The 72,089-nt window shown below is 41.4% G+C and overlaps 1 protein-coding gene and 1 long non-coding RNA gene across 2 annotated transcripts; one reads left to right on the top strand and one right to left on the bottom strand.

Moving 5' to 3' along the window:
- Positions 1 to 16,627: 16,627 nt before the first annotated feature.
- Positions 16,628 to 66,379, bottom strand: LOC306758097. The gene is made up of 3 exons (XR_013771365.1): positions 66,303 to 66,379; positions 17,114 to 17,211; positions 16,628 to 16,948 (listed from the first exon to the last, which is right to left on the bottom strand). It is a non-coding gene; the product is annotated as an uncharacterized lncRNA (long non-coding RNA).
- On the top strand, positions 25,501 to 65,321 carry LOC306758061 (uncharacterized protein; the record flags this gene model as incomplete). The annotated part of the gene is made up of 14 exons (XM_079243277.1): positions 25,501 to 26,343; positions 26,556 to 26,659; positions 26,747 to 26,789; positions 26,913 to 27,142; positions 27,481 to 27,574; positions 27,865 to 27,980; positions 28,136 to 28,168; positions 28,270 to 28,389; positions 28,542 to 28,592; positions 28,701 to 28,763; positions 28,933 to 28,995; positions 29,090 to 29,155; positions 29,210 to 29,260; positions 65,250 to 65,321. The coding sequence occupies exons 1-14, from the start codon at positions 26,238 to 26,240 to the stop codon at positions 65,319 to 65,321; spliced, it is 1,212 nt and encodes a 403-aa protein (XP_079099403.1). The 5' UTR covers positions 25,501 to 26,237.
- Positions 66,380 to 72,089: the final 5,710 nt, after the last annotated feature.

Raw genomic sequence — 72,089 nt, 5'->3', positions numbered from 1 at the left:
TCTGACTGGGATTCCTGCGGATGATAGCAGGGAGCTATGTCACACGATGGGGATCAAAAGTTATTCCCATCTTTCCAATAGGAGTGGCAACCCACAGAAAAAGAGTCCTCTGTCATAAAGCAAAATTCACCCATATATACACTAAAATTGGCTGTTTTTTTTGCTTCCTACCAAATTATACTCTGTCTAAATAGGCATGATATGGTCGGCGGGGGGGCCACAGGGCTTACCAAAATGCCAGTATGTTATTAAAAAGGTTAGCTGGCTACAATAACACAACCATTATTACTAAGCAAATCATGTTAGCAACTATATTACCATGTTGTATTTTTGATGTCTTCTGAATTTCTTCCATTTTGTTTCATGAAGTCTTTCAGCATAAAACATGCATTTTGTGAATACAAAATATTTTTACATAAATTCATGGAAAATGCTTTGCAGCAATAAATATCATGACCTCCTTTTGTCAAGCTGTCCTTGGGGTTCACAGAACTCCTGCACCTACCTTTATTTCTGCACACTTCACACTCACCATGACTCTCTCATAGAATGCTGTGTATTTCAAGTTTTTACAATTGAGTGCAATTGTTCAGACAACAACAACATTTAATTCTAATTTACCCGTTTTTTTATTGTAACCAAAGTCCTGAGCAGTTATAATTATGTAGTCAGGACATATGCTTGTTAACTGTTTCTCATTATATTCATCAACCTGGGAATTTGTAGCAAAAATGTGTAAGGCTGTGTTCTCTTCACCTGTTTCACACTTTTTCAAGATGTTTATATCGCGTGCTAACATCCGTGTACCTTTTTTATGAGTTCGCATCCTATTTAATAATTGCGCAAACTCTTCATCTTTTTGCCGAACGACTGTTGTTAACTCGACGAGCTGAAATAAACTAGACCACAAATTCATATTTACATCCAGCACATACAACGCTTTACCTTTTACCGGGGGCAACTGATAAAAATCTCCGACCGCGATAATGCTGACGTTACCGAAAGGGTTATAGTCACCAGTTTGTTTGATTTGCCTTAATCTGCCATGGATATAAGCCAATAGATTATGATTGACCATGGAGATTTCGTCAATTATGACTATCTGCAAATCAGCATATTTAACACGCAAAGAGTTCAGCTTTTCCCTCTCCCTGAGCCGTCACCTTATCGTGGTGGAGGGGTTTGTGCGTCCCGAAGATCCTAGCAGCTATGTTGTCGGGGGCTTTATGCCCCTGGTAGGGTCACCCATGGCAAACAGGTGTCTAGGGGAGGGACCAGACCAAGCACGGCTCATAGACCCCTATGACGACGACAAACCTGGGCGTAAATGTTCCCTTGCCCGGACGCGGGTTACCGGGACCCCCCTCTGGAGCCAGGCCTGGAGGTGGGGTACGAGAGCGAGCGTCTGGTGGCCGGGCCTTCGCCCATGGGGCCCGGTCGGGCTCAGCCCGAAAGGGTTACATGGGCCCCACCTCCCGTGGGCTCACCATCTGCGGGAGGAGCCGTAGGGGTCGGGTGCAATGTGAGCTGGGCGGCAGCAAGGGGCGGGGACCCTGGCGGTCCGATCCCCGGCTGCAGAAGCTGGCTCTAGGGACGTGGAACGTCACCTCTCTGGTGGGGAAGGAGCCTGAGCTTGTGCGCGAGGTTGAGCGGTTCCGACTAGATATAGTTGGACTCACCTCGACGCATGGCTTGGGCTCTGGAACCAGTACCCTCGAGAGGGGCTGGACCTTCTTCCACTCTGGAGTTGCTCATGGTGAGAGGCGCCGAGCAGGTGTGGGCATTCTCATCAGCCCCCAGCTTGGTGCCTGCACGTTGGGGTTTACCCCGGTGGATGAAAGGGTAGTTTCCCTCCGCCTCCGGGTGGGGGGACGGGTCCTGACTGTTGTCTGTGCTTATGCGCCGAACAGCAGTTCAGAGTACCCACCCTTTCTGGGGTCCTTGGAGGGAGTGCTGGAGGGTGCTCCTTCTGGGGACTCCATTATTCTGCTGGGGGACTTCAATGCTCACGTGGGCAATGACAGTGAGACCTGGAGGGGAGTGATTGGGAGGCATGGTCCCTCCCCTCTGAACCCAAATGGTGTTTTGTTGTTGGACTTCTGTGCTCGTCATGGATTGTCTATAACGAACACCATGTTCCAGCATAAGAGTGTCCATATGTACACCTGGCATCAGGATTCCCTGGGCCGCAGTTCAATGATCGACTTTGTAGTCGTATCATCGGACCTGCGGCCACATGCCTTGGACACTCGGGTGAAGAGGGGGGCGGAGCTGTCAACTGATCACCACCTGGTGGTGAGTTGGCTCAGATGGTGGGGGAGGAAGCCGGTCAGAGCTGGCAGGCCCAAACGTGTTGTGAGGGTCTGCTGGGAACGTCTGGCTGAGTCCCCTGTCAGAGCGAGCTTCAACTCCCACCTTCAGCAGAGCTTCGAACATGTCCCGGGTGAGGCGGGGGACATTGAGTCCGAATGGGCTGTGTTCCGTGCCTCTATTGCTGAGGCGGCCAGCCGGAGCTGTGGCTGTAAGGTCGTTGGTGCCTGTCGTGGCGGTAATCCCAGGACTCGTTGGTGGACACCAGCAGTGAGGGATGCTGTCAAGCTGAAGAAGGAGTCCTATCGGGCCTTTTTGGCCTGTGGGACTCTGGAGGCAGCTGATGGGTACCGACGGGCTAAGCGGCATGCGGCTTCGGCCGTTGCCGAGGCAAAAACTCGGGCATGGGAGGAGTTCGGCGAGGCCATGGAGAAAGACTTCCGGACGGCTTCGAGGAGATTCTGGTCCACCATCCGGCGGCTCAGGGGGGGGAAGCAGTGCTCCATCAATACTGTGTACAGTGGAGATGGGGAGCTGCTGACCTCAACTCGGGACGTTGTGGGTCGGTGGAGGGAATACTTCGAAGACCTCCTCAATCCTACCAACACGGCTTCCCATGAGGGAGCAGAGCTGGTGGACTCAGGGGTGGACTCTCCTATCTCTGGGGCTGAAGTCGCTGAGGTGGTCAAAAAGCTCCTTGGCGGCAAGGCCCCGGGGGTGGATGAGATCCGCCCGGAGTTCCTTAAGGCTCTGGATGCTGTGGGGCTGTCCTGGCTGACACGCCTCTGCAGCATCGCGTGGACATCGGGGGCAGTACCGCTGGATTGGCAGACTGGGGTGGTGGTTCCCCTTTTTAAGAAGGGGGACCGGAGGGTGTGTTCCAATTACAGGGGAATCACACTCCTCAGCCTCCCTGGTAAGGTCTATTCAGGGGTCCTGGAGAGGAGGGTCCGCCGGATAGTGGAATCCCGGATTGAGGAGGAGCAGTGTGGTTTTCGTCCTGGTCGCGGAACAGTGGACCAGCTCTATACCCTCTCTGGGGTCCTGGAGGGGGCATGGGAGTTTGCCCAACCAGTCTACATGTGCTTTGTGGACCTGGAGAAGGCATTCGACCGTGTCCCCCGGGGGCTCCTGTGGGGGGTACTCCGGGAGTATGGGGTACCGGACCCCCTTGTACGAGCTGTCCGGTCCCTGTACGACAGGTGTCAGAGCTTGGTCCGCATTGCCGGTAGTAAGTCGGATTCGTTTCCGGTGAGGGTTGGACTCCGCCAAGGCTGCCCTTTATCACCAATTCTGTTCATAACTTATATGGACAGAATTTCTAGGCGCAGCCGAGGGGTTGAGGGGATCCGACTTGGTGGCCTCAGGATTGGGTCCCTGCTTTTTGCGGATGACGTGGTCCTGTTGGCTTCGTCTGGTCGTGATCTCCAGCTCTCGCTTGAGCGATTCGCGGCCGAGTGTGAAGCGGCTGGGATGAGAATCAGCACCTCAAAATCTGAGACCATGGTCCTCAGCCGGAATAGGGTGGATTGCCCTCTCCGGGTCGGGAGTCAGGTCCTGCCTCAAGTGGAGGAGTTTAAATATCTCGGGGTCTTGTTCACGAGTGAGGGAAGGATGGAGCGTGAGATCGACAGACGGATCGGTGCGGCGTCTGCAGTAATGCGGGCTCTGCGCCGGTCCGTCGTGGTGAAGAAGGAGCTGAGCCAGAAGGCGAAGCTCTCGATTTATCAGTCGATCTACGTTCCTACCCTCACCTATGGTCATGAGCTGTGGGTCGTGACCGAAAGAACGAGATCTCGTATACAGGCGGCTGAAATGAGTTTCCTCCGCAGGGTGGCCGGGCTCTCCCTTAGAGATAGGGTGAGGAGCTCGGTCATCCGGGAGGGGTTCAGAGTAGAGCCGCTGCTCCTTCGCATCGAGAGGAACCAGTTGAGGTGGCTCGGGCATCTGGTCAGGATGCCTCCTGGACGCCTCCCTGGTGAGGTGTTCCAGGCACGTCCCTCGGGGAGGAGACCCCGGGGAAGACCCAGGACACGCTGGAGGGATTACATCTCTCAGCTGGCCTGGGAACGCCTCGGGATCCCCCCCGCAGAGTTGGCAAATGTGGCTGGGGAGAGGGAAGTCTGGGCTTCCCTGCTTAGGCTGCTGCCCCCGCGACCCGACCCCGGATAAGCGGCAGAAGATGGATGGATGAGTTCAGCTTTTCCTCACTCAAAGGTGTGTAAGGAAGGCTGACGTCTTTGCCAATGCCAAATGTACTGTGGATAGTCGCTGCATTTAAATGATAAGCAGCTATTCCTGTAGGAGCCGTTAATAAAACACAAATATTATCTGGCTTCTGACAACTTGGTGACAATAACCTCGTAGCCTCATACTGAATCGCTCTAACTAGGTAGCTCTTTCCGACTCCAGCTCCTCCAGATATAAACACGTGGAGGGGTTCTGGATTTCTACCATTTACTGTCTCTAAACACCAGTTGCGGATTTTATAAAAGACCGAGAGCTGCTTCTCATTCAGAGATCTAATTAATTCTAGGCCCTCACTTCTACTCATTAGGTTATTAGTTTTTTCTAACTGACACACCTGATCGTTCCTAAGAGATAAATCTGGAATGTTGTCGACGGACTCCTGACCTACTTCTACATCTCCCTCATGTGCTTGTTCTTTTTCTCTAATTTCTTCTTTACATTCTAAACGCTCTACTTCCTGTTCAGGGCACAGATTTGCCCAAGCATCTACTGGGCCTTCCTCATTTTCAAGCTTATTCTGCAATTCTTCTAATTCGTCTGAATCTTCTACCTCAAATTTTTTCCTATTCTCATCGACGACAGATTTAACTGTGTGTTCTGATCCATCACTAAAGATCACGGAACCATTTTCATAAAACTGTTCGAACGTCGCGCAGTCAGCAGCTTTTAGATCGTCGTCTACGCGGTACGGAAGAAACAACTGTAACTGACTTTTGTAATATAATTCGGGGTTTTTTGTTTTTGAAAAGCGCGCATAACGAACTACAGCGGGTTTTGTTCGTGTTCGTTTAAGAATAAACCCTAACCCCCTTTGCAACTGTACCGCATCCTTTGACTTTTCATTTCCTCTCAAGACACGATATTCAGATACTAACGTCACAATGCACATATCATTAAAAGTGCTATTATTAGGCCTACTTTTATAGCGATCTACGACACTAACCATCCACAACGTCGTCTCCAGATAGTCCACTTTCTTGGATTAAACTAATCGGTTTACTCATTTTAACTATTTTGTCCCCTATTGGTATAAACTCTACTTTACGTGAATTCTCCTTTAAATGCATTCCCGTTAATCTATAAACTGCCTCTTGAGCAGACACGTCACGACTGTTGAGATTAACGCTGCCAATTGTTTTCAGTGCATGTTGAGCATTCACGTTTCCATCTTTTGTCGCTTCTTTATGCGCTTTACTAAGTAACAGTCCTACCTCTTTTTCTGATTTACTGATGTATGAAATAATGTAAACTATAACGGCGTACGCATCGGTTACATATTGAATATCTAAATTTGCATTCCAGCATTTTAAAAGAGACTTGTTGTATGGATTTATCCATGCCTCTTTAATGTCTCTTTTATAAATAATTTTGGTTTTGCACATATTCAGTCGCTTGTAACAAATCTCAAATATTTGCTGATTAATATTTAAATGCTGGAACAACTCATCTAGACTATTAAAAGTCTCCTCTTTTACCGCTTTTTTCACTGCCTCCAGAGTTTTTAAAGCCAAATCCTTATCTACCTTAAGCAGGTTATAATAGTACTCATTACCACATGTGCACCGTTTTATTTCATATTTTTTATCCGAATCAGAATCTGAATCACTCATTTTCTTTTCTTTTCGTTTCTTACATTTATCACACTCATTTGGATTCAAATTAACATTAACAACAAATGTCCTACCTGACACTGGTCTGGGGAAATTAAAGCGACATTCAGTGCCAGCTTTTTTACAACTTTTTGAATGTCTCTTTGAATGTTGCTGCACAGATGTGACCTTCTCCAATAATGTCTCATCCTGTGCTGGTAGCTCGCATGTTACATACTTATCAATAAAAGCTACCACTTCTTCATCTGTATTTGTATCTATTTTAGGTGAATTTTCAATCCAGAAAAGACAGTGCACGAGGACTCCCGCGGCATTGAAACTCTACCCGATAAAAGTAATCAATTTTTCCTATTGGATTTGAAGGAGACATAAGGACCTCCTTCAGAAAACAATGCCAGCGGAAATCAAACATTCTGGCGGCAGTGACAGGATTACGGCGCAGCAGATCGCATCTATCAGTCCACTCCAAGTCTTCTAATGTTTGTGTTCGACCTTCCTGTTTTAAAATAGTTTTAAGAAGGTTTTGCCATCTCAGATCCGCGGAAGAGAATGAACAAAACCACGTTGGAATCCCAAGTTGCCGAACACAAGCCATCAGGTCTTTCTGTACTCCCTGCCAAAAGGCTGGAGTCCCTCTAATAGGCTTAAGGAACCGGAAACCATCATCCACCTCTAACAACTGCTTCAGGGACTCCTCATTTTCTACATTCACCTCACCTCCTTTTCCTTTTCTTAATGCTATGCTAACCTTAGAAACAACTTGCTCTACCTCAGACATGTACTGAGCAAAGAAAATATACTCAATGTTCTGCGCAAACCTTCTATCAGCATGTAGAATTCTGTTGTTAAAGTAACGTGACAATGTCACATCATAAGCACGCCTTTCATGATACATATTACGACCACTAGGAAACAACACCGGGAAACACTTTGCTTCATTTTCATGATCCGACAACAACTTAACTGGGTTATTACCCTCAGCTGGTGCAACATTAACTATACTGTCAAAATACTGATCTAAAACTTCCTGACCAATATCTACCGGCATCAGACACGTGTCTGAAAACATGCAATGTTGCTGCCGATCATGCAGCATCTCCTCATTGTCAGCATCATCCGCAGCACTCTCAACTACTTCCTTCTTTTCCTTTTCTTCATCCTCAAGATGATCTAAGCTAGACAACTCATTCACCCATTCCTCATTAAAATCTATGTCTATATAAAACTTATTTGACTGCTTTAAAACCCGTAAAGCTTGCCGAATGTGCATCGTATCTACAAACTCGTACTCATAATGGCCTTTATAGGTTAACTTGCGTTTTAATTTTACTGCCAATAAAGAGCCCTCCATATTTGAGCGGGGCAACATGTTAGATGTCTGAACTACGTTTGATGGAACGCAGGTTACTGGTCCATGAACTCCATTTTGGCCGCCTTTGGGCAAAGCGAGCATTTTCATGAAGGGAATATTTAAAGCAATCAAATGTTGTTCTAACCTATTTAAACAAGCTAATTCTGGGGGAACTGGATCTACTGCCAAATTATTTGTTACACTTTCAGCAGGCATTTTGCCATTTGAAATTTTATGATGACAAGTGTAACAAATCCAAAGATGTCCTCTACTTGAAGTCAGTATCTGACAGGGCTGAACACAATCCTCACTACATTCATGTAAATAGTCAGTTCTAATACACCTATCTGCTAAAGAAGCTATTATCTCAGTCTTGTTATAGGCAGCCTTCCTACAACTCAACACCTGATGGGGAAACAACAGCCTGAAACAGACACAACAGACATACTCTGGACCATGTTCAACTTTGTTTAAAAACCTCTCTGTGAAGAACTCAGTATTCTGTGTTTTATCTTTGTCTTTTATTTCTTGCCTCTTTAATTTCACAACTCTTTTAACCATTTCTCTGTGACGCGCATCCTTTGCATATTTTATTTTGCTCTGGTCCTTCACGATTTGTCGGTGACGCGCATCCTTTGCATATTTTATTTTGCTTTTTTCCTTCATGTTTTGCCGATGATGCGCATCCTGAGCATATTTTCTTTTCTTTTGGTCCTTCACATTTTGTCGGTAATGCGCATTAACGCATATTTTATTTTGTATTGGGCCTTCACGTTTTGTCGGTGATGCGCATCCTGAGCATATTTTCTTTTCTTTTGGTCCTTCACATTTTGTCGGTAACGCGCATTAACTGCATATTTTATTTTGTGTTGGGCCTTCACATTTTGTCGGTGACGCGCATCCCGTGTATATTTTGTTTTCTGCTGGTCCTTCACGTGTCGGAAACGCGCATCTTCTGCATATTTTATTTTGTGTTGGTCCTTCACGTTTTCCCGGTGATGCGCATCAACTGCATATTTTATTCTATTTATATCCTTAATTTGAGTTTTTCTCATTACGTTTTGATATTTTGACATATAGTTCTTTTTGTAACTGGATGTGTCACTTTCAGGTGAAGCATCTATACTTAAACCTTTGCCAGACAATCTAGTACGATACGCTTCTGAACAATCTACTTTACAGTACCCATAACAACTTTCTAGTTCAGGTTCTTTAACGCAGACTACAGTCTCATAATGATTACCCTGGCAGTTTTCCAAATAAATGGATTTTTCTGACACACTGCTACTGCATCCATACTTTAACCAACGACCATCTAAAAAGGTGAAGATATTAATACCCAATAAATCTGCTGTTCCAATTCTGTGGCCCAGGTGCTAACGTATTTCATTTTTGATTTGTCTATGTAATCTGCCACAGAAGAATAACTTTCTCTTAGACTAGTTTTATATTTGAAGTCATTTTTTAATAAATGTTTAACAACTGCTCTCCTAATTTTGATGTGATGCTTTTGTGTGCCACTCAGTGCCTGAGAAACGGCCCTAAAGTAGCAGCTACCGTCAGCAACTATGTCTCTATTTTGGCACGGAACACCTAACACGCCGACACGACTAGACGCAGCACTATTTACACTTTCATACTCTATTTTTAATTTGGTACACAAGCTTTGGCAAGTACTTTCACAGAGAGGGTTAAACATAAGCTGTTCATGTTCTTCACTGACTAGCTCCACATCTGAACTAACTTGCTGACTTAAGAAAACCTGTTCCTCAACAGCAAACTCTTCATCTGAAACATGATGACGTTTCTTTGCCACATGTTCAGATGGGCTGGAAAGGTCTGTTTCATCCCAATCTGCTGACACCTGACGTTTTACACCTCGCTTGTCATCATCAGAATCACAACCAAATATGCTACTCGGCACATCGTCAACACACTCCCTGCTAACATCAACACCATTGATCTCAAAAGGCTTGCTACGACCACCTAACGTCACTGCCAAATGACTGAAGTGATCAAACACTTCCCTAATGGAACCAAAGTACAAAACAACACTGGTACCATTGACGTCCAACAGGCCAGTAGCACTACGGGAATGAGAGTCTACCACAGCATACCTACCACCAGCAGAAATGACAGCACATGTATTTGAACACAAGGTCAAAAGACATGTCTGGTACTGAGATAGCATCCTTTCCAGCCCATTTTCTAAAGTCACATATGCTCCACACTCAATAAACTCTCCCTCAGTCACAGCGACATCCCCACTCAGAGTATCGGGGAACTCAAACTTAAAGTTCTGCCAGTACAAAACTCTCTGTCTCGGCAACTCTGGGACCATCAAAAAGTTTTCTCCTGAAGGGATTATACCACGGTCCTTTAAATCACTATAGAGGTCATCTCCTAACCACAGAGCTAAATCTAAATCTTGTGTCCTCCAATTCATCACACTAGACACCATATGTCTGGCTAAACTGACCAACGCTATCGCCATGCACTGAACTCCTGGATTCCTAAACTGACCGTGCCCCTGGTGAAATGAACCCCGAACAACATCAGCATTAGCCATACTCACCTCACTTACCTCCACAGTAGCTTCCTCATCTTCATCAGTAGAAGACAACACACCCTAGCTCTGTGATGTCTCAACCTAAGCAAGGAAATCAACAAGTAATGGGCTCAAAACACTGTCATGTGTAATCATAAAATATTTGATGCGAGTCTTTAAGAATAATATTCCTTACCGTCTTCACCTCCACAGTGGTCTCGGACTCCGACGACGACCCTCGGCTGGATGAAGTGTCGGTCTAAAGAGAAACCAAAACAAAACCTTCTCCATCTCCTCCAACATCTCACTGCTGAACAGCACAGGATTCAGGGGGATGCCAGCAAGCTAGAAATACAAAAACAGAAACACAAGCAGTGACTTTTACTGCTTTTCCAATTGGAGCAAACCTTTCTTCAAACGTCTTTCTGTACAATTATCACACTGACCTCCCGCTGAACTGCACTGCATTTTCCAGAGGACTGAAAAAAAGGAAAAAAAGAAAAAAAAAAATTAAAAAATAAACAGGGATAATTTTTGTCTGTGGAACTGTGACAACAATAAAAACCTTAGAGCTGTGACATTTCCTGCCATATTATTATTACCTTGCCGCCCGGACGAACAGCAATCCACTCCTCGGGGCCTGGACTCCGACGGACACGCACCTCTCCCTTCACAACCACACGGGGAGTGAAGCGAGGAGGTGGTGACGGACGACACACCGGGGGGGCTGGTGGCACGGTCTCCAGTTGCTTCAATAAAAAATGAAGACATAATAATTATAAACAATATAGCTTTTTACATACTTAGTCAGCAGCCAAAATCACATCCAGCTGAATGTTTGTAAGGTAAAAAGTGTTTTAAATAAAAAAGGGCAAACCAGGTAAGCGACGTCGAACAGCAACTCTGCAAAGCGCACCATCCCGACGTCATCACTCAGGTGCACCTAGTACAACGACATGAATGAAATGTTAAGTTTCTCCACAACATCTCTCACTAAATACACACAGCTCTATTCAAACAGTTTGTCATCTCTGGATCAGAAGGTCCTGGATTCCATCCCAGCCACTGACTTGAGCACGAGTGCAACAAACTTCATCAAGACAAAAGATTTACTTACACCGTCACGACTCCACATGCTGAGGCACTGCCGGGGGAAGTAATCCACGAGGTGGTAGTACTTCACAGCTTTCAAAGAAAAACACATAGCACAGCTCTTTATGCTTGCAAAACAACACAATTACATACATCTATATACCACGATGCGGAAGATAAAATACAATCACGACACATGTCTGATGTCTTCTTTGATAAACATGCAACAGCACAAGTACATATTTTAACGTACCCATGCGGGTTGCCACGCGGTGAAACTCCTGACGGTAGAGCTCTTGCAGGGATTCCTCAACAGTCAGCCTCGGGGGAAAGTCCAGCACACACACCTGTAGAGAAACAACTCATCAACATCTCTCGTTTTCTGATCTTTTCTTGAACAGTCAGAAGGTTATCAATTTACACATTTAAGTCAACTTTTATCGGATGAAATTCTGTTCACACTACTGAGTTTAAACATACTGCAAAAACACTTTAGTCATTTAGGAAAACAGACTTCTCAAAGACTGCTCTTACATATGCAGTATCAAAACATTACAAACAAAAATATGCATTTTACATAAGTGTTTGAGCTGTATTCAGAGAAAACAGCTTTTACATGTAAAATACAAGTGAGAAGCTAATCATGCCTGCCACAAAGACTGTAATTTCAGGGTGTGCTTACCTTAGGCCAGCGACTGCAGACGGCGGCCAGGTACCTCTCAAAGTCTGCAGCCACGTGACCGATGGTGTGCTTGGAAGTCAAGTCATTGCTCGGAGCTAAAACGCACACCAAGTCGGGTGTCAGAGGGACTACTGCGTTAATCACCTCTGTCCTCAACTCTCGGGCGTTAGCTCCAGGCGTTGACATGAACCCCCACGCCAGACGCTTCCCGTCGACCTGCACGATGCCATCTAAAATAAAATTTAAAAAAAAAAAAAAAGTTTCTACTGTAATTGTTTTTATCTGTAAAACATTTTTATAAAACACATCAATACAGCACAAATGAATACTTTATTGAACATACAAAATAGTGATGTAAATACCTGCAAGGCTTTGAAGATGGGAGTCACCAATGGCTAAGACCACCTGAATGAGAAGATTTTTGTATTTATATCAATATGTACTGTTCACTTGGGTAACTATTATGTTAGTCTATTTCAAACACAACATTACCTTCTTGCCATGAAACTCCTGTGGGAGGACCAGTTTGTGCTGCCGCCCGGTGAACACCGACGTCTCCCACTTCTCCACCTGATGTCGGTGCCCAGTTCCGTGCGCTACAGACATACAGAGAAAATAGATCAACAACAGAATAACAACTAACTAAAAATACTTGAATACTTGGATTAGAACTTTATCAGGCAACTGGTGTGCAGGGATTGCCATACAGTAAAAACTATTAAAATATACAAAGATGAAAAATATATGAAGTATAAAAATATATGAAATATGAATACAGGCAGATAAGGTGCAAATAAGAGATACATACGCGCACAGTGGACCTTGGGAGGCTGAGGAGAGGCCTCGATCGTCAGTCTGTTGGCTGCCCTCCTCATGGCTGCCTGGCATCTCCGGAAGTTCTTCTTTCTCGGCATCTCTGCAAAAAAAAAAAAAGAAAAACCACAACACACACACTCACCTGCACACAAACAAACACCCCCAACAGAGAAACAGGCGCTCACACAAACAGTCTTACACAAATGCTGTATAAAGAGACAAAATAGGTTAGACAAAATACAGAAAAATAAGCATCAAGAAAAAAACTGAATGATATGTGGTACGTCTACGTGAATGATAGTAGACGTACCACAAACATTTGCAAGCCATCATCAATTGCAATGAAGACAACATATTTTTGCTTTTACCAAATAAAACTCCACAAGACTAAAATAAAGGTAAATCACCACAATTATGGAAAAGGACAAAAAATCACAAGTGACACATTCATAATTAATTTTTATTGCCTCTAGAGTGGGTAGAAGCATAAGCTTATAATGAAACCTGTCCCAGTGATAAAGAAATATAACAAAAACAGCAGTAGCAGAAACACAACAGCAGCAACCATCCATCAGTGATACCTGTACAATGATATCCTCACTATCTCATAATCGATAAGAATACAAGAATCAACTACAGTGATGAAGAAACAACAACTGGTCAAGCCAGCCTACACTTTATTTTAAGTGCGCGTTCACTTTCAACTTTATGGTAAAGCCAACTTCTACCAACGATTACTTCGGATTTCAAAATAAAGCATCTCACAAATAAAGCACAAAAACAATTAAATACTTTTATTGTGTACTTTACCTGTAATGCATTCAGAAAGTTCCTTACACACAGAAATAAAATGCATTATCAGCTAACTTTGAAGTATGATATAATTCATTTCTTGAATGGTTAGTACACCAAACCTGTACTGTAAGTACTTCAAGTAGTATATGAGGTACTGTATGGGTTTGGCGGACTAACTATTAAGGAAATTAATTTTAATCCACTTCAAAGTCATCCAAAAAGGTATTTCATTTTACGTGTTTGACACTTTATAAATGAATAACAGGAAAAGTACACAGTAAAAGTACTTCATAGTTTCTGTGCAAGTAGTATATGAGGTACTGAGTCCAACTGTATGGGTTTGGTGGACTTGAAATGATAATAATGAAACCTGCCCCCAGTGATAAAGAAATAGAACAAAATACAACAGCAGCAGTAGCAGCAACACAAAAACAACCACCCAGTATATCAGTGATACCTGTACAATAATATCCTCAATATCTCATAATCTATAAGAGTACAACAATCAACTACAGTAATGGAGCAATCCAGCAAGACCAACAACAATAGCAACAATTATATCAATAATAACAGAACTACTCAGTTTATATAATACGTCTGCATTCTATACTATTTCTGCCTTGCTCAGTTATCATTTCTGGACATTTGATAAGTGTGGTTTTGTCATTGTTACCCCACACCTCCACACAGTACTGTAACTACAATAATATCAATTAACAAAACAGAGTGTGAAGCGACTGGTAATCCAGAATCAGCCTAATACTCATGACTGCCTCTTTCATGTCATATTTAACACTACTGTTACCAGCAAAATATCTGGATATTTCGTTTTCTTTGTCCCACTCTTTCTAAGTTGATTTAATATTCCTCAAATGTTTTTTTTTTTAATATCATTTTTAGTCTTATTTAGCTTTTTTCTGTAATACAATTTCTTAGTATATTAATTATTATTCTTATATATGAATTAATATATCAATTAAATTGTTAACTTTTAAATTTATTTTCAGATTCTTCAGAACTTACTCTAAAAACATCCCAACTTTATAGCATCATCTCACTAAATATTCAGTAAGATCAAGCCATTTTCACAGAAAAACTAAATAAGATGCTCAGCAAATTTAGAGCTTTGAGCAGAAATCTCCATTCATGTCCAGTAAAACTTATGCTGAATCATCTCCTAAGATAAATTAGCTTAGCTTAGATATCCATGTAAGAGAGGCATTTAGTTAATAAAAACACTGTTCGCTGTTAAGACATATATTTTTTTTTTTTTTTAGCTCACGTTAAAAATACAAAACAATACAAACCAAAAACCCCAAAACACATCGAACTATAATTTCAATGCAGAGGGATAAACAGGTTACAGGCTACACGAAGCTAAGCTCGACTTAAGCTAAGCTAAGCGAAGCGAAGCGAAGCTAAGCTAAGCTAAGCTAAGCTAAGCTAAGCTAAGCTAAGTGAGCTAACACGGTGAAAAACATCTAATTGATCAAAATAAAAATGATAAACTTACCAGTCAAAGACACGAAGGCTTTATAAGAAGTTCTCCCGGTTGAAAAGCTCGAAAATCTCTGGATGAAGTGACAATAATCCACCAATATTCAGACAGGCTCTCAACGAGACATGCGGTCAGGTCAGAAGCTCGATCTGAAAGACCGGAGAAGCTTCTGGAAGCTTCTAGAAAACAAGATGTCCGACCGGACACATCAAAGGAGCAGACGTGCACCTGCAGTTTGCAGCGCAGCAGCAGCTCTGACGAACGTTTTTTTTTTTTTTTTCAATAAACTTTATTGAACAAAGCCAGTTTTACAAAACGAATTTTCTATTGAATATCAACTACATTTAGGAGTTATTCGCTGAATCGTGGTTTTTGTGTTTATAATGACTGTGGGGATGCTGCTAGTTTTATGAATGACAGCCCTGTTGTGTCAATAAACAAATAAATAACACAAAAAGTCTCTCTTCCATATAAGGAAAACAGGAGAGTGAAGGCTTTTTTTTTTTTTTTTTTTTTTTTTTTTATACACAAAAGCCTGCATGATTTTGTGACGCAGCATTGAAGCACTTCTCCGCAGCTCCACGGTAAAATTATCCGGATGTGAGAAAGCTGAGATGAGAAAAAGGTGGATTGGAACACAAAGATGAGGATGACAGCTGGAAAAAGCGCTTCTTGTGGATGTGCCAGTGAAAGACAAACCAATGTGGTACAAGAAAGGGAACACCTCGTTGTCATCTTGAAGACGGAGGGGATTAAGGTGATGACACCTTGGACATGGATGAATAAAGGAAAATAAATAAACAAATAAAATGGAAAAAAATACAGTATATTTTGTATTCAGTGACCCATAAATGTCCACATACATACATACATACACACACACACACACACACACATTTTATATATATATATATATATATATATATATATATATATATATATATATATATATATATATATATATATATATATATATATACATATATATATATATATATATATATATGTGTGTGTGTGTGTGTGTGTGTGTATATATTTTATTATTTTTTAGGTGGGGCTTTGTCAAATCTACCTATTGTTGAAGACAAACAATAATTATAGCAATAAAAAAAAAATCTACTTTAAAAGTTATGTATTTCACAAGTACTTTATTATATCATAAAATGACAACAATGACAAATACCAGAAATTCATAATGTAGCTCAAAAGAAAATTTTGTTTTATAATGACAGGATTGTATTTAACATCTTATTTAATACAAATATTTTTGTAAAAAAAAAAAAAAATGACATTAATTAGCTCATAATATGTTTTGAAATATAAACAGTGGTAAAACAAATCTACACATAAATATTTGTCGCAAGTCTTAATAAGACAATAGGCATGAGAAGTGCTTTTGGTGGCGGCTACAGAAAGTAAACACCAGCATACCTTTCCTTAAAAAATCTAACCTCACGCAAACTTTTGACAGGACTTTTGCAACAATCTACATTCAGTAATAATTCTTTGACTACTAAATAATGAACACTAGAACCTGATGAATGAACTGATTTCATATTTGGTTTTCTCCAAGAACAACAAAAAATCAAATAAAACTGGTAGAAGAATTTAGTTTTCCTCTCCTTATTTAAGGCAAATCTCTCAATAATCCTCCTATTAAAGTCTGAATGTCCCCCACAAGCTTATTCTCCATGAAGAGCATGGCATGGCGTTGAGGCGATCCTGTGTCATGGAGTTTCTCACAGTAGAGTAGAAAAGCATTTCTCAGATTCAGCAGTTGTTATGGTGTTGACATAATGATCTGGAGAAGGCTGTGACTCATCTGAAGGTTGTTCTTTATGAAAAACTGCTACAGAGGCACTTCTGCACCACAACCTTTAACTTCACCGTTCTTGTAGAAGAGGGATAGTTCTGCCTTGGCCTTGTCCAACATGGGACATGCCTCAACAGTCGTGTTTAGCTGCTCCTCAGCATGCACCAGGATGGTCTCACAGACCTGAAGCAAACATCAAAAGTTTTCAATTATAAGAAAGTTAGACCTTAGCAATTCTATTTATAAGGGGTGTCAATAATTCTGTACCAGATCTTCAGTATTGTTCTAGCATCATGTGACCAAAGTAAGAATATAAACTACATGGATTTGACTGAAAATATGACTGACCTCTGTAGCCAGCCTCTGTTGTTCTCCTGGTCCCAGCATCCTGTCTCTTCACCGGCTGTCCAGCAGTGCTGTCCTCACAGAGAGACGGGACTGACATCCTGGTCCAAACAACATAATAACATAATTGAGGTTTTTATGCACTAAAAACATTCATGAAACACCATAATAATCTAAATCTGCCGATCACTTGACCTGTTTAGGTCACAGTCTGGATTAAGAAAAGGTTTATCATGAAACATAAAAGAATCTTTCTTTAAATACCAAAAGAATAAAATGCGATGTGCTTCATAAGAATAATTTGCTGTGATGTCAAGTCAATAAACTTATGGCTTTTACAGTCTTAAATGAGTGACTGCTCTATTTAACAATAACTTTCTGAGTAAACAATAAATTATAGTTTATATAAATATAAATATTTACCTGATGTTGAGCATGTTGTATTTGAACCTCTGAAAAAGAGTTTTAATCCAGACAGGGTCGATGTTTATTTTCTGAAACTGGTTGAACAGCATATCCACATGAGTCATGGTTTGGTGGACCAGTACATTTTTTTTTTTCCCACTGAATAGACATTGTTTATGTCCATAAAAATACATTGGATTGGCATCAAAGTTAATTGCATTTCTATTTTGTAGGTCCTTAACATGGTCCACAATGGAGGGGGGGGGGCGGGGTGTCTTCGGCATGAGGCGAGGACCCGATGGATGCCGCTTGTGGCTTTAATTATTATTAGGGTCCAAGCCATACGAAGTATGGCAAGGCCCTTTTGTTATTGTAATGTTTATTAGGGTCCGAGCCATACGAAGTATGGCAAGGCCCTATTGTTATTGTAATGTTTATTATTATTTTTATTCTAAGCACAACTCGGCCATTTTTGACCCCCTTAGGCCCCGTGAAAAGTTGCGAAACTTGGCACACACCTCAATCCCGGCGAAAATAGCGATATTCTGGGGTCCGCGTGCACGCCAATGTAAAAATGCCTCGACGGCGCCCCCTAGAAACGCCAGAAATGGCCTCTAGAATGGGGAAAAAAATTTTTAGTTTGACGTAGGACGACGAAATTCGGTACACATGTCTATCATATCAAGACAAGTAAAAAAGTCAGTAAAACGCCTGTTGTCATGGCAACGGGCTGTCCGCCATCTTGGCGTTTACGCCCATTTAGCACTGTATGTGCATTGTTTTTGAACAAACTAGTTTTGGATTCGTGCCTTTTACTTCACATCCACCCGGAAGTTTTGTGGCGAGTTCGGGTGGAGGGTTCGGCATGAGGCGAGGACCCGATGGATGCCGCTTGCGGCTTTAATTATTATTATTATTATTATTTTTATTCTCCTCAGCACAACTCGGCCATTTTTGACCCACTTGGCCTCCGTGAAAAGTTGCGAAACTTGGCACACACCTCAAGCCCGGCGAAAATAGCGATATTCCATGGTCCGTGTCCACGCCAATTCAAAAAACGGCTCGACGGCGCCCCCTAGAAACGCCATAATATGGCCCGTAGAATGGGGTCTGCAAAGTTTAGTTAGACGTAGGACGACGAAATTCGGTACGCATGTCTATCACCTCAGGACGACTAAAAAAGTCAATCGTAGACCTGTTGTCATGGCAACGGGCTGTCCGCCATCTTGGCGTTTTGCGGCCATTTTTTTCCCCGTATTTGTCAATTTGGGTGCATCGTATTTGAACGAACTAGTCTGAGGGGATTCATGCTATTGGCTCCACATTCGCCATGGAGCTTCATGACATGTGGGGGGGGGCGCATTTTGGGGGGGCCCCTAGGGGCCCGATAGTCTACTTTGAGCTAGGGCTACGAAATTCGGCACACATGTGTATCAACCCGAGACAAGCATAAAACTCAATTAAGCACCTGTTACCATGGCACTGGAGTGTCCGCCATCTTGGAAAAAAACCTCGCCATGAAACACGGTTTGCTTATATCTTTGCACAAATTCATGCGATGTGCACCAAAAACTTTAACTATTCATATTTGGTAGGTCCTTAACACATTATAGAATGTATTGTGGGGGGGGCACTTTTTGGGGGGGGCCCTCAGGGGCCCGATTGTCTACTTTAATCATAGGCTACGAAATTCGGCACACATGTGTAACAACCCAAGGCGAGTAAAAAAGTGCATTGACCACCTGTTACCATGGCAACATGGTGTCCGCCATCTTGGCGTTTATGCCTATTTATTACTGAATGTGCATTATTTTTTAACAAACTAGTTTTGGATTCATGCCTTTTACTTCACATCTACCCGGAAGCTTTGTGGTGAGTTCGGGTGGAGGGTTCGGCATGAGGCGAGGACCCGATGGATGCCGCTTGCGGCTTTAATTATTATTATTTCTCCTTCTCGTTCTTCTCGTTCTAAGCACACAACTCACTCAATTTTGACCCCCTTAGACCCCGTGAAAAGTTGCCGAAACTTGGCACACACGTCCGGTGAAAATTTCGATAATTTGGCGTTTGTATGCACGCCAATGCAAAAATGCCTCGACAGCGCCCCCTAGAAACGCCAACAATGGCCTCTAGAATGGGGGAAAAAAAATTTAGTTTGACGTAGGACGACGAAATTCGGTACACAATGTCTATCACATCAAGACAAGTAAAAAAGTCATTGAAACGCCTGTTGTCATGGCAATGGGCTGTCCGCCATCTTGGCGTTTGCGGCCATTTTTTTGCCCGTTTTTGTCAATTTGGGCGCATCGCATTTGAACGAACTAGTCGGAGGGGATTCATGCTATTGGCTCCACATTCGCCATGGAGCTTCGTGACAAGATGGGGACCAAAAGTTATTCAAATCTTTTTGATAAGAGAAAGCGTGTTACCGTGGCAACCCATGGAAAAAAGCGTTCTCGCCATGAAACACGGTTCACTCATATCTTCGCAGAAATACGTCCGATCGGAACCAAAATTAAAATAATTCATGTTTGGTAGGTCCTTCATGCATTGTAACATGTATTGTGGGGGGGGGGGGGGGGGGGGGGGGGGGGGGGCGCATTCTGGGGGGGCCCCTAGGGGCCCGATAGTCTACTTTGACCTATGGCTACGAAATTCGGTACACATGTATAAGTAACCAAGACAAGCAAAAAACTCTATTGAGAACCTGTTACCATGGCAACGGGGTGTCCGCCATCTTGGCGTTTATGCCCTTTTTATCACTTTAAGCGCATCATATTTGAACGAACTAGTCTGAGGCGATTCATGCTATTGGCTCCACATTCGCCATGGAGCTTCGTGACAAGATGGAGACCAAAAGTTATTCAAAACTTTCTGATAGGAGAAAGCGTGTTACCGTGGCAACCCATGGAAAAAAGCGTTCTCGCCATGAAACACGGTTTGCCGAATTTTGTAGCCCTAGCTCAAAGTAGACGATCGGGCCCCTAGGGGCCGCCCCCAAAATGTGTCCCCCCCACAATACATATTACAATGCGTTAAGGACCTACCAAATATGAATTATTGGAATTTTGGTTCCGATCGGATACATTTCTGCAGAGATATAAGCAAACCGTGTTTCATGGCGAGAACGCTTTTTTCCATGGGTTGCCACGGTAACACGCTTTCTCCTATCAAAAAGATTTGAATAACTTTTGGTCTCCATCTTGTCACGAAGCTCCATGGCGAATGTGGAGCCAATAGCATGAATCCCCTCAGACTAGTTGGTTAAAATGCGATGCGCCCAAATTGACAAAAACGGGCAAAAAAATGGCCGCAAACGCCAAGATGGCGGACAGCCCGTTGCCATGACAACAGGCGTTTCAATGACTTTTTTACTTGTCTTGATGTGATAGACATGTGTACCGAATTTCGTCGTCCTACGTCAAACTAAATTTTTTTGACCCCATTCTGGAGGCCATTGTTGGCGTTTCTAGGGGGCGCCGTCGAGGCATTTTTGCATTGGCGTGCACGCGGACCCCAGAATATCGCTATTTTCGCCGGGACTGAGGTGTGTGCCAAGTTTCGCAACTTTTCACGGGGTCTAAGGGGGTCAAAAATGGCCGAGTTGTGCTGACAAGAATAATAAACATTACAATAACAATAGGGCCCTGCCATACTTCGTATGGCTCGGACCCTAATTAAAGCCACAAGCGGCATCCATCGGGTCCTCCTCATGCCGAAGACACCCCGCCCCCCCCCCCCTCCATTGTGGACCATGTTAAGGACCTACAAAATAGAAATGCAGTTAACTTTGATGTCGATCCAATGTATTTTTATGGACATAAACAATGTCTATTCAGTGGGAAAAAAAAAATGTACTGGTCCACCAAACCATGACTTATGTGGATATGCTGTTCAACCAGTTTCAGAAATTAAACATCAACCCTGTCTGGATTAAAACTCTTTTTCAGAGGTTCAAAGACAACATGCTCAACATCAGGTAAATATTTATATTTATATAAATTATAATTTATTGTTTACTCAGAAAGTTATTGTTAAATAGAGCAGTCACTCATTTAAGACTGTAAAAGCCATAAGTTTATTGACTTGACATCACAGCAAATTATTCTTATGAAGCACATCGCATTTTATTCTTTTGGTATTTAAAGAAAGATTCTTTTATGTTTTATGATAAACCTTTTCTTAATCCAGACTGTGACCTAAACAGGTCAAGTGATCGGCAGAATATAGATTATTATGGTGTTTCATGAATGTTTTTAGTGCATAAAAACCTTCATTATGTTATTATGTTGTTTGGACCAGGATGTCAGTCCCGTCTCTCTGTGAGGACAGCCCTGCTGGACAGCCGGTGAAGAGACAGGATGCTGGGACCAGGAGAACAACAGAGGCTGGCTACAGAGGTCAGTCATATTTTCAGTCAAATCCATGTAGTTTATATTCTTACTTTGGTCACATGATGCTAGAACAATACTGAAGATCTGGTACAGAATTATTGACACCCCTGATAAATAGAATTGCTAAGGTCTAACTTTCTTATAATTGAAAACTTTTGATGTTTGCTTCAGGTCTGTGAGACCATCCTGGTGCATGCTGGGGAGCAGCTAAACACGACTGTTGAGGCATGTCCCATGTTGGACAAGGCCAAGGCAGAACTATCCCTCTTCTACAAGAACAGTGAAGTTAAAGGTTGTGGTGCAGAAGTGCCTCTGTAGCAGTTTTTCATAAAGAACAACCTTCAGATGAGTCACAGCCTTCTCCAGATCATTATGTCAACACCATAACAACTGCTGAATCTGAGAAATGCTTTTCTACTCTACTGTGAGAAACTCCATGACACAGGATCGCCTCAACGCCATGCCATGCTCTTCATGGAGAATAAGCTTGTGGGGGACATTCAGACTTTAATAGGAGGATTATTGAGAGATTTGCCTTAAATAAGGAGAGGAAAACTAAATTCTTCTACCAGTTTTATTTGATTTTTTGTTGTTCTTGGAGAAAACCAAATATGAAATCAGTTCATTCATCAGGTTCTAGTGTTCATTATTTAGTAGTCAAAGAATTATTACTGAATGTAGATTGTTGCAAAAGTCCTGTCAAAAGTTTGCGTGAGGTTAGATTTTTTAAGGAAAGGTATGCTGGTGTTTACTTTCTGTAGCCGCCACCAAAAGCACTTCTCATGCCTATTGTCTTATTAAGACTTGCGACAAATATTTATGTGTAGATTTGTTTTACCACTGTTTATATTTCAAAATATATTATGAGCTAATTAATGTCATTTTTTTTTTTTTTTACAAAAATATTTGTATTAAATAAGATGTTAAATACAATCCTGTCATTATAAAACAAAATTTTCTTTTGAGCTACATTATGAATTTCTGGTATTTGTCATTGTTGTCATTTTATGATATAATAAAGTACTTGTGAAATACATAACTTTTAAAGTAGAATTTTTTTTATTGCTATAATTATTGTTTGTCTTCAACAATAGGTACATTTGACAAAGCCCCACCTAAAAAATAATAAAATATATACACACACACACACACACACACACACACACACACACACATATATATATATATATATATATATATATATATATATATATATATATATATATATATATATATATATATATATATATAAAATGTGTGTGTGTGTGTATGTATGTATGTATGTGGACAGTTATGGGTCACTGAATACAAAATATACTGTATTTTTTTCCATTTTATTTGTTTATTTATTTTCCTTTATTCATCCATGTCCAAGGTGTCATCACCTTAATCCCCTCCGTCTTCAAGATGACAACGAGGTGTTCCCTTTCTTGTACCACATTGGTTTGTCTTTCACTGGCACATCCACAAGAAGCGCTTTTTCCAGCTGTCATCCTCATCTTTGTGTTCCAATCCACCTTTTTCTCATCTCAGCTTTCTCACATCCGGATAATTTTACCGTGGAGCTGCGGAGAAGTGCTTCAATGCTGCGTCACAAAATCATGCAGGCTTTTGTGTATTAAAAAAAAAAAAAAAAAAAAAAAAGCCTTCACTCTCCTGTTTTCCTTATATGGAAGAGAGACCTTTTGTGTTATTTATTTGTTTATTGACACAACAGGGCTGTCATTCATAAAACTAGCAGCATCCCCACAGTCATTATAAACACAAAAACCACGATTCAGCGAATAACTCCTAGATGTAGTTGATATTCAATAGAAAATTCGTTTTGTAAAACTGGCTTTGTTCAATAAAGTTTATTGAAAAAAAAAAAAAAAAAAACGTTCGTCAGAGCTGCTGCTGCGCTGCAAACTGCAGGTGCTCGTCGGCTCCTTTGATGTGTCCGGTCGGACATCTTGTTTTCTAGAAGCTTCCAGAAGCTTCTCCGGTCTTTCAGATCGAGCTTCTGACCTGACCGCACGTCTCGTTGAGAGCCTGTCTGAATATTGGTGGATTATTGTCACTTCATCCAGAGATTTTCGAGCTTTTCAACCGGGAGAACTTCTTATAAAGCCTTCGTGTCTTTGACTGGTAAGTTTATCATTTTTATTTTGATCAATTAGATGTTTTTCACCGTGTTAGCTCACTTAGCTTAGCTTAGCTTCGCTTAGCTTAAGTCGAGCTTAGCTTCGTGTAGCCTGTAACCTGTTTATCCCTCTGCATTGAAATTATAGTTCGATGTGTTTTGGGGTTTTTGGTTTGTATTGTTTTGTTTTTTAAACGTGAGCTAAAATATATATATATATATATATATATATATATATATGTCTTAACAGCGAACAGTGTTTTTATTAACTAAATGCCTCCCTTACATGGATATCTAAGCTAAGCTAATTTATCTTAGGAGATGATTCAGCATAAGTTTTACTAGACATGAATGGAGATTTCTGCTCAAAGCTCTAAATTTGCTTAGCATCTTATTTAGTTTTTCTGTGAAAATGGCTTGATCTTACTGAATATTTAGTGAGATGATGCTATAAAGTTGGGATGTTTTTAGAGTAAGTTCTGAAGAATCTGAAAATAAATTTAAAAGTTAACCATTTAATTGATATATTAATTCATATATAAGAATAATAATTAATATACTAAGAAATTGTATTACAGAAAAAAGCTAAATAAGACTAAAAATGATATTAAAAAAAAAACATTTGAGGAATATTAAATCAACTTAGAAAGAGTGGGACAAAGAAAACGAAATATCCAGATATTTTGCTGGTAACAGTAGTGTTAAATATGACATGAAAGAGGCAGTCATGAGTATTAGGCTGATTCTGGATTACCAGTCGCTTTACACTCTGTTTTGTTAATTGATATTATTGTAGTTACAGTACTGTGTGGAGGTGTGGGGTAACAATGACAAAACCACACTTATCAAATGTCCAGAAATGATAACTAAGCAAGGCAGAAATAGTATAGAATACAGACGTATTATATAAACTGAGTAGTTCTGTTATTATTGATATAATTGTTGCTATTGTTGTTGGTCTTGCTGGATTGCTCCAGTACTGTAGTTGATTGTTGTACTCTTATAGATTATGAGATATTGAGGATATTATTGTACAGGTATCACTGATATACTGGGTGGTTGTTTTTGTGTTGCTGCTACTGCTGCTGTTGTATTTTGTTCTATTTCTTTATCACTGGGGGCAGGTTTCATTATTATCATTTCAAGTCCACCAAACCCATACAGTTGGACTCAGTACCTCATATATTACTTGCACAGAAACTATTAAGTACTTTTACTGTGTACTTTTCCTGTTATTCATTTATAAAGTGTCAAACACGTAAAATGAAATACCTTTTTGGATGACTTTGAAGTGGATTAAAATTAATTTCCTTAATAGTTAGTCCGCCAAACCCATACAGTACCTCATATACTACTTGTGCAGAAACTATGAAGTACTTACAGTACAGGTTTGGTGTACTAACCATTCAAGAAATGAATTATATCATACTTCAAAGTTAGCTGATAATGCATTTTATTTCTGTGTGTAAGGAACTTTCTGAATGCATTACAGGTAAAGTACACAATAAAAGTATTTCATTGTTTTTGTGCTTTATTTGTGAGATGCTTTATTTTGAAATCCAAAGTAATCGTTGGTAGAAGTTGGCTTTACCATAAAGTTGAAAGTGAACGTGCACTTAAAATAAAGTGTAGGCTGGCTTGACCAGTTGTTGTTTCTTCATCACTGTAGTTGATTCTTGTATTCTTATCCATTATGAGATAGTGAGGATATCATTGTACAGGTATCACTGATGGATGGTTGCTGCTGTTGTGTTTCTGCTACTGCTGTTTTTGTTATATTTCTTTATCACTGGGACAGGTTTCATTATAAGCTTATGCTTCTACCCAATCTAGAGGCAATAAAAATTAATTATGAATGTGTCACTTGTGATTTTTTGTCCTTTTCCATAATTGTGGTGATTTACCTTTTCTTTAGTCTTGTGGAGTTTTATTTGGTAAAAGCTAAAATATGTTGTCTTCATTGCAATTGATGATGGCTTGCAAATGTTTGTGTTATACCACTATCATTCACGTAGACGTACCACATATCATTCAGTTTTTTTCTTGATGCTTATTTTTCTGTATTTTGTCTAACCTATTTTGTCTCTTTATACAGCATTTGTGTAAGACTGTTTGTGTGAACGCCTGTTTCTCTGTTGGGGGTGTTTGTGTGTGTGCAGGTGAGTGTGTGTGTTGTGGTTTTTCTTTTTTTTTTTTTTTTGCAGAGATGCCGAGAAAGAAGAACTTCCGGAGATGCCAGGCAGCCATGAGGAGGGCAGCCAACAGACTGACGATCGAGGCCTCTCCTCAGCCTCCCGAGGTCCACTGTGCGCGTATGTATCTCTTATTTGCACCTTATCTGCCTGTATTCATATTTCATATATTTTTATACTTCATATATTTTTCATCTTTGTATATTTTAATAGTTTTTACTGTATGGCAACCCCTGCACACCAGTTGCCTGATAAAGTTCTAATCCAAGTATTCAAGTATATTTAGTTAGTTGTTATTCTGTTGTTGTTCTATTTTCTCTGTATGTCTGTAGCGCACGGAACTGGGCACCGACATCAGATGGAGAAGTGGGAGACGTCGGTGTTCACCGGGCGGCAGCACAAACTGGTCCTCCCACAGGAGTCCCATGGCAAGAAGGTAATGTTGTGTTTGAAATAGACTAACATAATAGTTACCCAAGTGAACAGTACATATTGATATAAATACAAAAATCTTCTCATTCAGGTGGTCTTAGCCATTGGTGACTCCCATCTTCGAAGCCTTGCAGGTATTTACATCACTATTTTGTATGTTCAATAAAGTATTCATTTGTGCTGTATTGATGTGTTTTATAAAAATGTTTTACAGATAAAAACAATTACAGTAGAAACCTTCTTTAATTTTATTTTAGATGGCATCGTGCAGGTCGACGGGGAGCGTCTGGCGTGGGGGTTCATGTCAACGCCCGGAGCTGGCGCCCGAGAGTTGAGGACAGAGGTGATTAACGCAGTAGTCCCTCTGACACCCGACTTGGTGTGCGTTTTAGCTCCGAGCAATGACTTGACTTCCAAGCACACCATCGGTCACGTGGCTGCAGACTTTGAGAGGTACCTGGCCGCCGTCTGCAGTCGCTGGCCTAAGGTAAGCACACCCTGAAATTACAGTCTTTGTGGCAGGCATGATTAGCTTCTCACTTGTATTTTACATGTAAAAGCTGTTTTCTCTGAATACAGCTCAAACACTTATGTAAAATGCATATTTTTGTTTTTAATGTTTTGATACTGCATATGTAAGAGCAGTCTTTCAGAAGTCTGTTTTCCTAAATGACTAAAAGTGTTTTTGCAGTATGTTTAAACTCAGTAGTGTGAACAGAATTTCATCCGATAAAAGTTGACAGAAAAATGTGTAAATTGATAGCCTTCTGACTGTTCAAGAAAAGATCAGAAAACGAGAGATGTTGATGAGTTGTTTCTCTACAGGTGTGTGTGCTGGACTTTCCCCCGAGGCTGACTGTCGAGGAATCCCTGCAAGAGCTCTACCGTCAGGAGTTTCACCGCGTGGCAACCCGCATGGGTACGTTAAAATATGTACTTGTGCTGTTGCATGTTTATCAAAGAAGACATCAGACATGTGTCGTGATTGTATTTTATCTTCTGCATCGTGGTATATAGATGTATGTAATTGTGTTGTTTTGCAAGCATAAAGAGCTGTGCTCTGTTCGACGTCGCTTACCTGGTTTGCCCTTTTTTATTTAAAACACTTTTTACCTTACAAACATTCAGCTGGATGTGATTTTGGCTGCTGACCAAGTATGTAAAAAGCTATATTGTTTATAATTATTATGTCTTCATTTTTTATTGAAGCAACTGGAGACCGTGCCACCAGCCCCCCCGGTGTGTCGTCCGTCACCTCCTCGCTTCACTCCCCGTGTGGTTGTGAAGGGAGAGGTGCGTGTCCGTCGGAGTCCAGGCCCCGAGGAGTGGATTGCTGTTCGTCCGGGCGGCAAGGTAATAATAATATGGCAGGAAATGTCACAGTTCTAAGGTTTTTATTGTTGTCACAGTTCCACAGACAAAAATTATCCCTGTTTATTTTTTAATTTTCTTTTTTTTTTCTTTTTTTCCTTTTTTTCAGTCCTCTGGAAAATGCAGTGCAGTTCAGCGGGAGGTCAGTGTGATAATTGTACAGAAAGACGTTTGAAGAAAGGTTTGCTCCAATTGGAAAAGCAGTAAAAGTCACTGCTTATGTTTCCGTTTTTGTATTTCTAGCTTGCTGGCATCCCCCTGAATCCTGTGCTGTTCAGCAGTGAGATGTTGGAGGAGATGGAGAAGGTTTCACCATCGAATCTGACATCTCCTGCTGTCTTCGCTGGTGTTTCACCACCAAAGGTAAAGTGCATAAAGACAAACATGTTTATGGGTTGTCATAAAATGTTTTGTTCTGAAAGAGTCATTGATTAACGATAGACTTCTATAATGCTGAATGTGTTCAGTGTCCATATCAAATTCACAGTGTGCAAATCTGTTTGTGTTTTGGACAGAGGCGGCGCGTGAAACACCAGTCCAAGAGGACTCGCCCGGACAAGCGAAGGGTAAGGAGATTTGGCAATGAAAATTTTTGTATTGAATTTTTTTCCTGTGATTATGTAGTAAAATAAAGTTTTTTTTGTTTTGTTTTTTTGTTTTTTTTTTTTCCCCAGACCGAGACGACATCCAGCCGAGGGATGTCGTCTGACTCCAAGGCTACTGTGGAGTCGAAGAAGGTAAGAAATGTTATTTTGTGTTTAAGGTTTTTTTTTTATTTTAAATATGTGTATATGTTCATATATATGTATTGTAAGTGGGGAAAAAAAAAACATTTGTCATGTATTTTATTCATTTATATTTTGGGTATATGTATAGTAAAATACACTTGTTTTGGTTTCTCTTTAGACCGACACTTCATCCAGCCGGGGGTCGTCGTCGGAGTCCGAGACCACTGTGGAGGTGAAGACGGTAAGGAATATTATTCTTAAAGACTCGCATCAAATATTTTATGATTACACATGACAGTGTTTTGAGCCCATTACTTGTTGATTTCCTTGCTTAGGTTGAGACATCACAGAGCCAGGGTGTGTTGTCTTCTACTGATGAAGATGAGGAAGCTACTGTGGAGGTAAGTGAGGTGAGTATGGCTAATGCTGATGTTGTTCGGGGTTCATTTCACCAGGGGCACGGTCAGTTTAGGAATCCAGGAGTTCAGTGCATGGCGATAGCTTTGGTCAGTTTAGCCAGACATATGGTGTCTAGTGTGATGAATTGGAGGACACAAGATTTAGATTTAGCTCTGTGGTTAGGAGATGACCTCTATACTGATCTAAAGGACCGTGGTATAATCCCTTCAGGAGAAAACTTTTTGATGGTCCCAGAGTTGCCGAGACAGAGAGTTTTGTACTGGCAGAACTTTAAGTTTGAGTTCCCCGATACTCTGAGTGGGGATGTCACTGTGACTGAGGGAGAGTTTATTGAGTGTGGAGCATATGTGACTTTAGAAAATGGGCTGGAAAGGATGCTATCTCAGTACCAGACATGTCTTTTGACCTTGTGTTCAAATACATGTGCTGTCATTTCTGCTGGTGGTAGGTATGCTGTGGTAGACTCTCATTCCCGTAGTGCTACTGGCCTGTTGGACGTCAATGGTACCAGTGTTGTTTTGTACTTTGGTTCCATTAGGGAAGTGTTTGATCACTTCAGTCATTTGGCAGTGATGTTAGGTGGTCGTAGCAAGCCTTTTGAGATCAATGGTGTTGATGTTAGCAGGGAGTGTGTTGATGTGCTGAGTAGCATATTTGGTTGTGATTCTGATGATGACAAGCGAGGTGTAAAACGTCAGGTGTCAGCAGATTGGGATGAAACAGACCTTTCCAGCTCATCTGAACATGTGGCAAAGAAACGTCATCATGTTTCAGATGAAGAGTTTGCTGTTGAGGAACAGGTTTTCTTAAGTCAGCAAGTTAGTTCAGATGTGGAGCTAGTCAGTGAAGAACATGAACAGCTTATGTTTAACCCTCTCTGTGAAAGTACTTGCCAAAGCTTGTGTACCAAATTAAAAATAGAGTATGAAAGTGTAAATAGTGCTGGGTCTAGTCGTGTCGGCGTGTTAGGCGTTCCGTGCCAAAATAGAGACATAGTTGCTGACGGTAGCTGCTACTTTAGGGCCGTTTCTCAGGCACTGAGTGGCACACAAAAGCATCACATCAAAATTAGGAGAGCGGTTGTGAAACATTTATTAAAAAATGACTTCAAATATAAAACTAGTCTAAGAGAAGGTTATTCCTCTGTGGCAGAGTACATAGACAAATCAAAAATGAAATACGTTAGCACCTGGGCCACAGAATTAGAAATCCAAGCGACAGCAGATTTATTGGGCATTAATGTATTTACATTTTATGGTGGTCATTGGTTAAAATATGGATGCAGTAGCAGTGTGTCAGAAAAATCCATTTATTTGGAAAACTGCCTGGGTAATCATTATGAGACTGTAGTCTGCGTTAAAGAACCCGAACTAGAAAGTTGTTATGAGTACTGTAAAGTAGATTGTTCAGAAGCGTATCGTACTAGATTGTCAGGCAAAGGTTTAAGTAGAGATGTTTCACCTGAACGTGATATATCCACTTCCAAAAAGAACTATATGTCAAAATATCGAAACGTAATGAGAAAAACTCAAATTAAGGATATAAATAAAATAAAATATGCAGTTGATGCGTGTCACCGGGAAAACGTGAAGGGCCAACACAAAATAAAATATGCAGAAGATGCGCGTTTCCGACAAAACGTGAAGGACCAGCAGAAAAAAAATATACACTGGATGCGCGTCACCGACAAAATGTGAAGGCCCAACACAAAATAAAATATGCAGTTAATGCGAGTTACCGACAAAACGTGAAGGACCAAAAGAAAAGAAAAGATGCTCAGGATGCGCATCATCGGCAAAACGTGAAGGAAAAAAGCAAAATAAAATATGCAAAGGATGCGCGTCACCGACAAATCGTGAAAGACCAGAGCAAAATAAAATATGCAAAGGATGCGCGTCACAGAGAAATGGTTAAAAGAGTAGTGAAATTAAAGAGGCAAGAAATAAAAGACAAAGATAAAACACAGAATATTGAGTTCTTCACAGAGAGGTTTTTAAATAAAGTTGAACATGGTCCTGAGTATGTCTGTTGTGTCTGTTTCAGGCTGCTGTTTCCCCATCAGGTGTTGAGTTGTAGGAAGGCTGCCTATAACAAGACTGAGATAATAGCTTCTTTAGCAGATAGGTGTATTAGAACTGACTATTTACATGAATGTAGTGAGGATTGTGTTCAGCCCTGTCAGATACTGACTTCAAGTAGAGGACATCTTTGGATTTGTTACACTTGTCGTCATAAAATTTCAAATGGCAAAATGCCTGCTGAAAGTGTAACAAATAATTTGGCAGTAGATCCAGTTCCCCCAGAATTAGCTTGTTTAAATAGGTTAGAACAACATTTGATTGCTTTAAATATTCCGTTCATGAAAATGCTCGCGTTGCCCAAAGGCGGCCAAAATGGAGTTCATGGACCAGTAACCTGCGTTCCATCAAACGTAGTTCAGACATCTAACATGTTGCCCCGCTCAAATATGGAGGGCTCTTTATTGGCAGTAAAATTAAAACGCAAGTTAACTTATAAAGGCCATTATGAGTACGAGTTTGTAGATACGATGCACATTCGGCAAGCTTTACGGGTTTTAAAGACATTAAATAAGTTTTATAAAGACATAGATTTTAATGAGGAATGGGTGAATGAGTTGTGTAGCTTAGACCATCTTGAGGATGAAGAAAAGGAAAAAAAGGAAGTAGTTGAGAGTGCTGCGGATGATGCTGACAATGAGGAGATGCTGCATGATCGGCAGCAACATTGCATGTTTTCAGACACGTGTCTGATGCCGGTAGATATTGGTCAGGAAGTTTTACATCAGTATTTTGACAGTATAGTTAATGTTGCACCAGCTGAGGGTAATAACCCAGTTAAGTTGTTGTCGGATCATGAAAATGAAAAAGTGTTTCCCGGTGTTGTTTCCTAGTGGTCGTAATATGTATCATGAAAGGCGTGCTTATGATGTGACATTGTCGCGTTACTTTAACAACAGAATTCTACATGCTGATAGAAGGTTTGCGCAGAATATAGAGTATATTTTCTTTGCTCAGTACATGTCAGAGGTAGAGCAAGTTGTTTCTAAGGTTAGCATAGCATTAAGAAAAGGAAAAGGAGGTGAGGTGAATGTAGAAAATGAGGAGTCCCTGAAGCAGTTGTTGGAGGTGGATGATGGTTTCCGGTTTCTTAAGCCTATTAGAGGGACTCCAGCGTTTTGGCAGGGAGTACAGAAAGACCTGATGGCCTGTGTTCGGCAACTTGGGATTCCAACGTGGTTTTGTTCATTCTCTTCCGCGGATCTGAGATGGCAAAACCTTCTTAAAACGATTTTAAAACAGGAAGGTCGAACACAAACAGAAGACTTGGAGTGGACTGATAGATGCGATCTGCTGCGCCGTAATCCTGTCACTGCCGCCAGAATGTTTGATTTCCGCTGGCATTGTTTTCTGAAGGAGGTCCTTATGTCTCCTTCAAATCCAATAGGAAAAATTATTGATTACTTTTACCGGGTAGAGTTTCAATGCCGCGGGAGTCCTCATGTGCACTGTCTTTTCTGGATAGAAAATGCACCTAAAATAGATACAAACACAGATGAAGAAGTGGTAGCTTTTATTGATAAGTATGTAACATGTGAGCTACCAGCACAGGATGAGACATTATTGGAGAAGGTCACATCTGTGCAGCAACATTCAAAGAGACATTCAAAAAGTTGTAAAAAAGCTGGCACTGAATGTCGCTTTAATTTCCCCAGACCAGTGTCAGGTAGGACATTTGTTGTTAATGTTAATTTGAATCCAAATGAGTGTGATAAATGCAAGAAACGAAAAGAAAAGAAAATGAGTGATTCAGATTCTGATTCGGATAAAAAATATGAAGTAAAAAGGTGCACATGTGGTAATGAGTACTATTATAACCTGCTTAAGGTAGATAAGGATTTGGCATTAAAAACTCTGGAGGCAGTGAAAAAAGCGGTAAAAGAGGAGACTTTTAATAGTCTAGATGAGTTGTTCCAGCATCTAAATATTAATCAGCAAATATTTGAGATTTGTTACAAGCGACTGAATATGTGCAAAACCAAAATTATTTATAAAAGAGACATTAAAGAGGCATGGATAAATCCATATAACAAGTCTCTTTTAAAATGCTGGAATGCAAATTTAGATATTCAATATGTAACCGATGCATACGCCGTTATAGTTTACATTATTTCATACATCAGTAAATCAGAAAAAGAGGTAGGACTGTTACTTAGTAAAGCGCATAAAGAAGCGACAAAAGATGGAAACGTGAATGCTCAACATGCACTGAAAACAATTGGCAGCGTTTATCTCAACAGTCGTGACGTGTCTGCTCAAGAGGCAGTTTATAGATTAACGGGAATGCATTTAAAGGAGAATTCACGTAAAGTAGAGTTTATACCAACAGGGGACAAAATAGTTCAAATGAGCAAACCGATTAGTTTAATCCAAAAAAGTGGACTATCTGGAGACGACGTGTGGATGGTTAGTGTCGTAGATCACTATAAAAGTAGGCCTAATAATAGCACTTTTAATGATATGTGCATTGCGACGTTCGTATCTGAATATCGTGTCTTGAGAGGAAATGAAAAGTCAAAGGATGCGGTACAGTTGCAAAGGGGGTTAGGGTTTATTCTAAAACGAACACGAACAAAACCCGCTGTAGTTCGTTATGCGTGCTTTTCAAAAACAAAAAACCCCGAATTATATTACAAAAGTCAGTTACAGTTGTTTCTTCCATACCGCGTTGAAGACTATCTAAAAGCTGCTGACTGTGCGACGTTCGAACAGTTTTATGAAAATGGTTCCGTGATCTTTAGTGATGGATCAGAACACACAGTTAAATCTGTCGTCGATGAGAATAGGAACAAATTCGAGGTAGAAGATTCAGACGAATTAGAAGAGTTACAGAATAAACTTGAAAATGAGGAAGGCCCAGTAGATGCTTGGGCAAATCTGTGTCCTGAACAGGAAGTAGAGCGTTTAGAATGTAAAGAAGAAATTAGAGAAAAAGAACAGGCACCAGAGGAAGATGTAGAAGTAGGTAAGGAGCCCATCGACAACATTCCAGATTTATCTCTTAGGAACGATCAGGCGTGTCAGTTAGAAAAAACTAATAACCTAATGAGTAGAAGTGAGGGCCTAGAATTAATTAGATCTCTGAATGAGAAGCAGCTCTCGGTCTTTTATAAAATCCGCAACTGGTGTTTAGACAAAGTAAATGGTAGAAACCCAGAACCCCTCCACGTGTTTATATCTGGAGGAGCTGGAGTCGGAAAGAGCTACCTAGTTAGAGCGATTCAGTATGAGGCTACGAGGTTATTGTCACCAAGTTGTCAGAAGCCAGATAATATTTGTGTTTTATTAACGACTCCTACAGGAATAGCTGCTTATCATTTAAATGCAGCGACTATCCACAGTACATTTGGCATTGGCAAAGACGTCAGCCTTCCTTACACACCTTTGAGTGAGGAAAAGCTGAACTCTTTGCGTGTTAAATATGCTGATTTGCAGATGAGTCATAATTGACGAACTCTCCATGGTCAATCATAATCTATTGGCTTATATCCATGGCAGATTGAGACAAATCAAACAAACTGGTGACTATAACCCTTTCGGTAACGTCAGCATTATCGCAGTCGGAGATTTTTATCAGTTGCCCCCGGTAAAGGGAAAAGCGTTGTATGTGCAGGATGTAAATATGAACTTGTGGTCTAGTTTATTTCAGCTCGTCGAGTTGACAACAGTCGTTCGGCAACAAGATGAAGAGTTTGCGCAATTATTAAATAGGATGCGAACGCATAAAAAAGGCACACAGATGTTAGCACGCGATATAAACATCTTGAAAAAGTGTGAAACAGGTGAAGAGAGCACAGCCTTACACATTTTTGCTACAAATTCCCAGGTTGATGAATATAATGAGAAACAGTTAAGAAGCATATGTCCTGACTACATAATTATAACTGCTCAGGACTTTGGTTACAATAAAAAAACTGGTAAATTAGAATTAAAGTCAGATCATCATGTTAGGGCCAAGAAAACTAGTTTACCAAGGGAGTTGTATTTGGGTAAAAATGCTCGAGTCATGTTGTCTCAGAACATTGATGTAAATGATGGTTTAGTGAATGGTGTATGTGGCACAGTGATTCACATTGAACAGCCTGTTAAAAATGAGTTTCCTCTCAGAGTTTATGTTAAATTTGATGATGAGAAGATAGGCATCAAGACGAAGAAACAAACCACTTACCCATCAGCAGAGTTAGTAGGTTCAGTACCAATTGAACCTCAGGAAGAGAGAGCCAATAAAAAAGGCATGAGACGACAGTTTCCATTAAAGTTAGCCTGGGCCTGTACTGTACACAAAGTACAGGGCCTTACAGTAGATAGTGCTGTCGTCTCTTTAGCTAAGATCTTTGCACCAGGACAGGCATATGTGCCATTAAGTAGAGTTAGAAGCTTGTCTGGTTTGATTATTCAGAAGTTTAAAGAAAAAGTTGTTTATTGTAATGACAGCATTAAAGAGGCCATCAATAATATGCCACCATTTATAACTGAAAGCCACACAGTAGAAAAGGATGGTTTTAGAGTATTTTTAATGAATGTTCAGAGTTTAAATCGCCATGTTTCAGATTTGGCCCACTGTGCGCAGCATTTGCAGCCTAACTGTATTGCTGTGACAGAGACATGGATACCTGCTGATGTTAGCTTAGATTCTGTAGAAATCACTGGATATAGATTGAGTAATGCTCCACGTAGTTTAGCCTACACAAACATTAATCCAGTGTTAACTTCACTTAAAGGCCAACAGCGTGGTGGCGTTGGTATGTACTGTGACAGTAATGTAGAATTTGAAAGTGTCACAGTGTTTAGCTGTAAAATGTGCCACATACAACATTTTAATAGCAGTCATTTACAGGCCACCCTCATATCCTGTGTCTCTCTTTTTCAGACATTTTGAAGCATTGCTAAATGTATTAGTCACATAGTGGAACAATAGTTGTTTTTGGTGATTTCAATGAGGACATTTTGAAGTCCTCAACAATTTGTCAGAAAATGAAAGACAGAGGATATGAACAACATGTGTCGACAGCCACAACAGAGAAAGGCACCTTAATTGACCATGTTTATGTTAAAAATAGTAATTATAGAGTAGAAGCGGTAGTGGTGCCTACATATTTTAGTGATCATGAGGGCATCATATGTTCCTTTAAGTAAGGCAGCCCACATGCTTTTAACTTAAGAAATGTTTTCTCAACTGTCAATATATTTAACATGTAGTTGCTGTGCTGCTCTTCACCTGAGTTCCCTGTTTGAAATCATTTGCGCGTAATAAGTTAATTTAGTCCTCTCTTGGTATCCATTATATTGTGTACAACTGTTAGTCCATGTTCCAAGGTATTCTGTGCTCCCTGTCTAGGAAGTAGTGAAAGTGTTAAAATAGTTAGATTTGTTGGTGGTTGAATAAAAAATAAATGGTTTTTAATTTGTTAGTGTTAGTGCAGTGTAGTGATCCAAGTTGCAAAGTTGTCGATACAGGCTTTGTTGCGCTGTGTGGTTAGGTTGTTGGATGTTGTTTAGGATCATGCCTCTTTTTCTATTGGTTTTATTAAATTGGATCATTTTAGTTGTATGTAACTGTTGTGTTTAAGTGTAATTACAGAGATAATTAAGTGAACAGGTAACTGCAGCCAAGGTAGGTACACAAGTAAATGTAAGTATTCATTATCCTATACAGTTACTTTTTCACACAATTAGACTCGTGACACACTTCAGTAAGTCTTGGTTTAAAAAAAATATTCTTGAGTGTTTTTATATCTGGTTTATATTAGTAGTTTATCTTTAGCTAACAGAAGCCAATGATGAACAAAGTTACACTGAGCTCTGTTGGTGGTCCTGATCCTCATTAGGCCTGTGAAGAGCATGAAAAAAGCTGTAACCTGAGGCTTCATATTTAATAGTTGCACTGTGTATTTACGGTTATTACAGAGGCACTGTCGCTGTATCCTTGTTAGACCTTGACCAGTCTGTAGCATTAGTATCGCTTGTGTTATAGTAATCCAAAACTGTATTTTATAGTGTTACTATATTGAGTAGAGAAGTGATGTCTAGAATAAAACATTGCCTGATGCAATTATGTATCTTTTCATGTGATTGATGCTTGCAATATGCATGTGTGTGTGTATGCGTGCGGGGCATATGTACATTTACATATGCACACACTCATACATTTGTTTTGTCATTTCCCTAGGAGACTTTGGCTTGTAGCAGTTGGCAAGAAGGTGTTCACCAAGATGAATTGGAAGACAGTCTTTTGTATTATTTTCCCTAATTTTTCCCTTTCTTATTTTTTTAACCCATTACATATCCTGTGTATAGTGGTAAAAATAAACTGTAGAATTGTAGCAACAGTGGAGTTTAGATAATAGTCTATACATAGCATTTTTTAATGAACTTGAGTTCTAATTTGTTGCCATATGAATAAATTCCTTTTTAAGTTATACAGCATGTCTTTGGAGTTTTTGTCGGTCATGGTACAAAAAAATAATGCAAATGAGAAAAAAATATTGTATAGATATGATGTATCTGTTGTAATTGGTGAACTGGTTTACTATAAACACATGAATGTTATGGTCAAAACGGATTATAATAAACCAATTTTTTGCTATTTATTTTCTAACAAAAGTCTGAAGTAAATATTTAGTCATTGAAAATATTTGTCATTGGTTAGGGCACACACAGTTGTTTTCTGAGCATTTGCACTCAATTGTAAAAACTTGAAATACACAGCATTTTATCAGAGAGTCATGGTGAGTGTGAAGTGTGCAGAAATAAAGGTAGGTGCAGGAGCACTGTGAACCCCAAGGAAGAATGTACAGCTGACAAAGGAGGTCATATTTATTGCTGCAAAGCATTTTCCATGAATTTATGTAAAATTATTTTGTATTCACAAAATGCATGTTTTATGCTAAAAGACTTTATAAAACAAAATGGAAGAAATTCAGAAGACATCAAAAATACAACATGGTGATATACTTGCTAACATGATCTGCTAAGTAATAATGGTTGTGTTGTAGCCAGCTAACCTTTTTGATTACATACTGGCATTTTGGTTATCACTGTGGCCCCCCGCCGACCATATCGTGCCTATTTAGGCAGAGTATAATGTGGTTGGAAGCAAAAAGGAAAATAAATGCTGCCAATTTTAGTGTATATATGGGTGAATTTTGCTTTATGAGAGAGGACTGTTTTTCTGTGGGTTGCCACTCCTATTGGAAAGATTGGAACAACTTTTGATCCCCATCGTGTGACAAAGCTCCCTGCTGTCATCTGCAGGAATCCCAATCAGTCAGTCAATCAATTTTCTTTAAACACAATATGCATTCAGTAAACAAATGGACACAAAATCCAAGATGGCAGACAATCTGTTGCCATGGTAATGGACTTTATGGACTACTTTTGCTGTTCTTGTGTTATACGTGTGGCAAATTTCATTTTCCCCCATCAAAGTGGAGATTTGGGGACCCACATGACCCCCCCTATAAGCAGCCCCCACAGTGCATAGTGTAATGTGTCATGGGCCTAACAAATATAAATGCTGTAAATATTGGTGCAGATCACATGTATTTCTGCAGAGATGTGAGTAAACTGTTTTGCATGGAGAGAAGGCTTTGTTTCATTGGTTGCCATGGTAACACCGTTTCTCCTATTAGAAAGATTAGAACAACTTTTGATCTTGTCACTAAGCTTACTTCCAAATTTGGAGTCAGTCGCATAAATTCCCACAAAATTGTTTAGGTACAGTGTGCAATAAGTGGGGAAAAAAAAAGCTTTATAACGGCAGGATGGCGGACACCCTGTTGCCATTCCAACAGGTGCGTAATGGACTTTTATACTCCATGTGGGTTATTATCTGTGCGGAATTTGAATTTCCTACGTAAAAGTAGACACGAGTCGCATGAAGCTCCTCAGACTACTTCGTTCAAATACAATGCGCTTCAAGTGATAAAAAGTGCATAAATGGTAAGATGGCGGACAACCCGTTGTACTGGTAACAGGTGCTTAATTGAGTTTTTTTTTTGCTTGTCTTGGGTTAATACATGTGTGCCAAATTTCGTAGCCCTCTGTCAAAGTAGTTGTTCCGGACCCTCGGAACAACTACATGGGTTGCCATGGGTTGCCACAGTGACACGTTCTGTCCTGTTGGAAAGATTTCACTAACTTTTGTTCCCCATCTTGTAACGAAGCTCCTTGCTGAGCATGGAGTCAATCGCATGAATCCCCTCAGACTAGTTTGTTCAAATATGATGCACTTAAAGTGATCAAAAGGGCACAAACGCCAAGATGGCGGACACCCCGTTGCCATGGTAACAGGTTCTTAATTGACTTTTTTTGCTCGTCTTGGTTACTTATACATGTGTACCAAATTTCATAGCCCTAGGTCAAAGTAGATGATAGGGGCCCCTAGGGGCCCCCCACAAAATGTGCTCCCCCCACAATACATATTACAATGCGTGAAGGACCTACCAAATATGAATTATTTAATTTTGATTCCGATCTGATATATTTCTGCGAAGATATGAGTGAACCGTGTTTCATGGCGAAAACGCATTTTTCCGTGGGTTGCTATGGTAACATGCTTTGTCCTACTGGAAAGATTTCACTAACTTTTGCTCCCCATCTTGTAACGAAGCTTCCTGCTGAGTATGGAGCCAATCGCATAAATCCCCTCAGACTAGTTCGTTCAATTACGATGCGCTTAAAGGGATTAAAAGGGCATGAACGCCAACATGGCGGACACCCCGTTGCCATGGTAACAGGTGGTCAATTGAGTTTTTTGCTCGTCGTGGGGTGCTACACATGTGTGCCGAATTTCGTAGCCCTAGGTCAAAGTAGACGATCGGGCCTCTAGGGGCCCCCCCAAAATGTGCCCCCACCCCCACAATACATATTACAATGCGTTAAGGACCTACCAAATAAGAATTATTGGAATTTAGGTTCCAATCGGATGTATTTCTGCGAAGAAATGAGTGAACCGTGTTTCATGGCGAGGAGTATTTTTTTCAAGATGGCGGACACCCCGTTGCCATGGTAACAAGTTCTCAATAGAGTTTTTTGCTCGTCTTGGTTACTTATACATGTGTGCCGAATGTCGTGGTCCTAGGTAAAAGTAGACGATCGGGCCCCTAGGGGCCCCCCCAAAATTTGTCCCCCCCACAATACATATTACAATGCGTGAAGGACCTACCAAACATGAATTATATTAATTTTGGTTCCGATCGGATGCATTTCTGCAGAGATATAAGCAAACCGTGTTTCATGGCGAGAACGCTTTTTTCCATGGGTTGCTACGGTAACACGCTTTCTCCTATAAGAAAAGATTTGAATAACTTTTGGTCCCCATCTTGTCATGAAGCTCCATGGCGAATGTGGAGCCAATAGCATGAATCGCCTCAGACTAGTTCGTTCAAATGTGATGCGCCCAAATTGACAAAAACGGGCCAAAATATGGCCGCAAACGCCAAGATGGCGGAAAGCCCGTTGCCATGACAACAGGCGTTTCAATGACTTTTTTACTTGTCTTGATGTGATAGACATGTGTACCGAATTTCGTCGTCCTACGTCAAACTAAAATTTTTTTCCCCCATTCTAGAGGCCATTTTTGGCGTTTCTAGGGGGCGCTGTCTAGGCATTTTTACATTGGCGTGCATACAAACGCCAAATTATCGAAATTTTCACCGGACGTGAGGTGTGTGCCAAGTTTCGCAACTTTTCACGGGGTCTAAGGGGGTCAAAATTGAGTGAGTTGTGCTTAGAACGAGAACGAGAATAATAATAATAATAATTAAAGCCGCAAGCGGCATCCATCGGGTCCTCGCCTCATGCCGAACCCTCCACCCGAACTCGCCACAAAGCTTCCGGGTTAGTCTAGGCATTTTTACATTGGCGTGCACGCGGACCCCAGAATATTGCTATTTTCGCCGGGACTGAGGTGTGTGCCAAGTTTCGCAACTTTTCACGGGGCCTAAGGGGGTCAAAAATGGCCGAGTTGTGCTGAGAACGAGGAGAAGAATAATTAAAGCCGCAAGCGGCATCCATCGGGTCCTCGCCTCATGCCGAACCCTCCACCCGAACTCGCCACAAAGCTTCCAGGTGGATGTGAAGTAAAAGGCACGAATCCAAAACTAGTTTGTTCAAAAACAATGCACATACAGTGCTAAATGGGCGTAAACGCCAAGACGGCGGACACCCCGTTGCCATGGTAACAGGTGGTCAATGCACTTTTTTACTCGCCTTGGGTTGTTACACATGTGTGCCGAATTTCGTAGCCATAGGTGAAAGTAGACGATCGGGCCCCTGAGGGCCCCCCCCCAAAAAGTGCCCCCCCCACAATACATTCTATAATGTGTTAAGGACCTACCAAATATGAATAGTTAAAGTTTTGGTGCACATCGCATGAATTTGTGCAAAGATATATGCAAACCGTGTTTCATGGCGAGAAGGTTTTTTTCCAAGATGGCGGACACTCCGTTACCATGGTAACAGGTTGTTAATTGAGTTTTTTGCTCGTCTTGGTTACTTATACATGGTTACCGAATTTGGTAGCCCTAGGTCAAAGTAGACTATCGGGCCCCAGGGGCCCCCCCCAAAATGTGCCCCCCCCACAATACATATTATAATGTGTTAAGAACCTACCAAATATGAATTATTTTAATTTTGGTTCCGATCGGATGCATTTCTGCAGCAATATGAGTGAACCGTGTTTCATGGCGAGAACGCTTTTTTCCATGGGTTGCCACGGTAACACGCTTTCTCCTATCAGAAAGATTTGAATAACTTTTGATCCCCATCTTGTCATGAAGCTCCATGGCGAATGTGGAGCCAATAGCGTGAATCCCCTCAGACTAGTTCGTTGAAATATGATATGCTTAAAGTGATAAAAAGGCCATAAACGCCAAGATGGCGGACACCCCGTTGCCATGGTAACAGGTTCTCAATAGAGTGTTTTGCTCGTCTTGGTTACTTATACATGTGTACCGAATTTCGTAGCCCTAGGTCAAAGTAGACAATCGGGCCCCTAGGGGCCCCCCCAATATGCGCCCCACCCACAATACATATTACAATGCGTTAAGGACCTACCAAACATGAATTATTTTAATTTTGGTTCCGTTCGGATGTATTTCTGCGAAGATATGAGTGAACCGTGTTTCATGGCGAGAACGCTTTTTTCCATGGGTTGCCACGGTAACACACTTTGTCCTATCAAAAAGATTTGAATAACTTTTGGTCCCCATCTTGTCACGAAGCTCCATGGCGAATGTGGAGCCAATAGCATGAATCACCTCAGACTAGTTCGTTCAAATGCGATTCGCCCAAATTGACAAAAACGGGCAAAAAAATTGCCGCAAACGCCAAGATGGCGGACAGCCCGTTGCCATGGCAACAGGTCTACCTTTGACTTTTTTGGTCGTCTTGAGATGGTAGACATGTGTACCGAATTTCGTTGTCCTACGTCAAAGTAAACTTTTGACACCCCATTCTACGGGCCATCTTTGGCGTTTCTAGGGGGCGTTGTCGAGGCATTTTTGCATTGGCGTGCAGGCGGACACCAGAATATTGCTATTTTCGCCGGGCTTGAGGTGTGTGCCAAGTTTCGCAACTTTTCACGGGGTCTAAGGGGGTCAAAATTGAGTGAGTTGTGCTGACGAGGAGGAAAAAAATAATAATAAACATTACAATAACAATAGGGCCCTGCCATACTTCGTATGGCTCGGACCCTAACAAGCGGCATCCATCGGGTCCTCGCCTCATGCCGAACCCTCCACCCGAGTCCAGGTTCTCCTAATGCTACATGTGAAGGACCCGCACAGCCAGTTCATTTTAATAGAGAAATACAATTCACATATTGAGAAAAGAATGTGTGTAAAGGCCAAGATGGCGGACAGCCCGTTACCATGGCAACATGTGTTTCATTGACTTTTTAGCTTGTCTTGGGATGATACACATGTGTGCCGAATTTCGTAGCCCGAGATGAAAGTAGACGATCGGGCCCCTTGGGGCCCCCCCAAAAAGGTTCCCCCCCACAATACATTCTATAATATGTTAAGGACCTACCAAATATGAATATTTACAGTTTTGGTGCACATCGTATGAATGTGTGCAAAGATATAAGCAAACCGTGTTTCATGGCGAGAAGGTTTTTTTCCAAGATGGCGGACACTCCAGTGCCATGGTAAGAGGCTCTTAATTGAGTTTTATGCTTGTCTCGGGTTGATACACATGTGTGCCGAATTTCGTAGCCCTAGCTCAAAGTAGACGATCGGGCCCCTAGGGCCCCCCCCCCAAAATGTGCCCCCCCCACAATACATATTACAATGCGTTAAGGACCTACCAAATATGAATTATTGGAATTTTGGTTCCGATCGGATGCATTTCTGCAGAGATATAAGCAAACCGTGTTTCATGGCGAGAACGCTGTTTTCCATGGGTTGCCACGGTAACACGCTTTCTCCTATCAGAAAGATTTGAATAACTTTTGGTCCCCATCTTGTCACGAAGCTCCATTGCGAATGTGGAGCCAATAGCCTGAATCCCCTCAGACTAGTTCGTTCAAATACGATGCGCTTAAAGTGATAAAAAGGGCATAAACGCCAAGATGGCGGACACCCCGTTGCCATGGTAACAGGTTCTCAATAGAGTTTTTTGCTCGTCTTGGTTACTTATACATGTGTACCGAATTTCGTAGCCATAGGTCAAAGTAGACTATCGGGCCCCTCTGGGCCCCCCCCAAAATGCGCCCCCCCCACAATACATATTACAATGCGTGAAGGACCTACCAAACATGAATTATCAGAATTTTGGTTCCGATCGGATGCATTTCTGCGAAGATATGAGTGAACCGTGTTTCATGGCGAGAACGCTTTTTTCCATGGGTTGCCACGGTAACACGCTTTCTCCTATCAAAAAGATTTGAATAACTTTTTGTCCCCATCTTGTCACGAAGCTCCATGGCGAATGTGGAGCCAATAGCATGAATCCCCTCAGACTAGTTCGTTCAAATACGATGCGCCCAAATTGACAAAAACGGGCCAAAAAATGGCCGCAAACGCCAAGATGGCGGACAGCCCATTGCCATGACAACAGGCGTTTCAATGAGTTTTTTACTTGTCTTCATGTGATAGACATGTGTACCGAATTTCGTCGTCCTACGTCAAACTAAAAAATTTTTTCCCCATTCTAGAGCCATTTTTGGCATTTCTAGGGGGCGCTGTCGAGGCATTTTTGCATTGGCGTGCATACAAACGCCAAATTATCGAAATTTTCACCGGACGTGAGGTGTGTGCCAAGTTTCGCAACTTTTCACGGGGTCTAAGGGGGTCAAAATTGAGTGAGTTGTGCTTAGAACGAGAACGAGGAGAATAATAAACATTACAATAACAATAGGGCCCTGCCATACTTCGTATGGCTCGGACCCTAATAAACATTACAATAACAATAGGGCCTTGCCATACTTCGTATGGCGAGGACCCTAATTAAAGCCGCAAGCGGCATCCATCGGGTCCTCGCCTCATGCCGCAACCTCCACCCGAACTCGCCACAAAGCTTCCGGGTGGATGTGAAGTAAAAGGCACGAATCCAAAAGTAGTTTGTTAAAAAACAATGCACATACAGTAATAAATGGGCATGAACGCCAAGATGGTGGACACCCCGTTGCCATGGTAACAGGTGGTCAATTCACTTTTTTACTTACCTTGGGTTGTTACACATGTGTAACGAATTTCGTAGCCCGAGATGAAAGTAGACGATCAGGCCCCTTGGGGCCCCCCCAAAAAGTGTCCCCCCCACAATACATTCTATAATGTGTTAAGGACCTACCAAATATGAATAGTTACAGTTTTGGTGCACATCGTATGAATTTGTGCAAAGATATAAGCAAACCGTGTTTCATGGCGAGAAGGTTTTTTTCCAAGATGGCGGACACCCTGTTGCCATGGTAACGGCTGCACAATGAAGTTTTTTGCTTGTCTTGGGTTGATACACATGTGTGCCGAATTTCGTAGCCCTAGCTCAAAGTAGACGATCGGGCCCCTAGGGGCCCCCCCCAAAATGTGCCCCCCCCACAATACATATTCCAATGCGTTAAGGACCTACCAAATATGAATTATTGGAATTTTGGTTCCAATGGGATCTATTTCTGCGAAGATATGAGTGAACCGTGTTTCATGGCGAGATCGCTTTTTTCCATGGGTTGCCACGGTAACACGCTTTCGCCTATCAAAAAGATTTGAATAACTTTTGGTCCCCATCTTGTCACGAAGCTCCATGGCGAATGTGGAGCCAATAGCATGATTCGCCTCAGACTAGTTCGTTCAAATGCGATGCGCCCAAATTGACAAAAACGGGCAAAAAAATGGCCGCAAACGCCAAGATGGCGGACAGCCCGTTGCCATGACAACAGACGTTTCAATGACTTTTTTACTTGTCTGGATGTGATAGACATGTGTACCGAATTTCGTCGTCCTACGTCAAACTAAAATTTTTTTCCCCCATTCTAGAGGCCATTTTTGGCGTTTCTAGGGGGCGCCGTCGAGGCATTTTCACATTGGCGTGCACGCGGACCCCAGAATATCGCTATTTTCGCCGGGACTGAGGTGTGTGCCAAGTTTCGCAACTTTTCACGGGGTCTAAGGGGGTCAAAATTGAGTGAGTTGTGCTGAGAAGAATAAACATTACAATAACAATAGGGCCTTGCCATACTTCGTATGGCTCGGACCCTAATAACAAGCGGCATCCATCGGGTCCTCGCCTCATGCCGAACCCTCCACCCGAGTCCTGGTTCTCCTAATGCTACATGTGAAGGACCCGCACAGCCAGTTCATTTTAATAGAGAAATACAATTCACATATTGAGAAAAGATTGTGTGTAAACGCCATGATGGCGGACAGGCCGTTACCATGGCAACATGTGTTTCATTGACTTTTTAGCTTGTCTTGGGATGATACACATGTGTGCCGAATTTCGTAGCCCGAGATGACAGTAGACGATAGGGCCCCTTGGGGCCCCCCCAAAAAGTGTCCCCCCCACAATACATTCTATAATGTGTTAAGGACCTACCAAATATGAATAGTTACAGTTTTGGTGCACATCGTATGAATGTGTGCAAAGATATAAGCAAACTGTGTTTCATGGCGAGAAGGTTTTTTTCCAAGATGGCGGACACCCCGTTGCCATGGTAACGGCTGCACAATGAAGTTTTTTGCTTGTCTTGGGTTGATACACGTGTGCCGGATTTCGTAGCCCTAGGTCAAAGTAGACGATCGGGCCCCTAGGGGCACCCCCCAAAATGTGCCCCCCCCACAATACATATTCCAATGCGTTAAGGACCTACCAAATATGAATTATTGGAATTTTGGTTCCAATGGGATCTATTTCTGCGAAGATATGAGTGAACCGTGTTTCATGGCGAGGAGTATTTTTTTCAAGATGGTGGACACACCGTTGCCATGGTAACAGGTGTTTAATTGAGTTTTATGCTTGTCTAGGGTTGATACACATGTGTGGCGAATTTCGCAGCCCTAGCTCAAAGTAGACGATCGGGCCCCTAGGGGCCCCCCCAAAATGTGCCCCCCCCCCACAATACATATTACAATGCGTGAAGGACCTACCAAACATGAATTATTTTAATTTTGGTTCCGATCGGACGTATTTCTGCGAAGACATGAGTGAACCGTGTTTCATGGCGAGATCGCTTTTTTCCATGGGTTGCCACGGTAACACGCTTTCGCCTATCAAAAAGATTTGAATAACTTTTGGTCCCCATCTTGTCACGAAGCTCCATGGCGAATGTGGAGCCAATAGCATGATTCGCCTCAGACTAGTTCGTTCAAATGCGATGCGCCCAAATTGACAAAAACGGGCAAAAAAATGGCCGCAAACGCCAAGATGGCGGACAGCCCGTTGCCATGACAACAGACGTTTCAATGACTTTTTTACTTGTCTGGATGTGATAGACATGTGTACCGAATTTCGTCGTCCTACGTCAAACTAAAATTTTTTTTCCCCATTCTAGAGGCCATTTTTGGCGTTTCTAGGGGGCGCCGTCGAGGCATTTTCACATTGGCGTGCACGCGGACCCCAGAATATTGCTATTTTCGCCGGGACTGAGGTGTGTGCCAAGTTTCGCAACTTTTCACGGGGTCTAAGGGGGTCAAAATTGAGTGAGTTGTGCTGAGAAGAATAAACATTACAATAACAATAGGGCCTTGCCATACTTCGTATGGCTCGGACCCTAATAACAAGCGGCATCCATCGGGTCCTCGCCTCATGCCGAACCCTCCACCCGAGTCCTGGTTCTCCTAATGCTACATGTGAAGGACCCGCACAGCCAGTTCATTTTAATAGAGAAATACAATTCACATATTGAGAAAAGATTGTGTGTAAACGCCATGATGGCGGACAGGCCGTTACCATGGCAACATGTGTTTCATTGACTTTTTAGCTTGTCTTGGGATGATACACATGTGTGCCGAATTTCGTAGCCTGAGATGAAAGTAGACGATAGGGCCCCTTGGGGCCCCCCCAAAAAGTGTCCCCCCCACAATACATTCTATAATGTGTTAAGGACCTACCAAATATGAATAGTTACAGTTTTGGTGCACATCGTATGAATGTGTGCAAAGATATAAGCAAACCGTATTTCATGGCGAGAAGGTTTTTTTCCAAGATGGCGGACACCCCGTTGCCATGGTAACGGCTGCACAATGAAGTTTTTTGCTTGTCTTGGGTTGATACACATGTGCCGAATTTCGTAGCCCTAGGTCAAAGTAGACGATCGGGCCCCTAGGGGCACCCCCCAAAATGTGCCCCCCCCACAATACATATTCCAATGCGTTAAGGACCTACCAAATATGAATTATTGGAATTTTGGTTCCAATGGGATCTATTTCTGCGAAGATATGAGTGAACCGTGTTTCATGGCGAGATCGCTTTTTTCCATGGGTTGCCACGGTAACACGCTTTCGCCTATCAAAAAGATTTGAATAACTTTTGGTCCCCATCTTGTCACGAAGCTCCATGGCGAATGTGGAGCCAATAGCATGATTCGCCTCAGACTAGTTCGTTCAAATGCGATGCGCCCAAATTGACAAAAACGGGCAAAAAAATGGCCGCAAACGCCAAGATGGTGGACAGCCCGTTGCCATGACAACAGACGTTTCAATGACTTTTTTACTTGTCTGGATGTGATAGACATGTGTACCGAATTTCGTCGTCCTACGTCAAACTAAAATTTTTTTCCCCCATTCTAGAGGCCATTTTTGGCGTTTCTAGGGGGCGCCATCGAGGCATTTTCACATTGGCGTGCACGCGGACCCCAGAATATCGCTATTTTCGCCGGGACTGAGGTGTGTGCCAAGTTTCGCAACTTTTCACGGGGTCTAAGGGGGTCAAAATTGAGTGAGTTGTGCTGAGAAGAATAAACATTACAATAACAATAGGGCCTTGCCATACTTCGTATGGCTCGGACCCTAATAAACATTACAATAACAATAGGGCCCTGCCATACTTTGTATGGCTCGGACCCTAATAAACATTACAATAACAATAGGGCCCTGCCATACTTCGTATGGCTCGGACCCGAACAAGCGGCATCCATCGGGTCCTCGCCTCATGCCGAACCCTCCACCCAAGTCTTGGTTCTCCTAATGCTACATGTGAAGGACACGCACAGCCAGTTCATTTTAATAGAGAAATACAATTCACATATTGAGAAAAGAATGTGTGTAAACGCCAAGATGGCGGACAGCCCGTTACCATGGCAACATGTGTTTCATTGACTTTTTAGCTTGTCTTGGGATGATACACATGTGTGCCGAATTTCGTAGCCCGAGATGAAAGTAGATGATCGGGCCCCTTGGGGCCCCCCCAAAAAGTGTCCCCCCCACAATACATTCTATAATGTGTTAAGGAGCTACCAAATATGAATAGTTACAGTTTTGGTGCACATCGTATGAATGTGTGCAAAGATATAAGCAAACCGTGTTTCATGGCGAGAAGGTTTTTTTCCAAGATGGCGGACACCCCGTTGCCATGGTAACGGCTGCACAATGAAGTTTTTTGCTCGTCTTGGGTTGATACACATGTGTGCCGAATTTCGTAGCCCTAGCTCAAAGTAGATGATCGGGCCCCTAGGGGCCCCCCCAAAATGTGCCCCCCCCCACAATACATATTACAATGCGTGAAAGACCTACCAAATATGAATTATTGGAATTCTGGTTCCAATCTGATGCATTTCTGCGGAGATATAAGCAAACCGTGTTTCATGGCGAGAACGCTTTTTTCCATGGGTTGCCACGGTAACACGCTTTCTCCTATCGGAAAGATTTTAATAACTTTTGGTCCCCATCTTGTCACAAAGCTCCATGGCGAACGTGGAGCCAATATCATGAATCCCCTCAGACTAGTTCGTTCAAATGCGATGCGCCCAAATTGATAAAAAGAGCATAAACGCCAAGATGGCGGCCACCCCGTTGCCATGGTAACAGGTTCTCAATATAGTTTTTTTCTCGTCTTGGTTACTTATACATGTGGACCGAATTTCGTAGCCATAGGTCAAAGTAGACTATCGAGCCCCTAGGGGCCCCCCCAATATGCGCCCCACCCACAATACATATTACAATGCGTTAAGGACCTACCAAACATGAATTATTTTAATTTTGGTTCCGTTCGGATGTATTTCTGCGAAGATATGAGTGAACCGTGTTTCATGGCGAGAACGCTTTTTTCCATGGGTTGCCACGGTAACACGCTTTCTCCTATCAAAAAGATTTGAATAACTTTTTGTCCCCATCTTGTCACGAAGCTCCATGGCGAATGTGGAGCCAATAGCATGAATCGCCTCAGACTAGTTCGTTCAAATGCGATGCGCCCAAATTGACAAAAACGGGCAAAAAAATGGCCGCAAACGCCAAGATGGCGGACAGCCCGTTGCCATGACAACAGGCGTTTCAATGACTTTTTTACTTGTCTTGATGTGATAGACATGTGTACCGAATTTCGTCGTCCTACGTCAAACTAAAATTTTTTTCCCCCATTCTAGAGGCCATTGTTGGCGTTTCTAGGGGGCGCCGTCGAGGCATTTTCACATTGGCGTGCACGCGGACCCCAGAATATCGCTATTTTCGCTCGGACCCTAATTAAAGCCGCAAGTGGCATCTATCGGGTCCTCGCCTCAGGGTCCTAGCCATACGAAGTATGGCAAGGCCCTATTGTTATTGTAATGTTTATTCTTCTCAGCACAACTCACTCAATTTTGACCCCCTTAGACCCCGTGAAAAGTTGCGAAACTTGGCACACACCTCAGTCCCGGCGAAAATAGCGATATTCTGGGGTCCGTGTGCATGCCAATGTAAAAATGCCTCGACGGCGCCCCCTAGAAACGCCAAAAATGGCCTCTAGAATGGGGAAAAAAAATTTTAGTTAGACGTAGGACGACGAAATTCGGTACACATGTCTATCACATCAAGACAAGTAAAAAAGTCATTGAAACGCCTGTTGTCATGGCAACGGGCTTTCCGCCATCTTGGCGTTTGCGGCCATTTTTTTTCCCGTTTTTGTCAATTTGGGCGCATCGCATTTGAACGAACTAGTCTGAGGCGATTCATGCTATTGGCTCCACATTCGCCATGGAGCTTCGTGACAAGATGGGGACCAAAAGTTATTCAAATCTTTTTGATAGGCGAAAGCGTGTTACCGTGGCAACCCATGGAAAAAAGCGATCTCGCCATGAAACACGGTTCACTCATATCTTCGCAGAAATACATCCGATCGGAACCAAAATTAAAATAATTCATGTTTGGTACGTCCTTCACGCATTGTAATATGTATTGTGGGGGGGCGCATTTTGGGGGGGGCCCCTAGGGGCCCGATAGTCTACTTTGACCTAGGGCTACGAAATTCGGTACACATGTATAAGTAACCAAGACGAGCAAAAAACTCTATTGACAACCTGTTACCATGGCAACGGGGTGGCCGCCATCTTGGCGTTTATGCCCTTTTTATCACTTTAAGCACATCATATTTCAACGAACTAGTCTGAGGGGATTCAGGCTATTGGCTCCACATTCGCCATGGAGCTTCGTGACAAGATGGGGACCAAACGTTATTCAAATCTTTCTGATAGGAGAAAGCGTGTTACCGTGGCAACCCATGGAAAAAAGCGTTCTCGCCATGAAACACGGTTTGCTTATATTTCTGCAGAAATACATCCGATCGGAACCAAAATTCCAATAATTCATATTTGGTAGGTCCTTAACGCGTTGTAATATGTATTGTGGGGGGGGCACATTTTGGGGGCGGCCCCTAGGGGCCCGATAGTCTACTTTGAGCTAGGGCTACGAAATTCGGCACACATGTGTATCAACCCGAGACAAGCATAAAACTCAATTAAGCACCTGTTACCATGGCACTGGAGTGTCCGCCATCTTGGAAAAAAACCTTCTCGCCATGAAACACGGTTTGCTTATATCTTTGCACAAATTCATGCGATGTGCACCAAAACTTTAACTATTCATATTTGGTAGGTCCTTGACACATTACAGAATGTATTGTGGGGGGGGCAGTTTTTTTGGGGGGGGGGGCCGTCAGGGGCCCGATCGTCTACTTTCACCTATGGCTATGAAATTCGACACACATGTGTAACAACGCAAGGCGAGTAAAAAAGTGCATTGACCACCTGTTACCATGGCAACGGGGTGTCCGCCATCTTGGCGTTTACGCCCATTTAGCACTGTATGTGCATTGTTTTTGGACAAACTACTTTTGGATTCGTGCCTTTTACTTCACATCCACCCGGAAGCTTTGTGGCAAGTTCGGGTGGAGGGTTCGGCATGAGGCGAGGACCCGATGGATGCCGCTTGCGGCTTTAATTATTATTCTCCTCGTTCTAAGCACAACTCGGCCATTTTTGACCCCTTTAGGCCCCGTGAAAAGTTGCGAAACTTGGCACACACCTCAGTCCCGGCGAAAATAGCGATATTCTGGGGTCCGCGTGCACGCCAATGCAAAAATGCCTCGACGGCGCCCCCTAGAAACGCCAAAAATGGCCTCTAGAATGGGGTCAAAAAAATTTAGTTTGACATAGGACGACGAAATTCGGTACACATGTCTATCACATCAAGACAAGTAAAAAAGTCATTGAAACGCCTGTTGTCATGGCAACGGGCTTTCCGCCATCTTGGCGTTTGCGGCCATTTTTTTGCCCGTTTTTGTCAATTTGGGCGCATCGCATTTGAACGAACTAGTCTGAGGGGATTCATGCTATAGGCTCCACGTTCGCCATGGAGCTTCGTGACAAGATGGGGACCAAAAGTTATTCAAATCTTTTTGATAGGAGAAAGCGTGTTACCGTGGCAACCCATGGAAAAAAACATTCTCGCCATGAAACACGGTTCACTCATATCTTCGCAGAAATACATCCGATCGGAACCAAAATTAAAATAATTCATGTTTGGTAGGTCTTTCATGCTTTGTAATATGTATTATGGGGGGGGGGGCGCATTTCGGGGGGGGCCCTAGGGGCCCGATAGTCTACTTTGACCTATGGCTACGAAATTCGGTACACATGTATAAGTAACCAAGACGAGCAAAAAACTCAATTAACCACCTGTTACCATGGCAACGGGGTGTCCGCCATCTTGAAAAAAATACTCCTCGCCATGAAAAACGGTTCACTCATATCTTCGCAGAAATACATCCGATCGGAACCAAAATGAAAATAATTCATGTTTGCTAGGTCCTTCACGCATTGTAATATGTATTGTGGGGGGGGGGGGGGGGCGCATTTTGGGGGGGGCCCTAGGGGCCCGATAGTCTACTTTGACCTATGGCTACGAAATTCGGTACACATGTGTAACATCCCAAGACAAGCTAAAAAGTCAATGAAACACATGTTGCCATGGTAACGGGCTGTCCGCCATCTTGGCGTTTACACACATTCTTTTCCCAATATGTGAATTGTACTTCTCTGTTAAAATGAACTGGCTCTGCGGGTCCTTTACATGTAGCGTTAAGAGAACCAGGACTCGGGTGGAGGGTTCGGCATGAGGCGAGGACCCGGTGGATGCCGCTTGCGGCTTTAATTAGGGTCCGAGCCATACGAAGTATGGCAGGGCCCTATTGTTATTGTAATGTTTATTGTTATTCTTCTCCTCGTTCTCAGCACAACTCGGCCATTTTTGACCCCCTTAGGCCCCGTGAAAAGTTGCGAAACTTGGCACACACCTCAGTCCCGGCGAAAATAGCAATATTCTGGGGTCCGCGTGCACGCCAATGTAAAAATGCCTCGACGGCGCCCCCTAGAAACGCCAAAAATGGCCTCTAGAATGGGGAAAAAAAATTTTAGTTTGACGTAGGACGACGAAATTCGGTACACATGTCTATCACATGAAGACAAGTAAAAAAGTCATTGAAACGCCTGTTGTCATGGCAACGGGCTTTCCGCCATCTTGGCGTTTGCGGCCATTTTTTTGCCCGTTTTTGTCAATTTGGGCGCATCGCATTTGAACGAACTAGTCTGAGGCGAATCATGCTATTGGCTCCACATTCGCGATGGAGCTTCGTGACAAGATGGGGACCAAAAGTTATTCAAATCTTTTTGATAGGCGAAAGCGTGTTACCGTGGCAACCCATGGAAAAAAGCGATCTCGCCATGAAACACGGTTCACTCATATCTTCGCAGAAATACATCCGATCGGAACCAAAATTAAAATAATTCATGTTTGGTAGGTCCTTCACGCATTGTAATATGTATTGTGGGTGGGGCGCATTTTGGGGGGGGCCCCTAGGGGCCCGATAGTCTACTTTGACCTAGGGCTACGAAATTTGGTACACATGTATAAGTAACCAAGACGAGCAAAAAACTCTATTGAGAACCTGTTACCATGGCAACGGGGTGTCCGCCATCTTGGCGTTTATGCCCTTTTTATCACTTTAAGCGCATCGTATTTGAACGAACTAGTCTGAGGGGATTCATGCTATTGGCTCCACATTCGCCATGGAGCTTCGTGACAAGATGGGGACCAAAAGTTATTCAAATCTTTCTGATAGGAGAAAGCGTGTTACCGTGGCAACCCATGGAAAAAAGCGTTCTCGCCATGAAACACGGTTTGCTTATATCTTCGCAGAAATGCATCCGATCGGAACCAAAATTCAAATTATTCATATTTGGTAGGTCCTTCACGCATTGTAATATGTATTGTGGGGGGGGGGCACATTTTGGGGGGGGGCCCTAGGGGCCCGATAGTCTACTTTGAGCTAGGGCTACGAAATTCGGCACACATGTGTATCAACCCGAGACAAGCATAAAACTCAATTAAGCACCTGTTACCATGGCACTGGAGTGTCCGCCATCTTGGAAAAAAACCTTCTCGCCATGAAACACGGTTTGCTTATATCTTTGCACAAATTCATGCGATGTGCACAAAAACTTTAACTATTCATATTTGGTAGGTCCTTAACACATTATAGAATGTATTGTGGGGGGGGCAGTTTTTGGGGGGGGCCCTCAGGGGCCCGATTGTCTACTTTCATCTTAGGCTACGAAATTCGGCACACATGTGTAACAACCCAAGGCGAGTAAAAAAAGTGCATTGACCACCTGTTACCATGGCAACATGGTGTCCGCCATCTTGGCATTTATGCTTATTTATTACTGAATGTGCATTATTTTTTAACAAACTAGTTTTGGATTCATGCCTTTTACTTCACATCTACCCGGAAGCTTTGTGGCGAGTTCGGGTGGAGGGTTCGGCATGAGGCGAGGACCCGATGGATGCCGCTTGCGGCTTTAATTATTATTATCATTTTTGTCAGCACAACTCGGCCATTTTTGACCCCCTTAGGCCCCGTGAAAAGTTGCGAAACGTGGCACACACCTCAGTCCTGGCGAAAATAGCGATATTCTGGGGTCCGCGTGCACGCCAATGTAAAAATGCCTCGACGGCGCCCCCTAGAAACGCCAAAAATGGCCCGTAGAATGGGGTCAAAAAAGTTTAGTTTGACGTAGGACGACGAAATTCGGTGCACATGTCTATCATCTCAAGACGACCAAAAAAGTCAATCGTAGACCTGTTGTCATGGTAACAGTCTGTCCACCATCTTGGCGTTTGCGGCCATTTTTTGGCCCGTTTTTGTCAATTTGGGCGCATCGCATTTGAACGAACTAGTCTGAGGGGATTCATGCTATTGGCTCCACATTCGCCATGGAGCTTCGTGACAAGATGGGGACCAAAAGTTATTCAAATCTTTTTGATAGGCGAAAGCGTGTTGCCGTGGCAACCCATGGAAAAAAGCGTTCTCGCCATGAAACACGGTTCACTCATATCTTCGCAGAAATACGTCCGATCGGAACCAAAATTCTGATAATTCATGTTTGGTAGGTCCTTCACGCATCTTAATATGTATTGTGGGGGAGGCGCATTTTGGGGGGGGCCCCGAGGGGCCCGATAGTCTACTTTGAGCTATGGCTACGAAATTCGGTACACATGTATAAGTAACCAAGACGAGCAAAAAACTCTATTGAGAACCTGTTACCATGGCAACGGGGTGTCCGCCATCTTGGCGTTTATGCCCTTTTTATCACTTTAAGCGCATCATGTTTGAACGAACTAGTCTGAGGCAATTCATGCCATTGGCTCCACATTCCCCATGGAGCTTCCTGACAAGATGGGGACCAAAAGTTATTCAAATCTTTCTGATAGGAGAAAGCGTGTTACCGTGGCAACCCATGGAAAAAAGCGTTCTCGCCATGAAACACGGTTTGCTTATATCTCTGCAGAAATGCATCCGATCGGAACCAAAATTACAATAATTCATATTTGGCAGGTCCTTAACGCATTGTAATATGTATTGTGGGGGGGGGGCACATTTTGGGGGGGGCCCCTTGGGGCCCGATCGTCTACTTTGACCTAGGGCTACGAAATTCGGCACACATGTGTATCAACCCGAGACGAGCAAAAAACTCAATTAACCACCTGTTACCATGGCAACGGGGTGTCCGCCATCTTGGCGTTTGTGCCCTTTTTATCACTTTAAGCGTATCGTATTTGAACGAACTAGTCTGAGGGGATTCATGCGATTGGCTCCATACTCAGCAGTAAGCTTCGTGACAAGATGGGGAGCAAAAGTTAGTCAAATCTTTCCAACAGGACAAAGCATGTTACCGTGGCAACCCATGGAAAAAAGCGTTCTCGCCATGAAACACGGTTAACTCATATCTTCGCAGAAATACGTCCGATCGGAACGAAAATTCTAATAATTCATATTTGGTAGGTCCTTCACGCATTGTAATATGTATTGTGGGGGGGGGGGGGGGGGGGCCCTAGGGGCCCGATCGTCTACTTTGACCTAGGGCTACGAAATTCGGCACACGTGTATGAACCCAAGATGAGCAAAAAAACTCAATTAACCACCTGTTACCATGGCAACGGGGTTTCCGCCATCTTGGAATTTATCCACACATTTTTTTGTGATTGGCTCCAAATGCGGGAGGACGCTTTGTGACAAGATGGGAACCAAAAGTTAGTCAATTGTTTATGATAGGTTCAAGCGTGTTACTCTGGCAGCCCATGGAAAAAAGCCATGAACCATGAAACACGGTTTGCTTATATCTCTGCAGAAATACATGCGATCTGCACCAAAATTGATACCATTCATATTGATTACATCCTTCACACACTGAAACATGTTTTGTGGGGGGGGGGGGGGGGGGGGGGGGGGGGCACTTCTTAGGGGGTGTTGCGAGGGTCCCGAACGTCAACTTTATCAAAGGACAACAAAATTTGGCACACGTGTCTAACACGGTTTATTCATATCGCAGCAAAAACACATGCGATCTGCACCAAATTTAACAGCATTCATATCTGTTAAATCCTCACACATTACACTATGCAAAGATAACCTTAACAGCTGTATGACATGGTGGGTGGGTGCCACAGTGCTTGGACACGATGCCTCCCAAAATGCTACGTTATCGAGAACGCTTACTAGCTACAATTACAATTCTATAACTTAGCAAACCATGTTAGCAAATTTATGACCTTGTAATGATGTGTTCTGAATCTTTACCATTTAGTTTTAACAAGCCACTCAGCATTAGTGCATTTTGTAAACAAACTACACTCTTCCTTGGGTTCAGAGCACTCACTTTCCTCTATTCTTTTACACTCGACAATCACTATGATCACACATAGAATGCTGTTTATAAAGTTTTTACAATTCAGTGCAGTGGCTTAGAAATCTACTGTGTACCATCCATTATTAAATATTTTAAAGTACAGCACTTTGCTTCAAACTTTTCTTAAAAAGTCAATTGCAACAAACTGGTTTATTACAATCTATTTTCACTATATTCATAATTATAATTATGAATGAATAATTATTTATGAATTAATTATAATATAATAATTATAATAATTCACTAGTAAATAAATAGTAAACCGGTTTACTCTGTATAGACAAGATTTATCTATTCTACTCATTTTCCCTTCTCATTTTCATTCTTTTTGCACCATGACACACAAACACTCCACAAACATGCTGTGTAACTTCAAAGGAATTTATTTATATTGCAACAAATAAGAACTCAAGTTGTCACTAATAATGTTATATAGCTTATAGACTATTATCAAAACTCTTAGGTGATCCTCTTGTTGCTATAATTCTGCAGTTAATTTTTATCACTATATACAGAATATGTAATAGGACAAAAAAAGGAAAAGGAAAAAAATTAGGACAAATAATACAAAAGACTGCCTTCCAATCCATATTGGGCAACTTGTTGCCAACTGCTTCATCAGCCATAGTCCGTCTCCTAGGAAAATGACAAAAAAGGTTTGAGTGCATGCATATGCATATGAAAATATATATATATATATATATATATATATATATATATATATATATATGCGCCCCACACTCTCTCTCACACACACACACACACACACACTCTCTCTCACACTATCTCACACTATCACTTCTCTACTCAATATAGTAACACTATAAAATACAGTTTTGGATTATTATAACACAAGCAATACTAATGCTACAGACTGGTCAAGGTCTAACAAGGATACAGCGACTGTGCCTCTGTAATAACCGTAAATACACAGTGCAACTATAAAATATGAAGCCTCAGGTTACAGCTTTTTTCATGCTCTTCACAGGCCTAATGAGGATCAGGACCACCAACAGAGCTCAGTGTAACTTTGTTCATCATTGGCTTCTGTTAACTAAAGATAAACTGCTAATATAAACCAGATATAAAAACACTCAAGAATATTTTTTTTTAAAACCAAGTCTTACTGAAGTGTGTCACGAGTCTGATTGTGTGAAAAAAGTAATTGTATAGGATAATGAATACTTACATTTACTTGTGTACCTACCTTGGCTGCAGTTACCTGTTCACTTAATTATCTCTGTAATTACACTTAAACACAACAGTTACATACAACTACAATTATCCAATTTAATAAAACCTATAGAAAAAGAGGCACGATCCTAACATCATCTAACAACCTAACCACACAGCGCAACAAAGCCTGTATCGACAACTTTGCAACTTGGGTCACTACACTACACTAACAACTTAAAAGCCATTTATTTTCTATTCAACCACCAACAAATCTAACTATTTTAACACTTTCACTACTTCCTAGACAGGGAGCACAGAATACCTTGGAACATGGACTAACAGTTGTACACAATGTAATGGATACCAAGAGAGGACTAAATTAACTTATTACGCGCAAATGATTTCAAACAGGGAACTCAGGTGAAGAGCAGCACAGCAACTACATGTTAAATATATTGACAGTTGAGAAAACATTTCTTAAGTTAAAAGCATGTGGGCTGCCTTACTTAAAGGAACATATGATGCCCTCATGATCACTAAAATATGTAGGCACCACTAACGCTTCTACTTCATAATTACTATTTTTAACATAAACATGGTCAATTAAGGTGCCTTTCTCTGTTGTGGCTGTCGACACATGTTGTTCATATCCTCTGTCTTTCATTTTCTGACAAATTGTTGAGGACTTCAAAATGTCCTCATTGAAATCACCAAAAACAACTATTGTTCCACTATGTGACTCTAATACATTTAGCAATGCTTCAAAATGTCTGAAAAAGAAAGAAACAGGATATGATGGTGGCCTGTAAATGACAGCTATTAAGATGTTGTATGTGGCACATTTTACGGCTAAACACTCTACATTTAAACCTGCTACTGTGACACTTTCAAACCCTACATTACTGTCACAGTACATACCAACACCACCATGCTGTTGGCCTTTAAGTGAAGTTAACACTGGATTATTGCTAGAGTAGGCTAAACTACGTGGAGCATTACTAAATCTATATCCAGTGATTTCTACAGAATCTAAGCTAACATCAGCAGGTATCCATGTCTCTGTCACAGCAATACAGTTAGGCTGCAAATGCTGTGTACAGTGGGCCAAATCTGAGACGTGGCGATTTAAACTCTGCACATTCATTAAAAATACTCTAAAACCATCCTTTTCTACTGTGTGGCTTTCAGTTATAAATGGTGGCATATTATTGATGGCCTCTTTAATGCTGTCATTACAATAAACAACTTTTTCTTTAAACTTCTGAATAATCAAACCAGACAAGCTTCTAACTCTACTTAATGGCACATATGCCTGTCCTGGTGCAAAGATCTTAGCTAAAGAGACGACAGCACTATCTACTGTAAGGCCCTGTACTTTGTGTACAGTACAGGCCCAGGCTAACTTTAATGGAAACTGTCGTCTCATGCCTTTTTTATTGGCTCTCTCTTCCTGAGGTTCAATTGGTACTGAACCTACTAACTCTGCTGATGGGTAAACGGTTTCTTTCCTCTTATTTTTACCTATCTTGTCATCATCAAATTTAACATAAGCTCTGAGAGGAAACTCATTTTTACCAGGCTGTTCAATGTGAATCACTGTGCCACATACACCATTTACTAAACCGTCATTTACATCGATGTTCTGAGACAACATGACTCGAGCATTTTTACCTAAATACAGCTCTTTTGGTAAACTAGTTTTCTTAGCTCTAACATGATAATCTGACTTTAACTCTAATTTACCTGTTTTTTTATTGTAACCAAAGTCCTGAGCACATATAATTATGTAGTCAGGACATATGCTTCTTAACTGCTTCTCATTATATTCATCTACCTGGGAATTTGTAGCAAAAATGTATAAGGCTGTGCTCTCTTCACCTGTTTCACACTGTTTTAAGACGTTTACATCACGCGCTAACATCGGTGTACCTTTTTTATGCGTCCGCATCCTATTTAATAATTGCGCAAACTCTTCATCTTTTTGCCGAACGATTGTTGTTAACTCGACGAGCTGAAATAAACTAGACCACAAATTCATATTTACATCCTGCACATACAACGCTTTCTCCCTTTACCGGGGGCAACTGATAAAAATCTCCGACTGCGATAATGCTGACGTTACCGAAAGGGTTATAGTCACCAGTTTGTTTGATTTGCCTTAATCTGCCATGGATATAAGCCAATAGATTATGATTGACCATGGAGATTTCATCAATTATGACTTATCTGCAAATCAGCATATTTAACACGCAAAGAGTTCAGCTTTTCCTCACTCAAAGGTGTGTAAGGAAGGCTGACGTCTTTGCCAATGCCAAATGTACTGTGGATAGTCGCTGCATTTAAATGATAAGCAGCTATTCCTGTTGGAGCCGTTAATAAAACACAAATATTATCTGGCTTCTGACAAGTTGGTGACAATAACCTCGTAGCCTCATACTGAATCGCTCTAACTAGGTAGCTCTTTCCGACTCCAGCTCCTCCAGATATAAACACGTGGAGGGGTTCTGGGTTTCTACCATTTACTTTATCTAAACACCAGTTGCGGATTTTATAGAAGACCGAGAGCTGCTTCTCATTCAGAGATCTAATTAACTCCAGGCCCTCTCTCCTACTCATTACATTATTATTCTTTTCTAACGGACATGCCTGATCGTTCCTAACAGATAAATCTGGAATGTTGTCGACGGGTTCCTGACCTACTTCCTCTACATGTTCCCCCGCTGCCTGTTCTTTTTCTCTAATTTCTTCTTTACATTCTAAACGCTCTACTTCCTGTTCAGGGCACAGATTTGCCCAAGCATCTACTGGGCCTTCCTCATTTTCAAGTTTATTCTGTAACTCTTCTAATTCGTCTGAATCTTCTACCTCGAATTTGTTCCTATTCTCATCGACGACAGATTTAACTGTGTGTTCTGATCCATCACTAAAGATCACGGAACCATTTTCATAAAACTGTTCAAACGTCGCGCAGTCAGCAGCTTTTAGATCGTCGTCTACGCGGTACGGAAGAAACAACTGTAACTGACTTTTGTAATATAATTCGGGGGTTTTTGTTTTTGAAAAGCGCGCATAACGAACTACAGCGGGTTTTGTTCGTGTTCGTTTAAGAATAAACCCTAACCCCCTTTGCAACTGTATCGCATCCTTTGACTTTTCATTTCCTCTCATAACACGATATTCAGACACGAACGTCGCAATGCACATATCATTAAAAGTGCTATTATTAGGCCTGCTTTTATAACGATCTACGACACTAACCATCCACACGTCGTCTCCAGATAGTCCACTTTCTTGGATTAAACTAATCGGTTTGCTCATTTTAACTATTTTGTCCCCTGTTGGTATAAACTCTACCTTACGTGAATTCTCCTTTAAATGCATCCCGGTTAATCTATAAACTGCCTCCTGAGCAGACACGTCACGACTGTTTAGATAAACACTGCCAATTGTTTTCAGTGCATCTTGTGCATTGACGTTCACATCGTTTGTGGCTTCTTTATGTGCTTTACTTAGCAAAAGTCCTACTTCTTTTTCTGACTTACTAATGTAAGAAATAATGTAAACTATAACGGCATAGGCATCGGTTACATATTGAATATCTAAGTTTGCATTCCAGCATTTTAAAAGAGACTTGTTATATGGATTTATCCATGCCTCTTTAATGTCTCTTATATACAATTTTGATTTTACACATATTTAGTCGTTTGTAACAAATTTCAAATATTTGCTGATTAATATTTAGATGCTGGAATAACTCATCTAGACTATTAAAAGTCTCCTCTTTTACCGCTTTTTTCACTGCCTCCAGAGTTTTTAATGCCAAATCCTTATCTACCTTAAGCAGGTTATAGTAGTACTCATTACCACATGTGCACCGTTTTACTTCATGTTTTTTATCAGAATCGGAATCAGAATCACTCATTTTCTTTTCTTTTACTTTCTTACATTTATCGCATGGATTTGGATTTAAATTAACATTCACAACAAATGTCCTACCTGACACTGGTCTGGGGAAATTAAAGCGACATTCAGTGCCACCTTTTTTACAACTTTTTGAATGTTTCTTTGAATGTTGCTGCACAGATGTGACCTTCTCCAATAATGTCTCATCCTGTGCTGGTAGCTCGCATGTTACATACTTATCAATAAAAGCTACCACTTCCTCATCGGTGTTCGTATCAATTTTAGGTGCATTTTCTATCCAGAAAAGACAGTGCACATGAGGACTCCCGCGGCATTGAAACTCTACCCGATAAAAGTAATCAATAATTTTTCCTATTGGATTTGAAGGAGACATAAGGACCTCCTTCAAAAAACAATGCCAGCGGAAATCAAACATTCTGGCGGCAGTGACAGGATTACGACGCAATAAATCGCATCTATCGGTCCACTCCAAGTCTTCTAATGTTTGTGTTCGACCTTCCTGTTTTAAAATAGTTTTAAGAAGGTTTTGCCATCTCAGATCCGCGGAAGAAAATGAACAAAACCACGTGGGAATCCCAAGTTGCCGAACACAAGCCATCAGGTCGTTCTGTACTCCCTGCCAAAAGGCTGGAGTCCCTCTAATAGGCTTAAGAAACCGAAAACCATCATCTACCTCCAACAACTGCTTCAAGGACTCCTTGTTTTCCACATTCACCTCACCTCCTTTTCCTTTTCTTAATGCTATGCTAACTTTGGAAACAACCTGCTCTACCTCAGACATGTACTGAGCAAAGAAAATATACTCAATGTTCTGAGCAAACCTTCTATCCGCATGTAAAATTCGGTTATTGAAGTAACGACACAATGTTAAATCATACGCACGGCTTTCGTGATACATATTACAACCTCTAGGAAACAACACTGGAAAACACTTTGCTTCATTTTCTTTATCCGTCAACAACTTAACTGGGTTATTACCCTCAGCTGGTGCAACATTAACTATACTGTCAAAATACTGATCTAGAACTTCCTGACCAATATCTACCGGCATCAGACACGTGTCTGAAAACATGCAATGTTGCTGCCGATCATGCAGCATCTCATTATCAGCATCATCTGCTGTACTTTCAACTACTTCTTTCTTTTCCTTCTCTTCATCCTCAAGATGATCTAAGCTACACAACTCATTAACCCATTCCTCATTAAAATCTATGTCTTTATAAAACTTATTTGATTGCTTTAAAACCCGTAAAGCTTGCCGAATGTGCATCGTATCTACAAACTCGTACTCATAATGGCCTTTATAGGTTAATTTACGTTTTAATTTTACAGCTAATAAAGAGCCCTCCATATTTGAGCGGGGCAACATGTTAGATGTTTGAACTATGTTTGATGGAACGCAGGTTACTGGTCCATGAACTCCATTTTGGCCACCTTTGGGCAACGCGAGCATTTTCATGAAGGGAATATTTAAAGCAATCAAATGTTGTTCTAACCTATTTAAACAAGCTAATTCTGGGGGAACTGGATCTACTGCCAACCTATTTGTTACACTTTCAGCAGGCATTTGGCCAAGTGAAAGTTTACGATGACAAGTGTAACAAATCCAAAGATGTCCTCTATTAGAACTCATTATCTGACAGGGCTGAACACAATCCTCACTACATTCATGTAAGTAGTCAGTTTTAATACACCTGTCTGCTAAAGAACCTATCACTTCAGTCTTGTTATAAGCAGCCTTCCTACAACTCAACACCTGATGGGGAAACAACAGCCTGAAACAGACACAACAGACATACTCAGGACCATCTTCAACTTTGTTTAAAAACTCTCTGTGAAGAACTCAATATTCTGTGTTGCATCTTTATCTTTTATTTCTTGCCTCTTCAGTTTCACTACTCTTTTAACCATTTCTCGGTGACGCGCATCCTTTGCATATTTTATTTTGCTCTGGTCCTTCACATTTTTTCGGTGACACACATCCTTTGCATATTTTATTTTGCTTCTGTCCTTCACGTTTTTTCGGTGACGCACATCCTTTGAATATTTTAATTTGCTTTGGTCCATCATGTTTTGTCGATAATGCGCATCTTTTGCATACTTCGTTTTGCTATGGTGTATTACGTTTTGCCGATGACGCGCATCTAGTGCATATTTTACTTTGTGTTGCTCCTTCACATTTTGACGGTGACGCGCATCTACTGCATATTTTATTTTATTTATATTCCTAATTTGGGTTTTTCTCAGGACTTTCTTATATTTAGACGTATACAATCTTTTGTCGTACTGTACATCTTTTTTGGAAGTGGATGTGTCACTTTTGGATGAAGCACTACTAATTAAACCTTTGCCTGACAACCTAGTGTGATATGGTTCTGAACAATCTACTTTACAATACTCGTAACAACGTTCTAATCCAGGTTCTTTAACACATACCACAGTTTCATAATGATTACCCTGGCAGTTTTCCAAATAAATGGATTTTTCTGACACACTGCTACTGCATCCATACTTTAACCAACGACCATCTAAAAAGGTGAAGACATTAATACCCAATAAATCTGCTGTCGCTTGTATTTCTAATTCTGTGGCCCAGGTGCTAACGTATTTCATTTTTGATTTGTCTATGTAATCTGCCACAGAGGAATAACTTTCTCTTAGAATAGTTTTATATTTGAAGTCATTTTTTAATAAATGTTTAACAACTGCTCTCCTGATTTTGATGTGATGCTTTTGTGTGCCACTCAGTGCCTGAGAAACGGCCCTAAAGTAGCAGCTACCATCAGCAACTATATCTCTATTTTGGCACGGAACGCCTAACACGCCAACACGACTAGACGCAGCACTATTTACACTTTCATGCTCTATTTTTAATTTGGTACACAAGCTTTGGCAAGTACTTTCACAGAGAGGGTTAAACATAAGCTGTTCATGTTCTTCACTGACTACCTCCACATCTGAACTAACCTGCTGACTTAAGAAAACCTGTTCCTCAACAGCAAACTCTTCATCTGAAACATGACGACGTTTCTTTGCCACATGTTCAGATGGGCTGGAAAGGTCTGTTTCATCCCAATCTGCTGATTCCTGATGTTTTACACCTCACTTATTGTCATCATCAGAATCACAACCAAATAAGCTACTCGGCACATCATCATCACACTCCCTGCTAACATCAACACCATTGATCTCAAAAGGCTTGCTACGACCACCTAACATCACTGCCAAATGACTGAAGTGATCAAACACTTCCCTAATGGAACCAAAGTACAAAACAACACTGGTACCATTCACATTCAAGAGACCAGTAGGACCACGTGAATGAGAGTCTACCACGGCATACCTACCACCAGCAGATATGACAGCACATGTATTTGAACACAAGGTCAAAAGACATGTCTGGTACTGAGATAACATCCTTTCCAGCCAGTTTTCTAAAGTCACATAAGCTCCACACTCAATAAACTCTCCCTCAGTCACAGTGACATCCCCACTCAGAGTATCGGGGAACTCAAACTTAAAGTTCTGCCAGTACAAAACTCTCTGTCTCGGCAACTCTGGGACCATCAAAAAGTTTTCTCCTGAAGGGATTATACCACGGTCCTTTAGATCAGTATAGAGGTCATCTCCTAACCACAGAGCTAAATCTAAATCTTGTGTCCTCCAATTCATCACACTAGACACCATATGTCTGGCTAAACTGACCAACGCTATCGCCATGCACTGAACTCCAGGATTCCTAAACTGACCGTGCCCCTGGTGAAATGAACCCCGAACAACATCAGCATTAGCCATACTCACCTCACTTACCTCCACAGTAGCTTCCTCATCTTCATCAGTAGAAGACAACACACCCTGGCTCTGTGATGTCTCAACCTAAGCAAGGAAATCAACAAGCAATGGCCTCAAAACACTGTCATGTGTAATAATAAAAATATTTGATGCTAGTCTTTAAGAACAATATTCCTTACCGTCTTCACCTCCACAGTGGTCTCGGACTCCGACGACGACCCCCGGCTGGATGAAGTGTCGGTCTAAAGAGAAACCAAAACAAGTGTATTTTACTTTACATATACCCAAAATAGAAATAAATAAAATACATGAGAAATTTTTTCCCCCCCATACAATACAGAAATATGAACATAGACACATATTTATAATTTTAAAAAACCTTTAAACACAAAATAACATTTCTTACCTTCTTCGACTCCACAGTAGCCTTGGAGTCAGACGACATCCCTCGGCTGGATGTCATCTCGGTCTGGGGATTAAAAAAAAAAAACAAAAAAACAACTTTATTTTACTACATCGTCACAGGAAAAAGATTCAATACAAAAATTTTCATTGCCAAATCTCCTTACCCTTCGCTTGTCCGGGCGAATCCTCTTGGACTGGTGTTTCACGCGCCGCCTCTGGCCAAAACACAAAGATTTGCACACCGTGAATTTGATATGGACACTGAACACATTCAGCATTATAGAAGTCTATCGTTAATCAATGACTCTTTCAGAATACAACATTTTATGACAACCCATAAACACGTTTGTCTTTATGCACTTTACCTTTGGTGGTGAAACACCAGCGAAGACAGCAGGAGATGTCAGATTCGATGGTGAAACCTTCTCCATCTCCTCCAACATCTCACTGCTGAACAGCACAGGATTCAGGGGGATGCCAGCAAGCTAGAAATACAAAAACAGAAACACAAGCAGTGACTTTTACTGCTTTTCCAATTGGAGCAAACCTTTCTTCAAACGTCTTTCTGTACAATTATCACACTGACCTCCCACTGAACTGCACTGCATTCTCCAGAGGACTGAAAAAAAAAGGAAAAAAAAGAAAATTAAAAAATAAACAAGGATAATTTTTGTCTGTGGAACTGTGACAACACTAAAAACCTTAGAGCTGTGACATTTCCTGCCATATTATTATTACCTTGCCGCCCGGACGAACAGCAATCCACTCCTCGGGGCCTGGACTCCGACGGACACGCACCTCTCCCTTCACAACCACACGGGGAGTGAAGCGAGGTGGTGGTGACGGACGACACACTGGGGGGGCTGGTGGCACGGTCTCCAGTTGCTTCAATAAAAAATAAAGACAGAATAATTATAAACAATATAGCTTTTTACATACTTGGTCAGCAGCCAAAATCACATCCAGCTGAATGTTTGTAAGGTAAAAAGTGTTTTAAATAAAAAAGGGCAAACCAGGTAAGCGACGTCGAACAGCAACTCTGCAAAGCGCACCATCCCGACGTCATCACTCAGGTGCACCTAGTACAACGACATGAATGAAATGTTAAGTTTCTCCACAACATCTCTCACTAAATACACACAGCTCTATTCAAACAGTTTGTCATCTCTGGATCAGAAGGTCCTGGATTCCATCCCAGCCACTGACTTGAGCATGAGTGCATCAAACTTCATCAAGACAAAAGATTTACTTACACCGTCACGACTCCACATGCTGAGGCACTGCCGGGGGAAGTAATCCACGAGGTGGTAGTACTTCACAGCTTTCAAAGAAAAACACATAGCACAGCTCTTTATGCTTGCAAAACAACACAATTACATACATCTATATACCACGATGCGGAAGATAAAATACAATCACGACACATGTCTGATGTCTTCTTTGATAAACATGCAACAGCACAAGTACATATTTTAACGTACCCATGCGGGTTGCCACGCGGTGAAACTCCTGACGGTAGAGCTCTTGCAGGGATTCCTCGACAGTCAGCCTCGGGGGAAAGTCCAGCACACACACCTGTAGAGAAACAACTCATCAACATCTCTCGTTTTCTGATCTTTTCTTGAACAGTCAGAAGGCTATCAATTTACACATTTTTCTGTCAACTTTTATCTGATGAAATTCTGTTCACACTACTGAGTTTAAACATACTGCAAAAACACTTTTAGTCATTTAGGAAAACGGACTTCTCAAAGACTGCTCTTACATATGCAGTATCAAAACATTAAAAACAAAAATATGCATTTTACATAAGTGTTTGAGCTGTATTCAGAGAAAACAGCTTTTACATGTAAAATACAAGGAAGAAGCTAATCATGCCTGCCACAAAGACTGTAATTTCAGGGTGTGCTTACCTTAGGCCAGCGACTGCAGACGGCGGCCAGGTACCTCTCAAAGTCTGCAGCCACGTGACCGATGGTGTGCTTGGAAGTCAAGTCATTGCTCGGAGCTAAAACGCACACCAAGTCGGGTGTCAGAGGGACTACTGCGTTAATCACCTCTGTCCTCAACTCTCGGGCGCCAGCTCCGGGCGTTGACATGAACCCCCACGCCAGACGCTCCCCGTCGACCTGAACAATGCCATCTAAAATAAAATTAAAAAGGTTTCTACTGTAATTGTTTTTATATGTAAAACATTTTTATAAAACACATCAATACAGCACAAATGAATACTTTATTGAACATACAAAATAGTGATGTAAATACCTGCAAGGCTTCGAAGATGGGAGTCACCAATGGCTAAGACCACCTGAGTGAGAAGATTTTTGTATTTATTTCAACATGTACTGTTCACTTGGGTAACTATTATGTTAGTCTATTTCAAACACAACATTACCTTCTTGCCGTGGGACTCCTGCGGGAGGACCAGTTTGTGCTGCCGCCCGGTGAACACCGATGTCTCCCACTTCTCCACCTGATGTCGGTGCCCAGTTCCGTGCGCTACAGACATACAGAGAAAATAGATCAATAACAGAATAACAACTAACTAAAAATACATAAAATGCTTGGATAAGAACTTTATTAGGCAGGCAATTGTTGTGCAGGGGTAGCCATACAGTAAAAACTATTAAAATATACAAAGATAAAAAATATATGAATATAAAGTATAAAAATATATGAAATATGAATACAGGCAGATAAGGTGCAAATAAGAGATACATACACGCACAGTGGACCTCGGGAGGCTGAGGAGAGGCCTCGATCGTCAGTCTGTTGGCTGCCCTCCTCATGGCTGCCTGGCATCTCCGGAAGTTCTTCTTTCTCGGCATCTCTGCAAAAAAAAAAAAAAAAAAAAAGAAAGAAAAACCACAACACACACTCACTCGCACACACACAAACACCCCCAACAGAGAGACAGGCGCTCACACAAACAGTCTTACACAAAAGCTGTATAAAAAGAGAAAATAGGTTAGACAAAATACAAAAAAATAAGAATATAGAAAAAAACAGAATGATACTGGTATAACACAAACATTTGCAAGCCATCATCAATTGCAATGAAGACAACATATTTCTGCTTCTACCAAATAAAATTCCACAAGACTAAACAGAAGGTAAATCACCAACAATTATGGAAGAGTGACACATTCATAATTAATTTTTATTGCCTCTATGGAGTTATGTGTTGGATAACATGCAGTCATCCAACCATTAACTTGTGTGTTCCACCCTCAGATTTAAGTGTAACTACTATCAGGCAAAAATATTTTACTAGAAAATTTAGGTTTAAAAGTTTATTTGAACATGATGATAAATCTAAAAACAAAAACAGAAATAAAACATGACAAAATGTTCAAAAGGAGTGGGGAGAAGCATAAGCTTATAATGTAACCTGTCCCAGTGATAAAGAAATATAACAAAAACAGCAGTAGCAGAAACACAACAGCAGCAACCATCCATCAGTGATACCTGTACAATGATATCCTCACTATCTCATAATCGATAAGAATACAAGAATCAACTACAGTGATGAAGAAACAACAACTGGTCAAGCCAGCCTACACTTTGCACGTTCACTTTCAACTTTATGGTAAAGCCAACATCTACCAACGATTACTTTGGATTTCAAAATAAAGCATTTCACAAATGAAGCACAAAAACAATGAAATACTTTTGTGTACTTTACCTGTAATGCATTCAGAAAGTTCCTTACACACAGAAATAAAATGCATTATCAGCTAACTTTGAAGTATGATATAATTCATTTCTTGAATAGTTAGTACACCAAACCTGTACTGTAAGTACTTCATAGTTTCTGTACAAGTAATATATGAGGTACTGGGTCCAACTGCATGGGTTTGGCGGACTAACTATTAAGGAAATTAATTTTAATCCACTTCAACGTCATCCAAAAAGGTATTTCATTTTACGTGTTTGACACTTTATAAATGAATAACAGGAAAAGTACACAGTAAAAGTAGTTCATAGTTTCTGTGCAAGTAGTATATGAGGTACTGAGTCCAACTGTATGGGTTTGGTGGACTTGAAATGATAATAATGAAACCTGCCCCCAGTGATAAAAAAAAAAATAGAACAACAAAATACAACAACAGCAGCAGCAGTAGCAGCAACACAAAAACAACCACCCAGTATATCAGTGATACCTGTACAATAATATTCTCAATATCTCATAATCTATAAGAAAACAACAATCAACTACAGTAATGGAGCAATCCAGCAAGACCAACAACAATAGCAACAATTATATCAATATTAACAGAACTACTCAGTTTATATAATACGTCTGTATTCTATACTATTTCTACCTTGCTCAGTTATCATTTCTGGACATTTGATAAGTGTGGTTTTGTAATTGTTACCCCACACCTCCACACAGTACTGTAACTACAGTAATATCAGTTAACAAAACAGAGTGTAAAGCGACTGGTAATCCAGAATCAGCCTAATACTCATGACTGCCTCTTTCATGTCATATTTAACACTACTGTTACCAGCAAAATATCTGGATATGTCATTTTCTTTGTCCCACTCTTTCTAAGTTGATTTAATATTCCTCAAATGTTTTTTTAATATCATTTTTAGTCTTATTTAGCTTTTTTCTGCAATACAATTTCTTAGTATATTAATTATTATTCTTATATCAATTAATATATCAATTAAATTGTTAACTTTTAAATTTATTTTCAGATTCTTCAGAACTTAATCTAAAAACATCCCAACTTTATAGCATCGTCTCACTAAATCTTCAGTAAAATAAAGCCATTTTCACAGAAAAACTAAATAAAATGCTCTGCAAATTTAGAGCTAGGAGAAGAAATAATCAACTACAGTAATGGAGCAATGCAGCAAGACCAACAACAATAGAAACAATTATATCAATAATAACAACTACTCAGTTTATATAATACGTCTGTATTCTATACTATTTCTGCCTTGCTCAATTATCATTTCTGGACATTTGATAAGTGTGGTTTTGTAATTGTTACCCCACACCTCCACACAGTACTGTAACTACAGTAATATCAGTTAACAAAACAGAGTGTAAAGCGACTTAATAAAGCGAACTTAATCTAAAAACATCCCAACTTTATAGCATCGTCTCACTAAATCTTCAGTAAAATAAAGCCATTTTCACAGAAAAACTAAATAAAAGCCTCAGCAAATTTAGAGCAAGGAGCAGAAATATCTCCATTCATGTGCAGTAAAACTTATGCCTAATCATCTCCTAAGCTAAATTAGCTTAGCTTAGATATCCATGTAAGAGAGGCATTTAGTTAATAAAAACACCGTTCGCTGTTAAGACATATTTTTTGAGCTCACGTTAAAAAAAACAAAACAATACAAACAAAAAAAAACAAAAACCCAAAAACA

Source organism: Telmatherina bonti (assembly GCF_933228915.1).
Source record: "Telmatherina bonti genome assembly, chromosome: 7".
Classification (NCBI taxonomy): Eukaryota; Metazoa; Chordata; class Actinopteri; order Atheriniformes; family Telmatherinidae; genus Telmatherina; species Telmatherina bonti.
This window is presented reverse-complemented; position numbering and strand designations above follow the sequence as displayed.